This window comes from Solanum dulcamara, chromosome 2 (genome assembly GCF_947179165.1).
Source record: "Solanum dulcamara chromosome 2, daSolDulc1.2, whole genome shotgun sequence".
Lineage (NCBI taxonomy): Eukaryota > Viridiplantae > Streptophyta > Magnoliopsida > Solanales > Solanaceae > Solanum > Solanum dulcamara.
The window spans coordinates 50140291-50212379 of NC_077238.1; the positions used below are offsets into that span (position 1 = coordinate 50140291).

Below are 72089 nucleotides of genomic sequence, written 5' to 3' on the forward strand. Positions count from 1 at the left end.
CACTTCAATTCCAACTCAATAAAACCCAAATCACAAACTAATTCAAAATACCCCAATTCAAAGTTAAACCCTAAAATCAAAACTATAACTTTTTATTCACTAATTCACAATCAATGTTACAAATTGACTATGTTTAACAACATATATTCAACAACATAAATGAAATAAACTAACTAACAATTCAAAGTTTTCTCAATTTACAAAAAAATAAAACTCTAAGTTTAACATGGAGAGAAAAAGAGAAGAGAGGGGCGGACAGAGTACCTGAGAGAAAGGGAGGAACGACGACGACGGAGACGCCGGTGAGCTGTGGCGAGGTTGGGGGTGAGCGTCGGAGTCGAGTTTTAGGGGAGGGATCGAAGAGAGAGAGAGAGAGAGAGTTAAGAGAGTATAGAAAATAAAAAATGGGAGAAGTTGTGACTGATATTTAGTAGGGGGCGACGGACAGCGTTGCAAAGTCCGTCGCTCCATTTAAAAAAAAATTGACCAAAAAAGCGACGGACTAAGCGACGCCGTCCTTCGCTATTTTTTTAAAAAAAATTATAAATAATAAAATAAAACTTTATAAAAAAATATTATAAATTAAAATTAAAAATAAGTGAAGGACTCCGTCGCTTATTTTAAATTAAAAATAATTATTTTTATTGGAAGCAACAGACGGCGTCGCCGTTTATATTAAAAAATTAATTAGTAATTAAAAATATTTTTGGCACAAAAATCCGCCAAAAAAAGCGACGGACATAGAGTCACTGTCCGTCGCCTTTTAAAAAAATATATATATATATAAGCGACGGATGGTGTCCCTTTGTTCGTCGCTTTTTACCATCGATGCAGTCTGTCTCTTTTCTTTTCGTCGTTTTTTCACCATTTTTTAGTAGTGAAAGAAGACCCAGGCACATTCACCATACCATGTACCATTTGGGTATTCAACTTTGCAAAAGCGTTGCGCGACTTGGGTGGTAGCATTAACTTGATGCCGCTCGCAGTGTTCCAACAATTAGGCTTGGGAGCCCCAAAATCGACATCAATGCGGCTCTTGATGGCATATCGTACTATGAAGAAGCCTGTGGGCATTATTTATGATGTTCTAGTGAAGTTTAAATCATTCATATTCCCTGTTGACTTTGTTATTCTTGACTGCAAAGTAGACTTTGATGTTACTATCATTCTAGGTAGATCATTTTTGGCAACCGGACGTGCTTTGGTAGACATGGAAATTAGCCAACTAAAGTTTCAACTAAATAATGAAGAAGTGATCTTTGATGTATGCCGACCAATGAATCATCACAATGATCTATGAGTTGTTTTCGTGATTGATGTTGACGGCGATTTGCAACCAGACATACCTATTGAAGAGAGGTTGGGTATTGAAGCTCTAGCTTCCTTCATCATGAACTTTGATAAAGATAACATTGGAGAATATGATGAGATCGTTTTTTCACTAAATGGCCTTGGGAATTTCAATCACGCACCCAAGAGACTCGACTTAGACTTGAAGATTAGAGCAACCCCGCCTTTGAAGCCATCCATCGAGGAACCTCCAACTTTTGAACTCAAAGCACTACCATCTCACTTGCAATATGCATTCTTGGTACCAAACAACATGTTGCCGGTCATAATAGCTATTGATCTTCACCAAAAGCAAGTAGAAGCTCTTACATCTATATCGAGGCATTTCAAAAGAGAAATAAGGTGGTCCATAGCTAACATCATTGGCATACTAATGGGCATATGTACTCATAAAATCCAACTCATGTCGGATTTCAAACCAAGCATTGAATACCAACGATGTCTCAACCCACCTATACAAGAGGTAGTCAAAAAGGAGATCATCAAATGGTTAGATGCTAGAGTTGTTTATCCAATCATATATAGTAATTGGGTAAGTCCTGTCCAATGTATACCAAAAAAGGGTGGTATTACTGTGGTGCCAAACACAAAGAATGAACACATTCTAATGAGGCCTGTCACCGGTTGGAGAGTGTGTATGGATTATCTCAAACTCAACTCATGGATTGAAAAAGATCACTTTCCAATACCTTTCATGGATAAGATGCTCGACTATCTCGCTGACAAAGGTTGGTACTATTTTCTTGATGGATATTCAGGCAATAATTAGATCTCTTTAGCACTAGAAGACCAAGAGAAGACCACTTTCACATGCCCATATGGGATGTTTGCCTTCAAAAGGATGCCATGCGTATTGTGTAATACACCGGCAACCTTTCAAAGTTGTATGATGTCTATCCTTTTGAATATGATGGAAGATACAATTGAGGTTTTCATGGATGATTTTTTAGTGGTTGGTGACTCATTCGAGGATTGCTTGGCTCATCTCCAAGATGTAATAAAAAGGTGTGAAGAGTGCAACCTTATGCTAAATTGGGAGATGTGTCACTTTATGGTGAAAGAGGGCATAGTGCTGGGTCACCAGATTTTAAACAAAGACATTGAGGTAGATCGAGAAAAGATTGAGGTAATCGCAAAGTTACCTCCTCCCATCTCCTTCAAAGGTATTCGAATCTTTTTGGAACACACCAAATTCTATCACCACTTCATAAAGGACTTCTCCAAAATAGCTCATCCTTTATGCAAACTACTAGAGAAGGAGACGAAGCTTGTTTTTGATAAAGCCTGTCTAGAAGCGTTCGAAGAGTTCGGTTCCTATCATCATTGCACTAGATTGGGAGCAACCTTTTGAATTCATGTGTGATACAAGTGGAGTAGCACTTGGCGTAGTATTGGGAAAAAGGCGTGAGAATATTTTACATTCAATATACTATGCTAGGAAAGACCTTAATGTTGCTCAAAAAAACTACACCATCACCGAATAAGAGTTGCTTGTCATTGTGTTTGCTTTCGAGAAGTTTAGATCTTACTTGTTGGGAAACAAAGTCATTGTACACACAGACCATACTGCATTGAGATATCTCATGGCAAATAAGATGCCAAACCAAGATTTATTCGTTGGGTATTACTATTACAAGAGTTCAACTTTGAAGTGAAAGACCAAAAAACGATAGAAAACCAAGTTGCAGACCATCTCTCTATGCTTGAAGAAGAGACGATATTAAAGTTGGAAGATGGAGCTTAGATAAATGACCCATTTCCAGATGAACAAGTATTGGCAGCATCACATGACTTAATTCCGTGATTTGTCGATGTTGCCAACTATTTGGTTAGTGATATAGTGCCATCCGATTTAAATGTTCACCAACGCCGCAAGTTCATGTCCGATGTGAAGAAGTTCTTTTGGGAAGAACCATACTTATTCTGTGTTTGTGAAGATGGGATTATTCATTGGGGTGTACCCAAAGTAGAGATGATGAGTATTTTGGAAGCATGTCATTTATCGCCCGTTAGAGGCCATCATAGTGGTATCCAGACAGCCTACAAGATCCTATAATATGGGTACTACTAGACAACAATTCATCAAGATGCTCATGATTTCTCCAAGTCTTGTGATTATTGTCAAAGAGAAGGAGGAATTTCAAGAAAACATGAGCTCCCACTCACTCCTATTCTAGTCATTGAATTGTTCTACGTATGAGGAATTCACTTCATGGGGACTTTTGTGAGTTCGAGTGGAATGAAACACATACTCGTTGTGGTAGATTATGTGTCTAAATGGGTAGAAGTTGTCACACTTCACAATAATAAAGCAAGAATTGTCACTACCTTTCTCAAGCATAACATCTTCTCAAGATTTGGTATACCAAGGGCAATAATCAGTGATGTAGGTTCCCACTTTTGCAACCGATTGTTCAAAGTGTTGCTTGAAAAGTATGGGGCTCGACATAGTGTAGCAACTCCTTATCATCCACAAACTAGTGGACAAGTTGAAGTCTCAAATTATGAAATCAAGCAAATACTTGCAAAGACAGTGAGCGCAAATAGAAAGGATTGATCAAGGAAGCTTGATGATGCTCTATGGTCTTACCGCACTGTATTAAAGACGCCCATAGGTATGTCGCCTTATCAACTCATCTTTGGGAAATCTTGTCATCTGCCCATAGAGTTGGAACACAAAGTTATGTGGGTGTTGAAGAAATTGAACATGGATTGGAATACCGCATCAAAGCAAAGGATGAATCAAATAAACGAGCTTTATGATTTTCGCCTAAATGCATATGAGAGTGCAACCTTGTACAAAGAAATAATGAATAAATACCACGACTAAAAGATTGAAAAGTGAAAATTTGCGCCTGGAGACTTGGTCTTTCTTTTCAACTCAATGATGCATTTAATTCCTGGCAAACTCAAGTCAAAATGGTTGGGACCACTTAGAGTGAGTCAAGTCTTTCCACATGGTGCGGTCGAGCTAGAAGAGAAGGATGGTACAAAGTTCAAATTTAATGGTCAACGAATCAAATCATACATGGGCATAGAGGATGAAATCCAAATCGTGAAAGCATGGAAGCTTAGTGAAGTCTGAGTAACTAAGTATTTCTACGTCGTGCCTCGATGTTAAATCAATCTCTATTTAGGAGGCAACCCAATTTACTTTGTACTCATTTAGTCTATTTTTTTTTATCTTTTTTTATTTTTACTTCTTAGCTTTTAGGATAGCATAGACTTTGTTAGGGTTTGTGTCTAATTAGAGTCACAAAAGGCATAAATAAACAGGCCAAAAGTTGAGTACGTGTCCATGTCGAATTGAAAATACTGTAAACTGAAGAGGACTTAGAAAGATACATGAGTGGTCTGTACGGGTCATAGAAACTTTTACGACTCAAGAACATGACTCATCAAATTCCAAATTCAATACATGAAGCAGCTTTATGTCTACAAGTGTACTTTACGACTCATAGCCTACATTCGTGGACTCCAGGTATGTTTACTTTCCTTTGAGACAATCTATGATGTAAGTCTACGACCTGTAGTAATTATTATGATTCATAGCTTGCCTATTTTGTGGATAATATAACTGACCCAACCCGTATAGCTAATGCATACAATAAATGAAATTTGGAATGTTAACTTCCATCTATCATTAAAATACCCTGTTCCTCTTCTCTTCCAAATCAACCTCACCAAATTCCATCATCAATCCACACTATTTGAAGCTTAAAACAATCAAAATTCAAAAACTCCAACTCCTCGAGCATCTAGGAATATCAAGCCCAAGTTCAGTCCCAGTTTAAAATTCAGAGAATATACTTCTCCCTTGTGGTAAGTTGATCTTTCAATGATGTTACATTCCATACTTACCTTGCTTAAATGGTTTAGTAGGACTGAAGAACTAGTTCAAATGAAATTAGGGCTTCTTGAGATTTCAAAATTCGATCATTGATCTAATATATGAATTGGGGTTCTGAGTTTTTAATGAATTTTATGTTTAAATTGACTCACAAAGGGGTGATTGAATTTCACTGTTGTGTTTCCTGTGTAAGTTCACCCACTGAACTTGAAATTTTTTTAGGCGGGGGTTCTCTATGAGGCATAGTTACCCCTCGTCAAAGGAGATTTCAAGTTCAATTGTGGAACCTTCACAAATAAGGGCCAGTACGAGCCTACTTACGACTTATAGACTCTTCTACATCTCGTCAGTAAGACTCGTTAATAGAATAGACCAACTGCTAGAGTGTGGGTGTTTTGTGACTGTGGGTTCTATTTGTTGAAATATGAATTGGGAGCATTGGGTTTTGTTGAAATTGTGTTTATAATTCAATAAAAGGAACAAGTGAGAAATTTTTTGTTGTTGAACTGTATTTATAAATGAAATTACTGAATCTTACATGGTTTAGAAGAGGGTTTTCGATGATTCATAGTTCATTCGATGTTTTGCAGTTTCCCCTCATAAACGACACCTCAAGATCAGTGATTAAGTCTTCACATTCACCAAGTGTCACAAGTCTACTTACGGGTCGTAGAATATTCTACAGCTTATGCATTAGACTCATCTAAATAAAATGATAAAATTCCAGTAGCATAGAACTAAGTCTACGACTGAACCTTATGCTCTATAGAAACTTCTACGGGTCGTAAAGACCTCTCATAGACAAACTTCGAAGATTACAAACCTGCAGGTCTAAGTCTACGACTGAACCTTACAATCCGTAGAAAATTCTACGGGTCGTAAGGTCCTTTCGTAGATGAATTTTAGAGAATAAATACCTATAGGTCTGCGTCTACGAGTTGAGTCTATGGGCTGTCGACTCTTTTACGACCCTTAAATTCACCCTCGTAGGACCAAAAACTGTGACTATCTAGTTATTTTCTTTTCTTTTTTACTTGTTTTGCTTATTATTTTTGTGTCCTAACTCTCCCTCCACAGGTACAATACCTCTAAAACAACCATCAAAGAAGGGTAGTGGGAAGAAAAAGTCATCCAAGAAGGAATCCGACGACGCCTCAAAGATGTTCCCACAGATGTAGAACTTAGTGCTTCTGAGGAGGAGCCCTATCATGACTCTGAGGCACCATTGGTGAGGAAATCCAAATCACAGCACTCCAACCAAGTCATCTCATTGTCGAAACCAAGTAGAGACTCCTCCCCTCCCCACACATCTGCAGCACCCACACTACTCTCAAGAGGGAGATTCAGCAGAGGTGGACTCCATACCACCATCCGCTTTAGGATTCGAATCCTCCATGGAGAAGTCAACGCCCGAGCAGCCCTCTATACTAGTCCACATAAGAGGGAAACCAAAGCGGTGGTGCGTTCCCAGGCTACTAGACTTCTACAGAATAGGGCAAGAGAGAAATGATCATCAGAATATGAGGAGACCCATTACTGAGGAGCTGCGTGTGATCACAACTAGGCTGGAAGCAGTCCCTGAGATTCGTGACTTGTTCCATCACCAAACGCTAGAGTGGATGGTCGAGCACCATAGGAGTTACAACAATAATATAGTCTACGAGTTCTATGCTTCATATGCGGCTACGATCAAACAGTTGGCTCCTTCCAAAGAAAAGGAACTAGAACAGCCAGTCCTCTTGACCACGCTGGTTCAGGAGATCCAATTATTTTATCCAAGAAGACTAACTAACGTGTCATCTATGGCCCTAACTTTCCATCGGCAGTCCCAACAGTAGAGTTGGATAAGAAAATGAAGGTGGTTCATGATAAAAATGCGATGAGGGATCCGGTGTAATTTGGTGAGCTACTTAGATGGGTAGCGGGTTATATAGCAGAGAATGGCATTGCAGTAGATTGGTTGTCACACTCAACCCCAATCAAGAAGGCGTCATTGAACTTCGCGACTAAGTTTTGGTGGACTATTGTCAAACACCAACTCTGCCCGACTAATGCGGATAACCATTTGACTTTGGATCGGGCTAAGATCGTAGCAAGCCTAATGGCTAGATATGAGGTACATATGGTGAGAATCATTATTTTAGAGATTCATGAGAGGGAGATTCGGTGGAATACCATGATCTCCCGTGTCTTGTGTTTACACTATGCAGGATGCTATAGTTCCATTGACTATAGGGATCGATTTGCTGATTAGAGTGAACAGAACTACTGACCCGGGGCTCATTACAGATGATACAAACTCGGTCAGAAAGTAGCTTCTCTCTTTGTAGAGGTGCAGCTACCAAAGTTTGAGTATGTTCAGCCGGCTATACAAGATGATTCAACAGCTGCTTTGGACCTCACGACGCCTTCTATAGAGCCATTTGAGGCTTTCCCAACTGTTTCGAAAGTCCCTTCTACTAGCATGCCGTGACCACAGCACATGGGCTTGGTCACCATCTTGTCCGAGGCTCTACACACTATGATGTAGCAGCAGGCACAGACCGAGACCCAATTGGGTTAGTCAATTCAGCAGCTCAAGCCATGGGACCGCAAACCCATTACCGAATCAGAGAAGTGCGTGGAAGCAAAGTTTGACGCTACCTTGGCTGATCGAGAGTGATAGATTCAGGCGTGTATTGATGCCTTTGATCTGAGGGTGAATACAAGGTTGCATGACTCGTACAGTGCTGACATTGCTGACATTTGGACTGAGATTGGAGCACTACATATGGAGATCACATCCCTGGATATACTAGCCCCTATACTATTTATTTTACCTGTTGTACAGCCACCACAATTTTTTGATTTGTTTGCAAATGATGAGTTTGAGGTGGTCCGAGAAAAAAGGCCCCGTACTGAGGATGCCACTTTGGACAGGGATGAGGCAAGAAAGAGAACAAAAAAGGAGCCCCAAGATGTTGAGGAGTCCACTCGAGCATCTATAGTGTCTAAAGAGATATGACAAGAGGAGGAGAGGTAATATGATATTGGAGCTTCGAGATCCCGTGTTGACACTCATGATGACGCACAAACTGTCATGGTACCACATGCTGCTGCACTGGGATCCATACCTATGGACCCTAATACCACCATATAGACTTCAGCATTTATGCGCCACAGGTTCTTTTCCTGCCCCCCAACATTTTTTTTACTTTTTCTTGTATTGCATTGAGGACAATGCAAGGCCTTTCAAAGTAGGGGTGGGGTGGTTATGAATGAATGCACGAGTATCTAGGCAAAGTCTGAGTATCCTAGATACTCGACTAAATCCTTCGGATTTTCTTTCCTGTGTTCTTTTCCCTATAGGATATTCTTAATTTATGTTGAACGGCATGTTTAGGATGTAAATGTGAAATAGGAGTAGGGATATATGGCCTGATGGCTAGAAGGTTTAAACGAAAATAAATAGACCTCTCCAAAATTTACTTGAATTATTGTGGTGTTTCTTTGACATATTGACTATGTAGGATCTTTATATGAGATGATGTAAACCGGTATGATAACATATGACTTAGACTGAAATATTAACCAAAGATTGATGATTGACAATGAAACTTGTTGCCAAGTGTGTGTGAGGTATTTGTGTGTTCGGACTATTTATGCAAATCAAGAACTTGCCCCATTGGTCGTACTGTGATGATTGAACTTTTGACTAGGAAAGGATCATAATCCATTTTTGACTTAGTCCACTTAGACTTAAAATAACAAACCAAACAATGCTTTGCCCTTTGAAACAAAGATATAAACTTCTAAAAGATATTTTTGATCAAATAAACACGTGTTTCAAATATCCCTAATATGAATTGTAATCCCTTGTTTTGGCCCTGATCCCTCCTAGGATAATGTGCACCTCAACTCAGGCCAAAAGCTTAAGTTGAGGGTGGCTATTATGAGAGGAAAGCGAGAAGAGAAGGGGTATGAGAAAAAAAAAGATAAAAGAAAGAAAAGGTTTGAAAAAGTGATGTGTGAAAAGGAAGAAAAAGGTGGTTGGCTAAGAAGAATAAATGGTTTATAAAGAGTTAGCAAAGAGAAATACAAAGCATAAGAAAAATGTTGTCAAACAAACAAACAAAAGCCACACCTAAGGCAAAAGCAACAAGCGAAGAAAAAGAGTGAAACGAAGTGTAGGCTGTAAAAGGTGGACACAAAGTTGATGTAGTATTTGAGGAGGGCCTAAAGTTACTAAAATATAAATGCACCACACCTGCCCCTGAGCCTATGTTACAAGCCGCAAGAGTCCTATAGTGATCCTAGTTCAACGGTTCAAGAGTCTAAGTATTGAAAATAAGGGAAAGCCTATGGTATTGTGCATGAAAGTCTGAATTTATTTTGTAAGTGTGAGTGGTTTTCCACGTCCCTGAAGTTTAAAGAATAAATGAAATTTATGAGTGAAAAAAGGACTTCTTTTCGGTGAGGGCACAAGTGACATTGTCTAAATAGTCATGAAAATGGTGAATGTTATTTTTGGCATGTTAATTTGTCTATTGGTGTTGAAGTGTCTAGCATTGATCCACATAAGTTAGTTTGATTTGAAATAATGGTTGCAATAGTATCATGAATAGAAATTGGAAAGGGTCGGGAGTTAATAGCTTATGATTGTTGTACATTCTTAATCTTCTCTTGCATTATGTCATTGTAGTATAGTAGTGTCGTTTGAGGACAAACAAGCATTTTAAGTTTAGAGTGTTGATGTACCATGGATTTACGATACTTTTAATTCTTTAAAACTTAAGAATGTGCATGTCTTTTAAACATGTGTTAGCATATTTGATGTTGATTGTGCTTATTTTGCAGGAAACTAAGTTGGAGAGTTGGTTAAGGAATCACGGCATTGAAGGAAAGTATTTTTGGTGTTTACAAGCTCATCCTACGAATCATCGTTACTTATATGGGTCGTAGGTATCAATCATCAAAAGAAAGAATAGAAAAATAAAAGTTGAACTGAAGACTACGAGTGAAGGGAATGACTCATTCTCATATTTACGAGTCGTGAAAAGAAGTCGTCAGAGCAGTAGTGAAGGAATGAAGGAAGACTGAAGAAAATAAGTAAGTTCTACGGCTCGTCCAAATTCCTACGAGTCGTAGAACCAACTCATAGCTAGAAGTTACAAGTGATGAAGGAAGGACAGTGTTTACGACCCCATTTGATGAGTCATCTTCAGTGTTACGAGCCGTAGAGAATGGTCATGAAGAAGAAAAATTCTCAGTACAAAGTAAAGGATTACGAGCTGGGTCTACGACTCGTCTAAGTTGTTATGATCCATAGAAGCGAGTCGTAGACCCAAACCGACTTTTAGTTTCCTATGGTTTCCAAATCCATATTTATTTAGGAATATTTGTCTATAAATACACTTCTTAGGTTCAGATTACTTTATGCACATTTTTGGGTTTTAGGATAGAGCTTAAACTACTTTTGAGCTTTTATTCTTAAATTCGGGTTTTTGTTATCAATATTTTACGTTCGAATTTTATTGAAAATTTTTGGGTTTTCATAATTCTCATTGTAAGTTTATAATTTCTTTTAACCTGAATATTATTGATTGTTAACACGTAGTTATGAGTAGCTAATTCCACAACTAGGATTGTGGGAACCATGAAGAATTAACGACGTAGAACTAAATAAAAAGTAATTCTTGAATAGTGTGCATGCATGTATTATTTTTCCCTTCGTTTTGATTGCTTTTGACGGTGGCCAACATTAGAACTCGTCTTATCCTTACTTGTCAGATCAAGGAGGTAACAGATGGGAAAAGGGATTAAACAACGAAATTTGGGGTCAATCATCCTCATCTAATTAGCTTGAATGGATTAAGGGATAGCTAAATCTGGGATCATTGGTAAGGGTTAGTAAAACATACACTCGTAGACGAATCAAGTTGCGTAGTGAAATTCACTTATTTGTCGGATCAAGGATTTAGGAGAAATTAACTTACCGATTCTACATGTAATACACTAGGAAAGAATTACTAATAAAAAAAGTCTACTTAGTTAAGAATTCATGGGGAACACATAAATCCCCAGTTTCACTTCTTATTGATTTAAACGACATTAAACATAATTTTGTTCATTGACATTTGCTATTTGATTTATTGATTAGTTTTATAAAAATCTCCACTTTTTGTTTTCTTTTTTTACGGGAATAACTTGATTACTAAAGAAAATAATAAACGATTGATCTAAAGTCTAAACCATATTCCTCGTAGGATTGACCCTAACCTTTGTTAGGTTCTATATTTGATTAACGATCACTTTATACTTCTTTAGGGAGGTCTAATTTGAGTGTATCACAGGATGAGTCCCTTGTACGACTCGTAGAAGAGTCTACGACTGGTAGAAGTCCTGAGGGTCAATCCTCAAGGTCTTCTCATACCCTGCAAGACAAGTGTTCCTATGACTCATTGCTTCTATGATTCGTAGGGACCACTCGTAGGGTCAGTCCGGGCAATTTTTAAGAGGGGTGTTTTGGTGTTTTCCCGCATTTTAACATTAAAGTGAAGTCATTTTGGGGACTGAATTGACCCTATCTAAAGAACCTAATCCATCACAAAACCCCCATTCTCACACTTAGACTCAAACACAAAATATTTTCCTCTCAAAGTTTCTCCCAAGGGTTCCATCTTCCAAGCTAGGGTTCCATTCTCAAGGTCTTCAAGTCTCCATTTTCAAAGCTGCATTAGGGTTTTACTCCCCAAGATATGTGGGTCTCATTCATGGGTTCTTCCACCCATAGAGCCCAAGTATTTTCCTAACCTAGCAATTAAATTTCAAATGGTGAATCTTATGAGTTTTCATATTATGATTCCAAATGTATAAGTTATTGAATCTTTGAAGTTTATGTACCTATCTTAGTTTATAGTGTCTCTTAATTGCATAAAATCCTTGATGTATTAAAGGTATTTATATGAAGGCATGAAAAGAGTTTTAAAGTGTATTGGTGGGTTATTTTAAAGATGTCTTAAATGATGCATTCTATTACTCTCATGCATGCTAGTATTGATGTTAATGATTTGAAAGTTGAATTGAATAGAACCCACCTAGTTTCACTATGTTTCAATGAATTTTGAATTAAAAGCTTTTGACTCCAAATGAATGTTTATGAAAGCAATGTCTATGATCAAATGAGTCTTATGAAATGAAAGAATGATGTATTCCACTTGTGAAAGGACAATTATCACTTGTGTGAATCAAAGAAGAGTTTTAATGAGCTATTCTACCAAATGATGTTTTAATGATCTAAAGCTACGCAAATGATTATGTCCTTATGATGTATTAAACTATTCCATGGATTGACTTAGCACCGAATAGGGAATTGACTGAGATTTAGTAAAGAAATCCTAGTTGCAACCCTTTGTCTCATTAACTATGTGCCAACATAGGAGCCCCTGTAGGCTTAAGCTAGTGGATCCACAAATAGCCCTAAATGTTAAAGAAATGAATGAAGTTGACGGAGTTCTACCCGGAAAGTAATCTCCCCGTGCCAACATAGGGGGTATGTTGGATTCCATGTAATAGCTTGCATGGTCTTAAATATCGGTTATGGTCATCTTCCCACAAATGAACATTTCCAATGTTATTTACTTGATTGATTATGCATGCATTGCACTATATTCCATACTATGTTAATGTTCCAATGTTTCTTCAATGTTCATGCATGCCTTTATACTTAGTACATTCAAAGTACTAATGCATACTCTTTTGCCTACACGATATCACCATATAGGGACCAACGTTGCTCCACATCCACTTCCACGTGGCTAGTTGATTTCGTTGAAGGCTATCTATTTGGTGAGTTCCCATGTTTCGGGAACATTATCCCAATCCCTTTTTTAGCTTATGTTATGTGAAGACTTTTGAATACCTTCCATGGTACTCATGTTCCATTTTGATTGAGAGTGAGCTAGGGACATGTCTTAGCTCCCGCCAAGTCTTAAAGTAGAGGTACGTTTGGACAAAAATTTATGACGTGCTAAGTTTGACATTTGACTCTTATTCTATGGTGTTTCCCTTAGTCTTGTTTCCCTTTTAATTTCCGCTTATTGTTTATTGTCATTACCTATGAAAAGCTAAATGAATTCTAAGAGCCTTGGGTGAGGTACCTCTGGGTGTCTCATTTGTCGTGTCGCGTCTAGGCCCTAGGCTTGGATCGGGACAAATTATCATTTGGGAATGGTTTCCAATCTTAACTTCGTTCTTAACAGGGTTGTCTAGCAGCACTAGGATACAAATCCGTGCATAGCGACCCCTCAGTGTTGCCGATGTGCAAGTATCAATTTTTAAGAGTCTGCCTAGTTTCTTCCCAACCTTCTCGAGGATTTCCCTGTCGTATAATTCAATTGGGAGTTAGGCAGTCTAGCCTAGATTGCAGAGTGGGTCACCATGGCTTCTTGTGGGACAAAATTTGGTTTCCAGCGTTTGACTGGTAGAAAGTTTCCTACTACAAACCAAGGGTCTTCGTGAAGCGCCTTGTTCATGTTACCTTCCTAACTAAATTTTGCGATAAACAAATCCCACCCCAGATCTATGAGTACAACAGGTTCAGATGGTTTGCATATATCTATCAATTTATTTTTCAAGTAGCTATGTGAGAATCTTCTTCCAAACAGCATTTTCAGAGTTGGTAGATTCTTTTCCTTTCCTCATCAGTTAGTAAGATTGAGTCTGATGAATGGTCAGAAGTTGGTAGGACTCCTCGTGGAGGGGATATGACTGATTAAGTTCTTTCCCTTTGTTAAGGAGAATTTCTTTGAATGATTACCCTTTGAGGGGGTCAACATCCATTGCATTGCTACTATCCGGCGGTTCCGGTGGATCTGGGGTTTTGGGGTAGGGTCCTGTTACTGGTGTTTTGGGACATTGGGAGTTTCTAGGAAGTTGAGAGAACTTCTAGAGAGAGAATCATAAAAATTGATAGGAGCCTATAATTACTTTGCCTTCAATGATCATCCATGTTCTTTTCCCTTTGAAATATCTCCAACTTTGCAGAAGAAAAATCTAATATGCAAGTGAAAAGCCAAAGTTCCTTCTTTTCCTTTCCTGCAAAAATACAAAATAAGAAAACAAAAAGTTGAAAGGAGACAAAAAGGACAGTGAGACACTATTAGATGACAGTTGAGTATACAATGGAATTCCCTCTCGTCACAAGGTTTCTCTCGCATAATTCGAATTGAATAAGATAAGCAGATTATTGTTCTTTCCTGCAAACCAGCTGTCTTTTGTAATAAATTAGGCAAAGTGGAGCGTGCAGCAGCCAGAGATACTGTCCATACCTTGGCAACAATAATTGGAGGTATTCCACCAATTATATTCTAGTATGCATTCAGCAAGTACAAAAGAATCGATAGTGTTCATTTGTTAACATTCTGTTCGTATTCACCATATGCAGAAAACCCAATATCAATCAACAATTGCAAATTTTTCTATTCAGCAGAAATGACTAGCATGAACTGTCCATAAATTCGACCAATAGATCTTGAACCATAACTCTATCTGGCATCTTCCCTGCAGCACCGTAGATTGGAGCAAACCCTCCGTTAACTGGACCTGGATTTTCTTTCACCTGATGAGAGAAATAACTATTAATGACCTCTCAACAGCAAATCACATAGTATATATATACACTCCAAGATAAGAATCTAATTAGAATCAGCTCAGTGGTTATGAAGGAATGGATACAATCTAAAATAACTGAGCCCTAAATTCGTACAGTTGATATTTTGGATCTGACTGGTTCAAAACATGGTCAATAAAAGAAGATCTCGACCAGCAAATTTATGAGGGGAAAATGACAATCATTTTCTGTTAAGCAAGTAGACCAGAAGACACAGAACTTTTAAGACCCTAAATATCAGCAGTGCTAAGAAGATATACATTTGGCTAAACAGTACATGTTAAACCACCTTCAATAAGCTGGGCCTGGTACTGGTAACCACATTTAATTAGACAGGAAAATCATGGTATGCTAGTTGTAAAGATTGATGATATTGGAAATTCAAAGGAGAGAAAGATGGAAGTGAAAGAGCACACTTACAGTCTGCACGGAATCTCTTAGATCCTTCAGGAAAATCTGGACTACTGGTACATGTTGAAGTGTCACACAAATATGAACACTGAAACGGATGTGCAATACAAACAACTTAGAAGAGATCTCTCACTTAAGTACTTAGAATTCTAGAAGTATTATTCAAGATTAGACTCTCCTGCCCAAATTATCCAAATGGTTATGAAGGAAAAGCACATTTGTGGTAATTGTTTAAACAGTTACCATAGAGCTGGAAGAAGAAAAGCTTCTCCAGTGTCCAGAATGAATGAATGTGACATTAAGTGTGCATCATGTGCAGTGGCAATACCTGTTAGGTCTCTGCAATGCATTTAAATGCCAACCTTTGGATGACAGTACATCATTGACTTCAAATATGTCTACAACATCAGATCCAAAAGCAATTATACTCATATCAGGCCTTCCAATCACGAACAGTTCTGGAATGTCCTGTATCCTGAAGGGTAGACTCATTGTGAGAGACAATGATCCTAAGACTGGACAAGAATTGAACTGTAAGTGAGACTATATGTACCCTTTCTGAATTCTTTTTGATGCCTCCATGATCTCCTTGGTGTTTTCCAAGTATCCTGCAAGGCATACAAACTCTCAGTTGAGAAGAAACGGAAGTGCCAAGTGATAACCATCAACAATGAGAAAGGTCAATAACCTTCGGAGCCTAAAGATATCATTGCTGCCCAAGCCCCAGCTATCAGACCTCCAGGCCTGCTTCCAGCAATTGTTGGAGAAACATAAAGCCCACCAGTCCATTCAGTGACTACCATGTGAATACAAAGGATATATGTCATCAAAACTATGTAAGAATGATTACCCTTTTTTTGCAGGGAAAGAGAGTGTGATTACCTCTATACAATAAGAAGAGCAAAAGGAAATAGCAAATTATCTCAGACCATGGCCACTTACTTTATTGCAAGGGTACACATTTGATTTTTCTGAATATTGGTTTCAGGGATCTTTATGTTTTTTAAAAAAGGCAAACAACATGATAAGTATTTAAGGTTCAGAGCATCTAGAAAATCCTTTACTGAAGTAGATTGCAGTGCATATCTAGTTTTTATTATCACATCAATTGCCCCACCAACAGTTTATAGAGATTTCTTTCCTCGAGTCAGTAGCAAAGCTACAACTAATGAATACTTTTTTGACATGAGTAACTTACCAGCAACAAATTGATGCTGTTAATGTGAAAAATCCAGCAGCAAATTAGTCCATTCACCACACATGTTTCAGGAGTAGGAAAATGTATAAGATCTCAGATTACTTTTAAAACAAACATATATAAAATGAACTTGTAGCATAATGTATCAAGTCTTTGCATATGAAGTAGAACCACTGTACCAAATGTTTCAAGGTATACTATACCGCTCTCTATAACTTCGACATCGATACAGGAAAAGGTAAAGAGGGGATCTCAGAAAGAAAACCATTAAAAATTCAAGACAATATTTCCAGTCACATAAAGGCTACATAGTACAACATTAAGAATGAATATACAAAGTTCATAATCAAGAGAAAACAAAATTTCTTCAATAAGAAGAATATATCCAAAGGAATCAAGTCAATCTCTGATGAACTCCCACAAATTGGATGATCGAACAAATCCCATAGATTCTGCTTTATGCTTCAATTGAATGCTAAACAATGATTACAGCGAAGGGGCAGAAAGTAGCATTTTATACCTTCCGTATTTCACGATTTCGGTACAGAACTACACTGGTTCCTTTTGGGGCCAGCCCATACTTGTGCACATCCACTGAGATTGAGGTTACTCCTTGAACAGTGAAATCAAATGGAGGTACGGGGTATCTGGACAAGAATGAAAAGAATCATATAGACAAAGTGTGGCATCTATAAGACAAATATATATATGAATTGTTGTCAATGATTTGAGCGTTTACATAAGAGCTTGTATAAAGGGAGGGCAAGGGCAAAGGAACTTCATTAGAACTATAAATCAATAGAAGTACAAAATTAGACAAATAGTTAGCGCAGATTGGGGCACTCTACTTTACAGAAACATAACCTGGAAACAAAGATACATCAAACATACCCCAGTTTACGAGCGAAAGGTAAGACAAAGCCCCCAAGACAAAGGTCAACATGGAAACAAATTTGGTAGTTAGAAGCCAAATCACCAAGCTCCTGCAAGAGAAATTAACTAGCAAATTTTAGCGAGTAAAGGATCCAAAATACATTATACTTAGCAGTATTTGTTAAAGATTTAGAAATTAGGAAAAGGTCCGTGCACTTGCCTCAATTGGATCGATTATGCCATGGGGGAAACCAGGTGCCGATCCAACAATCTGTATATTCATAAGTTTTAGTTTGCAGATCAAATACTTGACATAAAGTCAGGGGCTAAGTAAACAAATTATGATGAAAATCAGAGTCTGAGTATATTTCTATGGAGATTGAGAATTATAAAATAGAGGAGCACAGATAAACAGAATACAACAACAGCATACCTAGTGAAATCACACAAGTGAGGTCTAGGGAGGGTAGAATGTATGCAAATCTTACCACTACCTCGTGGAGGTAGAGAGGTGGTTTCCGAAAGGCCCTCGGCTCAAGTGCAACAAAACCCGATATTGAGACGAAGGAGCCAATGAAGAGAATATAGCAAATAACAAGGAAACAGTGCAATATGAACACACAAATACATTTTACATTTGCTTAAAACCAGGGAAAGTGATTCTAAACTTCGCAAAGTCAAAACTTTTACCATGATAGTATTTTTGTTAATATATCGCTTAATAGCTTTAACATCTGCTCGAAATTCTTTATCAACGGGGACACGCCACAACTTGATCTTGAAATATTGTGCAGCCTTGTCGTATGCTGAGTGTGCGGAAACTGGTATTATCCTACAGTCATGTATGATACTCACTAAATCTAGAGACTGATATTTTATGGCTGGATGTTAAAGGAAAAAAAAGAGAGAAAGAGCACACACATTTCTGGTTTAGTGATTCCTTTCTTTGTTTTCATATAGTCACGGGATGTTTTAACTGCTAATAATATACTTTCAGTCCCCCCTGATGTCATATTTCCACAAATTTGTCCTCCAGAACCCTTTTCCTTACTACCAAGAATTGCAGCTGTCATCGCAACCACTTCTGCTTCAAATCTAACAACGCTCGGGAACACACTCAGATGTAGTGGATTGGTATGTGCAAACCTGAAATAAGAAATATCTATTCATACTGAAAGCAGAGACGGAAAGTTTTTATGATAAGATAGTGAAATTGGAAGGTGTATTGCTTGTAAATGAAAACTCGACAAGTGCACTCCCTCCCATGACAACAGAAAATACGAAATCTGTAGATAAATAATTTTTTTTAGAAAAAGCTAATTGGTTAACAATGACGTTATTAAACCTAATCGCATTGCGATAATAAGATAGATTACATGACTCAATACACCAGCATGAGCAGAGTATCGTGCTTTGTTTGTTCAAGACAGTCACAGATGAACATAAATGTCAACATATATAGCTTGGGCAAAAAAAACTCAACAGATTTGAGATCTATTACTTTAATCCAAGATGTCCAATAAAAATCAGAAACAATTTCTGCCAGATGACAGACCTAATACACCATGTATGAAGAATGCACTTAGATTGTTGCGAAAAGGTTAATTGATTCAAAGAAATCAAGGGGTATAACATGGTAAATTACAAATACACTTTAGAAGGAGACAAAATATGAGGTTGTAGAGTTATGAGGATCATCCAAAACTCCGTTTAGCAGTTGTTAAGCATTTCGTAGGTTCAAGTCTATCTTCCATCCAGCATGGTCAGCATGTGAAGTATGACATTTTCTATACTCCCTGAAGCATTGCTAGCCCACTAAATACATTTTTCAGGTCTTAATCAATCTAGCATAGTTTACATGTTGGTTGTCTCTTTATTGTAACCCCTGATATCTGTATAAGTAGTACATTCCACGCGGAGGTTTTCAAGAAACTGAATTTGCTCCCTCTTCCACTTCTGTTTAATCATACACTCAATGATTGGACTACATTCATTATGGCAGAAGGTTTAACACGAAGAAGATACATGAAAAGAAACAGCCCTTCCCTTGATCAGTTAACGCAAGCAAAGCAACTAAATATACATATATACACAGAGGATGAACAATCTTACATGGAACATGCCTCATTTATCAATGAAAAATGTCCCTCATTCTCATTTCCACCAATATAGCTGCTCAGGAAATAGGAAATCTGTTAATCTTTCTACACAGGTTAAAGAGCAAAGAAATGGTTTAATTGAAAACAGAAACACATATAAATCCAATTTACTAGCTAAAAATGTATAATATAGTGCAATAATTATGGAAACATACACGGTACCCGAACATTTGCCCTGCCATGTCACATCTTTTTGTTTCTCAACTTTCATTTGCACTAGGACTTTATCTCCTAAGCCTGACTTCGGCAACTCAGTTCTCCATCCATCTCTATTACTAGAACCTTGCAACTTATCCACTATCTGCTCAATTCGATAACAAATTTTGAAGCCAGAGAATGTCAGATTTATAATTACAAATAAAGGCATTAATCATTGAAACCTCTTAATGCTTCCAAATAGATGCACAAGTGAGAATAGAATCTTAACCAGGTACTTTCTTTGCTAGAACTATTTTTTCTAAAACAAGTTACACAAATCTACATCACATCTCCTTGGGTTGTGGCCCTTCCCTGGACCTTGCATGAACGCTGGATGTTTCGTGCATTCGGGCTGCTCTTTTTTCTTAAGCTGAACAAATCGACTCCAAATATATGCAATAGATTATTTAGCCGAGGTCAAAATTTTAAACATCCATGTGAAGCAAATTTAAATAAAATGGAATGATTTCATACTGGAACTCTTTCAGTCTAGGTTGCTGCAACACATTATCCAACTTGGAATGTTCCAAAATGTTTGACTCTATTCCTTCAACAATATTGTTTTACAGAATTTTCACAACTTAAAAGAATTTAAATTTATGTTTTACAATCCAAACTATGAACTTTGATTTGATGATTTCTCAGCTTCAGCCATTACATTCTTTTCGTTAATATAATACACCAGTAAAACAAACACCTTAAAACTGCTTTTTAAGTCAAACACAGTGTCAGTGTGATAATCACCGAAAGAAACAAAAACTCTAGAGGACAACCATACCTGGTCTATTGTGGATCTTCCTCCTGGAAAGAACCTATTGGATGTAAGTGGATATACAAGGTAAAGTATAAAACAAGGTTAGTGGCCAAGGAGTACAGTCAGAAGGCTGGTTTAGATTATTTTGAGACTTTCTCTCATGTTGCAAAAATGGTCACTGTTAGATCTCTTATAGCCTTGGCAGCTTCCAATCAGTGGTTCATCTATCAAATGGATGTTCACAATGCATTCCTGAATGGTGATCTCTTAGAAGAAGTCTATATGCATATTCCTGAAGGGTTTGCTAGACAGAGGGAGACTAAGCAGGTCTGCAAACTCCACAAATCACTATATAGACTAAAACAAGCCCCAAGACAATGGAACAGGAAATTGACTGATGCACTTATCCAGATGGGATTCACTCAAAGCCACTATGACTACTCTCTCTTTACCAAAAAGTCAGATGGTGAACTAGTGATTATTCTAGTATATGTAGATGATCTTCTAGTAACTGGGAACAATCAGAAAATGATCACTCAAGCAAGGGAAGATTTGCAGTACAAGTTCAAAATGAAAGATCTTGGAGAACTTAAATTCTTTCTGGGAATTGAGGTGGCCAAATCACAAGAAGGAATAGCAATGTGCCAAAGGAAATATGCTCTAGAGTTGGTGGAAGAAATTGGTTTAAGTGGAGCAAAGCCAGCTAATACTCCACTTGAAGTAAATCAGAAACTAACTTCTGTAGAATATGACAGTCACATAACAAATACAGAAGCAAAAGGTGATGATGTACTTAAAGATCCTGCAGCATATCAAAGACTAGTGGGAAGTTTACTATATCTCACTATAACCGGACCAGATATGGCATTTGTAGTGCAAGTACTTAGCCAATACATGCATAGTCCAAAGAAGTCACATATGGAAGCTGCCTTAAGAGTGGTAAGATATATCAAAGGCACACAAGGAGTAGGATTACTAATGCCTTCTGAAAATACCAACCAATTACTTGCCTATTGTGATTCAGACTAGGGTGCATGCCCGGAAACCAGAAGATTAGTGACAGGGTACTTAGTAAAATTTGGTGGAGCTTTGGTTTCTTGGAAGTCAAAGAAACAAGAAACTGTATCCAGAAGCTCAGCAGAAGCTAAATTCAGAAGTATGGCTGCCTGCACTGCAGAAGTCACCTGGCTGATTGGTTTGTTCAAAGAATTGGGAGTAAAAGTACAGCAACCTGTAGACTTGATGTGTGATAGTAAGGCTGCAATCCAAATTGCTGCAAATCCTATATTTCATGAGAGAACTAAACATATTGATATTGACTGCCACTTTATAAGAGAAAGGATAAGTCAAGGAATGATCAGAACTGATCATGTCCCTACTGAAGAACAACTAGCAGATGTACTAACAAAGGAATTGGAAGAGTTCAACATGAATACTTGACAAGCAAGTTAGGACTGAAGAATCTGTTCAAGCCATCAGCTTGAGGAGGGGTGTTAAGCTAAGTTACAAGCTGATGTAACCACAACAAGTTAAGAGTAACTCAGTTAGTTAGAAAGTGGTTAGAAGATCAGTTAGTTAAGAGGCGGTTAAGAAGTCTGTTAGGTTGTTAGAGTAACTGTTAAGAGTCTAATACATATGCTCTAATCACACCTATAAATACCCCTAATGTAAGGCTCCTATGAGGATTGAAAAGATAAATGGAATAGATGATATTTTCTCTGTGATCTTTGTCTTCAACTAGATTGCTTTCTATTCAGTTAAAATTGTAGGTGAGTTTCATCAATGGAAGCTAACAGTATGCAACAGATTATTTAGCCTAGGTCAAAATTTTAAAACATCCATGTGAAGCAAATTTAAATAAAATGGAGTGATTTCATACTGGAACTCTTTCACTCTAGGTTGCTAGTCCTTCCATTCCAACTTATATAACACATTTTCCAAAATGTTTGACTCTATTCCTTCAATAATATTGTTTTACAGAATTTTCACAACTTAAAAGAATTCAAATTTATGTTTTATAATCCAAACTATAAACTTCGATTTGATGATTTCTCAGCTTCAGCCATTACATTCTTTTCGTTAATATAATACACCAGTATAATAAACACCTTAAAACTGCTTTTTAAGTCAAACACACTGTATAACATAGAAAACAGTGTGATAATCACCGAAAGAAACAAAAACGTAACACCGCATTCAATGAAGCAGACCATAGTATTTAATGCTCAAAATTAACACACCTTCTGCTTCTCAGAGTCGATGTACTTTTTGACACCAGGCACCAACCTATATTTAAGAATCAAATATTAAATCTAAAAGTCAAAATTAATGATACGAAACACAATCAGAAGCTATAAAGTAGTAAAAAAGCTGCCTCAAACAACATTTCTGGAGCTCCGAACAGGTATAGTACTCTTTTCCTATTTTTATGGTGGACAAATTCCAAACACGGATAATTTACTGAGAGAAAAATCAAACAGAAATTGAAGAGAAGCAAGGATTTAATGTGAGAAAATACTTGATGGCGCTCATAATGAAATTACTAATTGTGGCTTTGAGTCCTCGTTCGTGAATAACAAGGAAGATGGATTGAAGAATTCGAGTGAATAGAAGAGAGAAGAGAGGAGCAAGAAGTAGAATTAACGGCTCGTATTGAGATAAGAAGGAATTTGCTGAAGCTCTGTACTGATTCAGCCATGGTGGAATCGGAAACGCCATCGCCGATCGACGTGAAATGTGGTGTTTTTTTTTTCCTTTATTCTTTTTTTTTTTGTTTGAAAGTAATGTTTTACTTAATTTGGTAAGTATGTCATTGCTAGTTTGCTACTCCATAGTCCATTAGCCATGCGTACAAGTAAAAAGTAATGATCACAAAAAGTATCCACGCCATGTGCAGGAATTATTATATAAGGTAGGCCTAATCCATTGTGGCCTTTAAAGTTGACACCAACTTTTATTTAGACATATCAACTAAGATTTGTTCATTTTAGACACCTCAAGTAAGGTTCCGATGTGTCATTTTGATACTTTTTTTTTACAATTACCCAAATATTTAAAGTATGTGTAATACACTTGCTGCGTCAAAGTGACCAATTAAATGAAGTTAATGACCATTTTTTTCTAATCAAAAGTCATTATTTTAAAATTATTTTTGATATATCTGTCACGTTTCTTCATTTAATTGGTCACTTTGACACATCAGCGGCAAGTGTATTACACACACTTTAGATATTTGGGTAATTGTAAAAAAAATGTCAAAATGATACATCGAAACCTTACTTGAGGTGTCTAAAATGAACAAAACTTAGTTGAGGTGTCTAAGTGAAAGTTGGTGCCAATTTTGAGGGGTCACCGATGGATTCCGCCTAAAAAGTAATAATCACATATGAACAAAGTATACTTTATTTATGGGTTTTTTTACCAGTTATGTGCTTAATGCATAACATATATATACTAGATACATATATAAGAAAACTCGAGCGTTGTCCGGATTTAATTCATTGTTAAGAAACTAATAAAGGTTGTTATAATACATGTTGAATTGGATATATATATATATATATATATGAAAATTTGGACGTTGTCCGAATTTAACATGAATCTTGTTAAGAAATTAATAAAGATTATTATATATATGTTGAATTGGCTTTAAAGGAGATTGCTTTGGCTTCTTAGGTACATGAGGAATCGATCTAACATTTTCAATTGAAATTTCAATTAAAGATAAAAATAATGGGTCAAGTAATTTTTTAAGACACATGACCATTTTAAAATTAAAAATCAATTTTAAGATTTTTTAATAATTAATTTATTAATGAAAAAAGTAAATATGCATCAATTGTTAGACGATTAGAATATATACGTACCATTGTTAGACGTTAAAGTTATAAATAACAAGGATATATATGCTCTATATTGCGAAGTTGAGGGAATATATATGTCCCTTTGCCGTTAAAAATAAAATAAAAATTATTTAAAAGGTTACTTGTTTGCAATAAATTTTAAATAAATGAAAAATAAATTAATCATAAATAAAATCTGAAAAAACATAATTGTATGATAAAATATGTGGATACAAATCTGTTTGATCCCTTGATTTCTCTCTCCTAAAGTTTCGCCATGATTCGAGGGTCGTTAGTGGCGTATTTCTCAAACTTAGGATGATTTTGACCTTCTTGAGCCATATTATAATTTCTTTATGAATATCCCCAGAGTTCATGAGATTTTTGAGATGCCTCTTTAAGAAAAATATAATACATTTATATCAGCAATAAGTTAGGATTTAAGGTAGAGTAACCTCCAAAAAATCTAACTCAAATCTCACATCTTGTAAAATCTCATAAAATTTCAGTGTCTACACTACTATTAACAAATAGTTCAGATGGAGCCCGTTCTTGTACTATATCTTCTCAAAGATATGTGTAAAAATGTAAGAAAGTTACCATCTATTGTGGATGAGGTTATTTTTTTCTTAACATCACTAGATGAAATTATTTTTTTCCTAATTAAAGTTTTTGGATTTGAGCTTTAAATATAAAAAAATTCTTAATAAAAGCACTATCCCCCAAATGAAATGCCACCCAATACAAATTTAAATTAATTGAATTTCAATAAGAATATTAAAAATTGAATAAGAAACTAAAAAAAAGTTGTGGGCCTATGTTTTTAAACAGTAATGTAAAATGGCTGATGAAAGATGAGATATGCAAAATGACAATAGCTTAATGGTGAAGCAGATATGCTGACGGTTAGAAGCTTGGGAATTGTAATGTTTATTTGTGATTCTTTTAATTTTTATTTTTTTTCTACTAATAATATTAATAATTTAACATTAGCATTAAAAATAAAAGGTAACTTATAAATAAAAAGATCGAGAATTAAGATAATCAAATGTATTACTTAGTTAATAACAATAATAAATCAAAATTTTAAATTGAAACATCGTGGATATTTGTTACACTTAATTAATTAGTATTTATTTGGTAGTTTTTTATGGTATAAATTCACTTATGTAAAGGTATTCTTATAATAATAATAATAATAATAATAATAATAATAATAATTAATTATTATTATATAAAACAAAATATTTTGGATGAAATTTAAAAATTAAGAATATTTTATGTAAGATAGAAAATGAAATAACTAAAATATGAATAAATAATATTTACATAATAGAAAGTATCCTTTTGTTAATCAACAATAAATAAGATAAATAATGAGACATACATTTTAATTAATGAGACACACAAAAAAAGGAGAGGATTGAACTGGGGCCACCAAAAAAAACTACAAATGAGCACATAGGCTGAATTAAAAACAAAAATATAAAATGATGTTGCCTAGGTTCAATCTCGAGATCTTGAATCTCACACTTTAACAAATAAGCCAAGCAACTTAGTATGAGTTGAAGCACTCAGCAGAAGCTGAGATCTAAATTCGTACCATTTTGTTAAAGCTTTATTACATTGAATTTCATTGATAGTTGTGTAAATTTATAAATGTGAATAAAACATTGACGGTTGACAAAGAAAAATAGTTATTTTAATGGGGCTCTTTTCATTAGGTTTTCGAGGAAAAAAAAATCGTAATTTACTGTCATACAAATATATATAATTTATTTTAATTAAAAATTTAAATTTTTTTAATCAACACCACTTAAAATTTATCAATATTAATAATATTTATTCTGTATTCATTTTACGTTTAATGAGATAATTTAAAATTATTTAATTAATATTACTTAAAAATAAATAAATTTATGAATAAATATTAAGCCCATGCACGACACGTATTCTTTGTCACTAGTTATACTATCTAAAAAAAAAAAGAACAAGCACACATCTGGCTGTCATAAAATGAATTTAATAATTTTTTAAAAAAATTGTATACTAATTAAATTAAAGTAAAAAGAATATCATTTTTCCGCCTTTAACTCCCTCCATGTATAAGCACTTTTCTGGTTATACATCTTTATATAATAAGAGGGAGATAAGCTGCTCATCCAGCAACCGACATGTCTGCTTGAGCAGCTTAAGACTATATCTATAATTTTTTAGTGGTTCTTCCATTTTAATTTTTATTTTAATTTTTAATTTTTTTATATATTGAGAAATTATAAAAAAAAAATTAAAAAAAATATAGATCATGATAATTGGCGGCTTAAAATAATTTTAAAAACATAAAAAAAAATTGAATGATTCTTGAAATCATCTATTGGTGTCACATAAAATGGCACAAAAGGAGTAACATGTATTATTCAATTTGAAAACTACAGAACTTGTGCTTTCCGCTACTCAAGCAGGCTGCATGCTGACATGCCTGCTTGAGCAGATTGAGGGTATATCTGTAATTTTTTGGTGGTTCTTTCATTTTATTTAATCATGATAATTGACAACTTAAAATAATTTTCAAATCATAAAAAAATTCTATTGATTCTTGAAATTAATCTATCGGTGTCACATAAAATGGGACAAAAGGAGTGATATGTATTATTTAATTTGAAAACTACGTAAAAAGTATTGTAAATCTCAATAGTTACCAACATGGGTTGTAGTGTAGTGGTGAGACTTCTTCACCCTTAATCAGAAGTCTCGAGCTCGAGTCCTGGGTATGGAAAAAAATCGGTTGGGAGCACCACCTCCGAATGGGCCTTGCAATGCACGATCCAAATTTAGTAGGGGCTCCACGGGCTCTGGACACGGGTGGAAAACCAAAAAAAATCTCAATAGTTAACAACATTTGATTGACTCTTGAAAGTCTATATGTGCTACATACATTGGGACAAAGAGAGTAATATATATTATTTCAAAAAAAACACAAATAATATTATAAATCATAATAATTAACAACTTTAAATATTTAAAAAACATAAAAAAAAATTGATTGACTCTCGAATAAGTTCCGCATAAATAGGGATAGATGAGTAACATATATTATTTGAAAATGACGTAAAAGTAATATAAATCATAATAATTTAAAAAAATTAAAATTTTATCGATGCCGCATAAATTGGGACAAACAAAGCAATATATACTATTTAAAAATTACATAAAAATAGTATAAATTACAATAATTAATAACTTAAAATATCTAAAATTATATTAAATTTAATTGACTCTTTAAATTTTATCTATAACATATAAATTGAGATAAAAAAAAATAACAGATATTGAACCCTTGGTAGCACAGGCATATGTGTCCAGTAATTATTAAAATAACGGAAAAGGACCTAAAATATCCTTGAAGTATTAAAAATGGTACAATAATACCCTCTGTCTACTTATTTGGTATGTAATACCCCTACCATCCATATTTGGGTCCATAATTGACCACTTATTTGACGGACCAAAATTAAAATAATTTTAAAATTTTTTTAATTACGTGGTGAGCTACTATTGGTCACTATTTATTTACTTAAATCATTTTTTAAAACCCATCCATTCTAATTATAAATCCGACCCAATTAATTAAAACTCGACCCATTCTTCTAATACCCTCCTATGACTAAACAAACCAAAACTCACTTTCATTCTCATACTTCAAAGAAAACTTTCAGAAAGAACCCTACCCTTTGCCTCTAATGTTGAAGAAAACTACATAAATACACTCATTGGTGAAGCTATTTGATTGTAGGGATATTTTTTTGTTCAGAATCTTAACTTCAACTCAAGTACGAACTTTTGTGTACTTTTTTTATGGGAACAGACCCTACACGAGGCTCCCACCTCTAGTGCACAGTCAGGGGTTGAGCGGCACCCCCAAGCTTTATTATACATGAAAAAAGAAATAATATAAGGAGGGGGACATAAGCCTTACCTCCATTCTTAAGATGGTTCATAAGTCAGCTAACCTACTAAGGTCGGCTAACTCATTCCCGATAAAAAAGTGCTTTCTAGAAACTAGAAAAACAGTAAAACGTATGAGAGGACTCCTCTCGATACAATGCGACTAAGAAAAACGTAAATGAGGGAGACTCTCCCCTTCCATGTGAATACAAGAAAAAAACCTACACTAGTCCTATTCAAATAAGCTACATGTTATACATAGCTAAATTGAAAAAGAACAAGTATACGAAACTTCTAATTTCTATGGATCAAGATCGTTCTTTTTATCTTTGTCTTTCTTAGGCTTGTCATACTGAATTTGTCCAAGTTGTAGAAATAAGAATTCCCTTTTGGTTGTTGTTGGAGATTTAGGCGTTGTATCTTGTTGACAAACACACCCTATCAAGCTTAACAAAAAAGGCAAGGTGATTTGGAGTTGTGTAGATTGAAGTTTTCATGGGAGTTAAGCTTCCAATAAGCTTGATCTTGCAGATTAGGCTTATAGTGGATAGCAGTACTGAGGATTCTGCTAACAAGCTGAGGAGGGGCCTATTGTCTCACTTTGTCTTCATTCCAAATCCCATTATCTATGAAGTGTGAAACTGTGGTGTTATTCAATCTTGGGAGAAAGCTATAGTGATAGGCTAAGAGACCAACCCCCAACCAATCATCCCACCAAAAGCTGCAGCTTCCAGAGTTAATACACCACTGAATGTGAGGTTCCATAGCTCATTTGTTGGTCATTATGTGTTTCCAGATGAGAGACTGCCCTGTGTCGTATTTTTTTATCACTGGATGAGCCCTTTGACAATACTTTGCTCTAAGGAAATCACCCTAAAGTGTCCTCTTAGATCTGAATATCCACCATTGTTTATACTGCAATGACAAGCACACATCCTCTAAGGTTTTGACTCCAATACCACCCTCCTCATAAGGAAAACTCAGAGTCTTCCAGGAAGCCCAATGATATTTTCTCTTTTCTTTATCCCACCCCTAGAAGAAGTCAGCTATGAGGCCTTTAATCTGCTTTATAGTGGTAGTAGTAGGCCTGATTGCAGACAACAAGTGGATTGATAGTGATTGCAACACTGATTTAACCAAGGTTGCTCTGCCTCTATAACTCAGCACCCTAGCCTGCCAACCTCTGATTTTGGATAGAACTTTAGAAACCATACTTGTAAAGTATATGATTCTCTGTCCTCCAATGTAGAGTGGACATCACAGGTAAGTCATGGGACCATGTGTACACTTAAAACCTGTGATTCTGCTGATTCTATCAATAACTTCTGAAAGAGTGTTAATAGGAATCAAGAATTGGATTTTGTCCTTGTTGATAAGCTGGCCTGAAGTATTTTCATAAACCTGAAGAGTCTTAGTAATAAGTATTAGAGAAAAGTTGTTGGTAGATGTGAATATGATCACATCATCTGCAAAGCTTAGGTAGTTTACTTGAGGACCCTTTCTTTCCATTTGGAAACCAGTATACAAGTAATGTTGGTGGATATTATTCAGCAGCTTGGAAAGAACTTCAGCCCCTATAATGAATAAGGCAGGTGATAGGGGGTCTCCTTGCTTGAGACCTCTTGTAGAATGGAAGAAATCATGTCTTGCACTATTAATGATCACTGAGTACCAATTGTCTGACATGATTCTCCAGACCATATCAATAAGGACTTCTCCAAATACTATCCTCCTCATGACCATACAAATGAAGGACTAAGAGACCCTATTATAGGCCTTGGCCATATCCAACTTGATCACTACATTGTCCCCAACCTTGGGCCTCTTAATACTGTGAATGATTTTCTGGGCCAACATTATATTTTCAGATATACTCCTGCCTTTAACAAATCCTGATTGGTTATAAAAAATGAGCTGAGGTAGGATGGAAGCAAGTCTGAGATAAAGAAGTTTGGATATGACCTTGCTAGTAAAATTACTGAAGGAGATGGGTCTGTAATCTGAAAGTTTGTTGGGATGTCCTACTTTAGAGAGTAGAACCAAACATGCATGTGATATATACTTAGGGATACAATGACCATTGAAGAAGTAATGAACTAACTTCAATATGTCATCACAAATGATATCCTAACATGAGTGAAAGAACTTGCCACTCATGCCATCTGGCCCTGCAGCTGAAGTAGGACTCATAGAAAATACTACTTCCTTCAACTCATCCTTGGTAGGTAAGGAATGTAATAGTTCATTCTGTTGATCATCAACCAACTTGGGGATACATTTAAGCATATCTTCATTAATTTGTTTCTCCTCAATGGTAAAGATGTTCTCAAAGTGTGCACAGGCTATTTTTGCAATATTATTATCACCCTGAATTAAGTTACCATATTCATTACTGATTTGATGGATAAATAACTTCCTTCTTCTCCCTATGATAATGGCATAGAAATACTTGGTGTTGGCATCCCCATATTTAAACCAGTGCAGGTATATTTTTTGTTTCAAAATAGCTTGCTCCATCTTCAAGTATCTGATATAATGGGCATTTATCTGATTTAGTTTGGCCCTATTCTCTTCAGAGTTGTCATTGATGATATCCTCTTCAGCTTGTCTCACTTGTTCCTCATATTGTTTAACTGAAGCAAATATATCACCATACTGATTTCTGGACCAATTGCTAAGAGTATTAGAAACTATTTTCAACTTTTGATAAAAGGTTCTCATAGGATTTCCATCTACAAGTCTTTCCCAGCAAACTTTAACAGTGGCAAGGAAATTGTCATTTTCTACCCAGCAGTTCAAGAATTTGAAATACTTGATAATATTACTTTGTCTTTCAATACATTCCAGCAGAAGAGAACAGTGATCTGATCCAGTAGAAGCCAGGTGATTAAGAGTAGTCACAGGCATGGACTCCAGCCAAGCATCATTGACCATAGCCCTATCAAGCCTCTTTCATATTCTAGCCTCTTGATCTCTATTATTACACCATGTGAATTGCTGTCCATGGAATCCAAGATCAGTGAGTCTACAAGCTTTTATGAAACTAATGAACTCAAAGCTCTTATTCATGTTGTAGGGTTGGTCCCCCATCTTCTCTTCAATATCTGTAATTATATTAAAGTCTCCAATGGTGCCCCAAGGTTCCTCCATACTAGAGAATTGAAGCATCTTGTCCCATAACTCTCTTCTCATATAATCTTTACACTTAGCATATATAAAGGTAATGAGATAGTGGGTAGGCTAGGCTGCATGACTGATTTTACAAGTAATATGCTATTTATCTTGATCCACAAGGTTACACACAACATCTTGGTTCTAGAATAGCCAAATTTTATTGTTAGAATTGTGCAGAGCATTATCCATCTCTAATTGAATTCTGTAGAAGTGGAGTTGAGATTTGTTGGAGAAAGGTTCCAACACTGCAATCATAGAGAGCTTGTGGTAGTCTTTCAACCTTTGTAATCTGTCTAGAGCACCCTGAGTATCAATACTCCTTGCATTCCAACAAAGTGTACTAATCATCAGAGTTTTTGGGCTTTAGACCTTGTGTTGATGATGCTTTTGACAACAACATTATCAGAACTGCTGATGGTGTTTTGCTTATTCTTCTTCTTTATTTTCTTACTTCTTGAGAATGGACCATTCATCTCATTGACCTGCTGAATTTCATTCTGCAATACAGCTATCATAGTGGATCTAAAGGCTTCCAATTGATCTTCTTGTTGTGTTTCCTCCCATTGGTCAGGATCTTCCTTATCTTCAGAATGAGTGACCCTATACTCATTAGTCAAATCCTCTGAGTTGTCTCCTTTGCTAAGCATATACCTCTCATTAGATATTTCTTGAATTTGAAAAGGGGTCACATGTTCTGGCACAAGAACATAGTTCAAACTTGGTTGTCCTGATTTCATCTCCTGGCTAAGTTTCTTCCTCATGGCTTCCCTCTTCTTCTTACTAAGAGACAAAGTGGAATTATTGTTGAAGATCTGAGTATATGTACTGTGGTTTGTTTTACTAATATTAGGAGTTTGATCCTCTCTCATATCATGTTCATTAACCTGTAGCCAGTCCTCAGAAACCTGCTGAACCTCAGATTATTGCCCCTAACCCTTGTGGACCTCAATATCAACCACATTACCCTATAATGTGTCCTTAGGATTGTTCCTTCTGAGATTATTTTCTTCCTGGGGATCAAATTGTTATTCCTGTATCCTTGACCTACTAGCATTTTGAAGAGTGGTTGCAGGGGATCTAGAGTCTTTCCTATGGTCAACCAATAAAGATTCCCTCCCCCTGGTATCCCCTTCCTACATATTAGTGAGTTTCTCCTGTGTTCTCCCATCCTCACCTCCACAGACTTTTTTAGCCACAACAAAAATAATATTTAAGACATTAAAATTATTGGGGGAGCCATAGGGGTGTGGGAGTATTAAGTCAATACCTGTGGTTTTTCCTTTGGCATTGTTTTATTCCACAATATTCAAATCAGTATTTGGTTCCAACCTGGCAGCAATATTATGATCTTTTTGCTTGTCTGCAGGTCTGCTAGTTTCAATCTGCTGCATAGGATTATGGGGACTAGGATCTACTGTTCTTTGGAGAGGGGGTGGTTGACTCTGGACTCTAGGTTCAACATTACAAGTTTGGACATTACAATTATTAGAGTTAGAGTTATTAAGCATACCTGCCTGTTGCTGATTTCTTCCTTCATTGCTATTGTTGATATTATGCTGGTGGGGTACTGAACTTTCCCTTTTTGACTTGAATACTTGTGTTTTACGCTGTTGTGTTTGTTGTTGTTGGTGTTTTCCATCTTTCTTGTCTTTTCTCCTTTGAATTTGCCACCCTGCATGCTCTTGGTCTCTTTTTTCAGCTTCAACACTGTTAGTGTTTTGTTGTTCCTTAGTATGTTGGTCTTCTTGGTGCTGCAGTTCCTTATGAAAAATATTATATGATTGAGGGGGATTATGGCATAAGAATATTGCAGACATCTTTGTCTACTCAGTCTGGTGTAGTTGAACTATTTGTTGTGGATGAAGGGGAGCATGTTGTTCCAGCTACTGACATCAACCACCATAATGAACCTTGCCTTATCCTAGTAGATGCTGCAACTGAAGGTGAATCAAGTGAGAAAGAAGAGGATGAGAATGAACCTTATACTAGTGATTACAAGAGTGATGAATTTGAATCGTTTAGGGTGGAGAAGAAAAAAGAAGTAAATGAGAAACTAGACAACTTTTTAGAGTTGGAAAAGGGTATGAGCTTCAAGAGTCTTGATGAAGCTCAAAGAATTGTAAGCTACTACTCAATTGCTAGGAAGGTTGCCCTTAAAGTTGATAAAAGTGACATTGTTAGTTAGATATAGGTGTATTGTGTGTTTTTCTTTTGTGTGTTTGATTTCTAAAGTTAATAAAGGACAAGGGTTTGAAATTAAGACCTTGCAAACAAAACATGCATGCCCTGAAGCATTCAAAAATAGAAGAGCTAATCAACAAGCTTTAGCACACTACTTCAAGAAGAAGGTCCAAAATACTCCTAAGTACAAGGTGATAGAAATGAGGCAGAATTTAGATGATAACTTTGCACTTAATCTCAGCTATTCAAAAATGAAGAGGGTTAAAAGACTTGTGTTAGAGAAATTGGAAGGTAGCTATGTTGATGATTTCAATAAGTTGGAGCCTTATGCTCAAGAGTTGATGGATAGCAACCCTGGTACTAATGTGGTTATAAACATAGCTAAAGAGGCTTTGTTGGAACATGGAGAAAAAAAACTTTTGACAATGTATATTTGCTTTCAAACTTTAAAAAATGGCTGGAAAGCTAGTTTGAGGTCATTTATAGGGTTAGATGGCACCTTTTTAAAAGAAAAGTGCAAGGAAATTTTATTGGCTACAATTGGACAATTCAATGAAGCATTTTTATCCACTTTCTTGGACAGTGGTGGATAGAGAAACAAGTAGAACATGAAAATGGTTCATAGAGTTGCTGAGAAACTCTTTGAAGTTGGCAAATGGTGAAGGCTTGACACTTATGTCTAATATGCAAAAGGTAATTTTGTAAGTGTTTGATAGTTTCTGATTTTAGTTAATTGTATACACTTGAACATTTTAACTTGAAATTTTATTTTTCTTTATTATTATAGGGACTGCTTGGTGTTGTTGGTAATTTACTTTCAAAAGCACAACATAGATGGTGTGCAAGGCACATAGAAGCCAATTGATCAAAGAGTTGGAGTGGTGTACACATGAAGAAGTTATTTTGGGGTCTACTTGAAGTACATTTGTAGAAGAATTTGAAGACTAGTTAAAGACCATAGGTTCTGTTAATGAACAAGCCCCCAAAGATTTGTTATGTTATCCACCACAACACTGGTGCAGGGCCTATTTTGACACAGTTTGCAAGATTTTCTCTTGTGAAAATAATTTCACTGAATCTTTCAACAAATGAATTTTGAAAGGAAGGGAAAAATCAATAATCAAGATGTTGGAAGACATTAGAATCAAGGTATTCTCACTTCTTTTTCATAAATGTTCAATTTTTTAAAACTATTTTGAAAAGTTTACTGTTTTTACTCTTCTATAGATTGAAACAGTAAAACATTGAAAAAGTTATTATTTTCAAAGTTCTTTCAAGCTTTTTACTGTTTTGAAAAGGTTATGTTTAGGTTGTAAAAAATATTATATCTTAGTTCTTTGTATAGGTTATGAAAAGGTTGAAAGAACTTGAAGAAGAAGGTAAGAAGTAGACAGAAGAATATAGTCTATCTGCCATGGAACTTTTTAATGATTTCAAAATCATTGCACAAGGTTGTCAAGTTGTTGCTAATGGAGACTTAGGATATAAGGTGGATAAGGGTATAGATAGGCATATTGTAAATCTTGGTAGAAAGAAGTGTACTTGTAGGACATGGGATTTAACAGAAATTTCATTTTCTCATGTTATTAAAGCATTAAAACATGATAGACAAGAACCACTGAATGAGATGCATTGGTGGTATTCAAAAGAAGCTTACATGTTTGTGTATCTACATAAAATTTAACTTGTTAGGGGTGAGAAATTTTGAAAAGTTGATCCTTCTCAAGACATGAAGCCACCAGAAATACGTAACATGGTTGGTAGACCAAAAGTTAAGAGACTAAGGGAAAAGAATGAGGCAAGAAAAAGAGAAGGACTATGGTCCAAAAGTAGGAAGGGGCTGCAAATGACATGTGGAAATTGTAGTGCAACAAGTGATAATATAAGAAAATGCTCTCTAATAAGTCATGTTTTATCAACTGTTCATTACTTATATTATATATTTAGTCATCTTATTTTTTCTCAAATATTATAGCTTCAAAGAGGAAGACAAGTTCCTCAAGATGTGCCAATTTCAGAACCCCAACCAGGTGAAGGAGCTGAATTAGTCTTTATGCCAACTCCTGGATTTAATGTGTCTTCTAGTCAACAAACAAGCCAACATTCAAGTCAAGTAATTAATGAAGCTCCTCCCGGTCCTTCAATTTCAAAGAGAAAAGTAAAGGGCAAAGTTGTTGCACCTTCAAAGAGGTCTAAAAACAGTGAAAAAAAAAATTATTGCTACAATTGTTGATGAAGATGAAGTTCAAGGTGATATTGAATCTAAGGATGATGAGACAATGGTTGCGCCTAGAGTGATATCTGAAGAAAAGACTATACTTCAAATGAAAAAGTTGTATCAACAACCAATTGGTTCGAAAAGAATAGACTTCAAGGGTGATGAGAGTGGTGCTAGTATGCCTACTAATCTGCCATACTCACCAAAAAAGCTGACTTGGCAAGGCAAAACATGTGTGACCTCAAATTAGTTGACAAAATACAAGGAGATAAAGATTGGAAAACTAAAGGCAAAGAGGGGCAAACATCATATAGTTATTGCTAAGTTGTGATTGTAACTTTCTATTTTTTGTGTAATGGCATAGTGAAGTTTCTTATTTTGTTATTTTTGGGATGCTTATCATTTTTCATTGGCCATTTATGTTAAATAAAAATTTAGTCTTATGATTGTAAAACAATGTTAGAATATTTTGTAGGCTGAAAAATCTATGAATGAATTTGGTAGTTTATCTAGAAAATATTTTTTGAATTGCTGATTGTATTGTGAGTATATATGTCTTAGAAGTAGTTGAAGGTTTTCATGTAAGTAGTTACTATTGCTATATATGATCAAAAGAAAGGTTATCAAACTGCAAATTTTATAGATGACAAACTTGTCACGACCCAAAATGGGTCATTAGTGGCAATCACACTTAACCTCTTAGGTGGGAGAGCCAATGATACAAACCCCAACTTATAAAATGTAACAATAACGCGGAAGCTCAATTTATGAGAGTAAGAGACAATAAAACCACTAAAGTCTATTAGATACATCTTTCCAAAACCTGAAAGTCATCACTGCAAGGACATCTAATTCTAAAATACTACATCTGAAAATATCAAACACCAGAATAAATAAATAACTTAATGTGTACGAAAACTAAGGACATCATGCCATGCCCATGAGAATCCAACACGAGCTAGAAGGAATACCTCACCCTGAAACCTGATGTGCTGGACACTGGCTAGAGTTGAGGTCGAGTCGAAGTCGATGGAACACTCGCTGTACTCCACAAAAATAAAATAAGAAAAATACAAGTAGGGGTCAGTAAAGGAACATCTGTACTGAGTAGGTATCATCGGATGACTCAAAATAGAAATCAATATGCATAAAGTAATAGTGGAAAATCAACCATATCACTTAACATGTGACAACCAACAAGATCAAGATCAAGTGACAACACAATAAACACTTACATAACTAATCAACAATATTAAGATCACACATGAGGACTCAGGCCTCTACATCACGCTCTTTTGGAAAATGAATAATTGGAGATTGGGTAGTATTAAATCATTTTAATTTGTTTTACTTTAATATTACCGTGCCAGAACATAACACCCGATCCAAATATACTATGTCAGAATGTGATATCCGATCCAAACATACCGTGCCGAAATATGACACCCGATCCAAATATACCGTGTTGGCTCGTGACACATGATCCAAATATAATTAATTTATCATTCTTTATTATTACATTCTGCTTCATTAACAATATTTCATCAAGCCTTCTTTATTCAAGACACTATTTTTTAATAGGGCAAGTTCAAGATTATGGATTTCACGGTCTTGAGATTTCAGACCAATCACAACAATATACCAACCGTCCAAACTACAACAATTAAATGCATAGTAAACTTCATACATTACTCAATGACTATCAATCGCTATTAAAAGTCTATCTATGATATAGAATAAATCATAACCTACCTCAATCGAAGAAATCGAAGCCAAACAAGCTAATTTACCAATGCTTTTCCTTTCTTCAACGCCTTGGAATGTTTCCAATCTATCAAGTATACAATATTCGTAAGCAAGCGAGTCCGTAAATACCCATATTATTGTATGTCTAGCGTGGATCCAAAACTCACCCAAATCTATTAATCAATTTTCTAAATCTCAAAACTAGGATTAAGTCTTAATTTTTCCAATTAACATAACTCTAATGATATTCATATAATACAATATACCTAATATTTAATTACATATACCAATAAGTCAACTTGAATCATAATGTGATAATTACAGAAACAAAATTTAAAACCACACTACTGTAATGAACTAATGCGCAATAAGAATATGAAGTACATATCTTTACCCCTGCTACCATTCATTACCCCATCATTAGTTAGTAATTACATTCACAATTTACCTCAACTTCCAACCAGAACTTACGCCACATTATAATTGTTTTTAATACTTTCCACCAGTAAACCAACTTACAGAAACTATCCATTCCATACTCCTATAAAGTATAGGGTATTAAGTAAATTATAAATTTATCCCACCAACTAAATTAATTATTTAAAGTTAGCCCTCAACTAAACAACTGTTGTTATCGATTATTCCAAATACCCATTAACAATTTATAGTATGAGTTTTTTATAAAATAAAAGGTTGTAGTTCTCAAAATGACCTAATTGATCGTTACAAAACTATGCCATCTCGATACTTTCTCAAAACATTACAACCACATCAAATCATACTACATAGAACTACAAAATTCTTTTAGTTAATTCTCTCATTGATAATAACAAAATGACAGGAAAATAACATAACCTAATAATACTAATTTAACATAAACAATAGCACCATACTACAACATCTTGGCAGCTACAAAACCAACAATAATAGCCCAAGAAACTTCAAGCAAAGTTATCAATTGATGCACTTCAATTCTAACTTTGAAACTTTATCATCCAAGCCAGAAACTTTCTTCAAATTTGAACTCTCAATACCATCCATCAAATTCATGCTTGACATTTTTTCCTTCAAGATACAAACTTTCTTCAAATCAGAAATTTCATTTGTATCCATCTCATTCTACTCATACATTTCGTTAGTAGTCATTTCCTTCAAATTAGAATCTTCAATGCCACCTATATCCTCCACAATCTTCTTCAAATGATTTCTTTCTTTTCGAATTGAATCCAATTCGACTTTTTGATTATGAATCATTGTTGACACATCACGTGAAAGTTTGTCATCAATCCAATTTCAATAACCACAAGAATTTGATCCAAGACGACGACATTTATAAAATCGGCGTCCACCATTCTCAAGTGTTGTAGCTGTAAATTGTCTTGCCATCAATCCGCACTTACATATATGAGATTGAAGTTCTTCAGGAGAAGAAATGGAACAAGAGGCTGACATTTTTAACAAAAAAAACAAAAAAAATAAGAAAGAAGATGACAAGAAGAACTGATCTTAGAAGTGATCTTTTAACCCTAGGTTGAAATGTTTAGAATGGAGTTTTCATTAGAATAGGTGGGTATTAGAAGAATGGGATAGATTTTAATTAGAGGAATGGGTTGAGTTTTAATTAATTGGGTCGGGTTTATAATTAGAATGGGTGGATTTTAAATAATAATTTAAGTAAATAAATAGTGACCAATAGTAGCTCGTCATGTAATTAAAAAAATATTTAAATTATTTTAATTTTGGTCCGTTAAATAAGTGGTCAATTATGGACCTAAAGGTGGATGGTTGGAGTATTACATACCAAATAGATAGACGGAGGATATTATTGTACCATTTCTAATATTTCAGGGATATTTTAGGTCCTTTTCCGTTAAATATGACATCTTTAGAAATAATGAGTTTTGTGGTGTCAGTGGTTAAAGCTCAAATTTACTATCGTGTGAATGTAAGTTTGAGTCCCGTCATGAGGTGTATTTTGTTAAAAAAAAAATATTATGAAAAACATCAATAGCAATAAAATAAATCTAAATTTTGTATGCATATTTGCTAATTACTATTAAGTATTATCTTGCTCTGCGGTTATTTCCCCCTATAAATTACTGTTCAAAATAGTGTGGTACCCAGGAATTCAAAATTCTAAATTCGCTTCTTATCGTGGCATAAATATAGTTATAAAGGATGTCCAATGAAGCTCCTTTTAATCAAGTTGTTCCATTATAAGTAACTGACTCAAATGCCCTCAAGGCCTACGCAGGTATGTTGACAGAGTGGTGCCGTGCTTAGGCTATATATATATATGGAAAATAGCCAAAAAGCTCCCTAATTTATATTTGGATTTTCAAAATACACATTCTAATTTTATGGGGATTCTATCATTCTTTTGCAGTGCTTAAAATTAAAATTATTATCTCCCTAAATGCTTTGTTGGCAACGTAAGTGTATTTCACTCTCTTTGAGAGAGTGAACACAAAAAAACAAATATTAAACCTTTATTTTCAATGTACCTTTTCATAAGTATATGCATTTTTAATTTTCTTTTTTTCTTATTGTCACGACCCAAGCCTAGGGCCTAGACGTGACATGGCGAATGAGGAACCCGAAAGTACCTCAAACAGGCCTCTTAGCATTCTTTTAGCCTTTCATAGGTAATGATGATAAATAGACAAGCGGAAATCATAATAATAAATCTTCAACTTACATATGTCCAACAATACCTCTAACTATTAGATTTAATGGGGATAAGACAAGTTTCTAGCTCACTCTCAATCATAATAGAAGAAATGCCATAATAAAATATCTTAACATATCATAAGCTAGAAAGATAAAGGAGTATTGTTCCCGGAACATGGGAACTCACCAAAAGTAGTCTTCAATGGAATATCAACTAGCCACGTGGAGGAGAACGAGGAGGAGCACTGATCCCTACATGGTGATATCATGTAGGCAAAAGAGTATGCGTTAGTACTTTGAATGTACTAAGTATGTAAGGATGCATGAACATTGTGAAAATATTATAACATTTATGTAATATGGAACATAATGTAATACATGCATAATAAATCATATGAGTATCCTTTAAAACATTCATTTTGTGGGAAAATAACCATAACCGATATTTAAGACCATGCGAGCTATTACATGGAATCCAACATAACCCCCTACGTTGGCCGGGGAGACTACTTGTCAGGTAGAACTCCGTCAACTTCATTCATTTCTTTAACTTTAACTTTAAGGGCTATTTATGGATCCATTAGCCTAAGCCTACAAGGGCTCCTATGTTGGCACATAGTTAATGAGACAAGGGGTTGCTACTAGGATTTCCTTACCGAATCCCACCTCAATGCCTCATTCGGTGCTAAGTCAATCCCACAGAATAGTTTAATACTTCAAAATATTCATAGCATATAACTTGAGAATTCAAACATCATATTCGGTAGAATAGCTCATTAAAATATTTGATAATTCAAATATGCAAGAATTGTCCTTATTGCATAAAGAATCTATCATTCATATCATTTCATCATTCTTTCATTTCATAAGACTCCCTTTTTGATCATAGATATTGTTTTCATAAATATTTATTTGGAGTCAAAGCTTTCAAGTCAAACTTTATTAAAAACATAGTAAAACTAGGTGGGATCAAATCACTTCAACTTGCAAATATGTATGTAAATAAATATAAATATATACTTTAAAATTCATTAATTAAAAATCATGCTTTAAACAACCCACCATGAATTTCAAGAACCTTTAAATAGATAAATAGAGGAATTACTTGCAAACTATCAATTCATATATATGAAATTATGTTGCATCAAAATAGATCAATAATCATTAATTTAACCATAATTCATACTATTAAGTAAAAAATAAGAATTACTATAAGAAAATATTACTTGAAATCAAGAGACTTAATTGAAAGAGTTTTTGGACTATATGGATGGAAGAACTCATGGATAAACACCAACATAACTTAGAGTAAAGTTTAAAGAAAATAATTATAATTTATCATATAATCAAAATAATTTACACATGAGAGTGGAAGGAATACTCTCATTGAAGCCTTACATACCTGGAAACCGAAGCTTTAGTTGGTACCGAAAGACTTAATGAACACTCTTGAGTCCTAGCTTCTCTCCTCGCCGGAACGTTTTGTGTACTACCCGGAGTATATGAATCACTGGAATAGTATTTCTTCACTACTAAGAACTAAAACTATATTTGAGAATGTGTAAAGAAGTGTATAGAGAGAACATTTGCTTGAGAAAGCTTGATGAATAAAATGAGGAAATAAGGTGGGTATTTATAGGTGGGAAAGATGACCTAACAATAAATAAAATAATTATAAAGAAAAATCTGAAAATTTAGTGGAATATATTGATGTCATGGATGATGTTAAATGAAGGACAATTTATGTCATAAGTGATGTCAAATGTATCTAGATCTTTCTATGGTAGGTGAAATGAGTTATCTTTGACAGAATACTCTTTTTGGGAGCTGTGTTTGAGTAAGATAAATTCCTTATTAGGATTTGGTGTCTTCATAAGAATTGTAGATATGGAAGTCTAGTTTCATATCGTTCAGGAATCAACCAATTTGGATAAACCTACAGTGAGATATGATGTTTCTTCTATAAACACTCATTTCCGTCACAACATCCTACCTTATAGAAATTAATTTATTTGACCTACTTAACCTCCAAATCTTAAAATATGATCTTCATAAAAGTTGTAGGTAATGATCTTGTGGTTACTCAGAAATTTGAATCACTCAATTTGGATATTCCTATGAAAAGTTATGCCCAAAATACAGAGGCTGTATCATGTTTAGGCGAAAATTGAAACATCGTATACAATGTTTTTAGGGGATATTACACTTATTTATTGTCTTTCTTCTCCATAGCAACAAAAACCAAATTCTTCCACTACTCACCATTTCTAAGCCGCCATCCATGGCCATCTTCACCGGATTTACTATTATTAATTTCACACAAGTTTTTAAACTTTCACGTAAAATTTTTTGTAAAACCAATCAAATCAATTATAGATCAAATGACAGGTATTTATACCACCCAAATAAGATTTGAATCAGATTTGGAAAACATCAAATCCAATTGAACCTCAAAAGTGAATTTGTTTTTCTTTTTTTTCCTTAAAAGATCTATTAATTATCAATCTCAAATCCAAATCAATTAACTACATCTCATAATTTATATGTTATCAATCTCATTAATTGTTCAATCCGTGGTAAATCAACCTATTTCTCTTCAAAATTAATGTTGCCGACATCGACGATGATGACATGGAATGCATCGTACGTTCTTCCTCATCTTTCTTGAGATGATAGTAATCGTCTTCGTTGACCTCCATTAACGGCATCGCCATTGCCTCTATTCGTCCTCTCTCTATCCTTTTTCTTAACGTTTTTTTAGTTTATTTTTTAGGTTCTCCGATGAGCAAAGCTTGAATATCGTGCAATGAAATCTGCCATCACTATTCATCTTTGTCCTCACAAGCCAACTCCGATGGACTTGAATTTTTACAATAAAGGTAAAATTACTTCTGGGGTTTGAAGGAATAGGGATAATTTAGGAGAAAGGGGAAAAAATTATAATTTTTTTTTAAAAAATAATCAAATTTCCACATATTAAATGCGTGAAATTCACAAGTCAACATAAATATGGTTGTGACTTTTTATAAGGGTATAATCATTTCAAATTTAAATTGTTCATAGGGGTGATAGGACTCCCGTGAAGATAAAGTGTATAGTTGAAAATTCAGATATAGTTTAGGGGGCTTTTGACTATTTTCTCTCTCTCTATATATATAGATACTAGTAATAAAAATTCGTGCTATGGACAGATTCAATTTTTGTTTATAAGTTTATTTTTTTAATTGATATCGATTAAATAATTTTAAACATTTGTTCTATATATACCCACACACATTTATATGGTAGTAAATCATCATATTAAATATAAAATAAATACATAATAAATATTATTAACATTAATAAATATTTAAATGGTGTTTATTAATTAATTTTAAATTTATTAATTTTAATTAAATTATATATAATTTATATAGTAGTAAAAAATCTCATTCTTAGTTCTCAAAAATCTTATGTGAGTGAACACTGTCCTTTATTTTATATATGAAAAAGAAATGTCAAAAATTGTATATTTTATTTTCTTCGCTTAAAAATTGGTCAACATACTTAAAAATCATTGTTAATTCTTATGACATTTAATTGTTTTTCTAATAAATGACGTAAGTTATGAAAAATTCTCTCTCTCTCTCTCTCTCTCTATATATATATATATATATATATATATATATATATATATATATATACTCTTCTCATACTTAGAAATTAGAATAATCTAAAGACTGCACCTAAGAATATTGTATTATGTGAATCTCTTTTTTTTTTTCTAGTAGAAAGTACTTTTGAAGAATATTTGCTTATTAAATTTTCAACAACATATTGAAAAATTGTACGATGCACTAATAATTACCAAAAAAAAGTGTGATTACTTTGGATAAATTTTGTATTCTATTATTGAGATTTTACATATAATTAATAGTAACATAACGTAAATTATCTTAAACTTAAATTTTCTATATTATGGAATTCTAAACTTAGAATATGCTATTTTATTTGGTTGACGAATTGGTAGAGTAATGTTTTTTTTCCTTTACTTTTGAAGAATATTTGTTTATTAAATTTTCAACAACATATTGAAAAATTGTACGATGCACTAATAGTTACCAAAAAAAAAAGTTTGATTACTTTGGATAAAATTTGTATTCTATTATTGAGATTTTACATATAATTAATAATAACATAACGTAAATTATCTTAAACTTAAATTTTCTATATTATGGAATTCTAAAATTAGAATATGCTATTTTATTTGGTTGACGAATTGGTAGAGTAATGTTTTTTTTTCCTTTTACTTTGGTATAAATGATTAAGACGGATAATTGCCGTCATACTTGAATCACTTCAAACCTTAGAATAAGTGTAGTGGTCAGATGGTGGCACTCTCAAAAAGCTTAAAGGGTCATTTTGTGAAGTACATTAAAAGAAATAATGTATGTATTAATTTTGTGTATTAGTAGTATCTTGTTTGATACTTTTTTAAAATATATATACACACTCTACTATGTATTGAGAAGTGTATGACTAATACATAAAAAATCATGATACTAATAATGCAAAATCGTTTAGCAGGTGTTTGGATTAACTTATTTTAAGTGATTTTTAACTTTTAAGCTCTTTTTAATTTTGGAAGTATTTAGAAAACAATAAAACCACCCTTTTAGGTTGAAAAAGTAAGAAAAAAAGTAAAACAAGTTTGGTTAGGCTTTTAGCTTTTAGCTTATAAGCCACTTAAAAAAAGTCAATCCAAACACCCTCCAAATGCATGCATTAGCATGGTTAAAGATCCAATTGTCCTTCCAAACTCTTTTAACATCTTTTCCACCATATTTGTGGAGGATTGTCACAATCCGATTTCGGGCCATGATGGCGCCTACTATAACCTCCTAGTAGGTAAGTCAACCCAATTCAAGATGCAGAAGTCGAACACCAATTTTAAATAAATAGGCAATGACATAAGAAGGTAGAAACGAGAATAATATAACAAAGAAATTGGGTGAAGGTATAAATATATAAATATAATACAAAATATACAAAAAAGGCTTGAAAGTGATAAAAAATGACGAACTGACACTAGACCAAACCTCGGACCTAGTGTCACCTATACAGGAGCTACTAAGTACAAAAACTGACAAAATATATATACAACACATAACTGACTGTCCAAAATACAAGTACAAGCCAGTACAAAAGAAGGAAGGTAGCACGTCTCTGAACGCCAGGAGCTCACCACAATCCATATCTGGCACAACTACGAATGATCAAGCGTGTGTTGGGGGTGGCTCAAACTAGGAGCTGCATAAAAAAGATACAGAAGTGCAATATGAGTACTAAAAGATGGGGTATCCAGTAGGCATCATAGGTCGATCGAGCTCAGAAAGAATATATATATATATATATATATATATAAGTACGATGAGACTAGTGATAACATAAATGAGTCACAAACTACAACTACGGATGCATCAGGGTATGAGGAGAACATACAATGCCAAATAAGCCCAACTACAACAGGTAACCATAACAATTGCCTCAACTCACAGAATACTGAAAGAGCATGTATATATATAACAAAGAAAAACTATAACAATAATTCCAAAAATATTACGGAGCGCCCGAAAAAACCCTCGAATCATCAATATCAAAGTAATAACTCAGAATATGTATAATTGCCCCCCTGAAATTCACACCTCGAGCTTATCAACGGTGAATATAATAGTGTAGCCTAAATTCAATAAAAGGGTCGCCCGAAATCATACCCCGAACTCACCAAAAGCATGAAATGCCATAAACGAGGTAACACCGGTATTTTTCCAAATCCTTATACTTATTAATTCATTTAAATGGTTTTTATAATCATCCGTGAAGTAACCAAGGCAAGTAGCATATCAATAATTATATATCACTCAAAATCAGAGAAGAACCTCACCAAAGACATCAATTCACTAACCTCAGACTCCGGTGTACCAAAACCACAGCCTCGAACCCAATAGTTCAATAACATAAGCAAGGCAAAACATATTTATGACCCGAAAGCACACCAAGAGGACAAATGTAACCAACAAAGTCAAACAAAGGACATCATAAGTTTCAATTCACCTAGGAGAAATTTCTAAGGATGCTAGGCGATGCAAACAAATCAAGAAAACACCTAAACTAAGGCTCTAACAGCTAAAAATCCAAAATAGCTACTAACGATGGCCATCGACTCCTAATTTACTGAAAAAGGCTACCAACCCTTGAACCAACCTAATCATGCAATACTACTCATAATATATAAATTCTAACCGAGCCAAGTCTAACAAAAAGAAATCATAGCCTAACTCAATACTGAAACCACATATGAGCCGCTAAACTGGAGCTTTTTCTTTTCGGGTCTCCTCTAAACGATGCCAATCTATTAAATTATCAAAGAATACGTCAAAATAAAGCCAGTAATACCTATATTATCACTATTTAAAATAGAATTAAAATTGGGTTAAAATTTGGCATTGGGACCCCGCACACGAAATTGAAAAATCAATTCCGTCACAAAGTCCAAAATAGCTCAAGGAACTTGTTCCCCAAAAATAGGCACATTTCGAGCACCAAAAGGGCTCAAATTAGTTCCACCAAAATCAAGCCCTAAGATGGTCAAAAATGGAAGATTTCAACGAAATCATGCTAGACTTACAAGATTTTTGGGATGAGTTTCGGAATGACCCCGCAAGAGTTTCCAACACAAGGCAACGAGAATCACAAAAATTGATCAAGAATTGCTCTTAAAAGTTTCCTTTGATTATGAGGGAAATGAGAAGCAAATAGCCTAAAATGGGTCTTAAAAGACTTCACTGCCGGGCCCTTTGACCTTCGCAAACTCGGAGGCTAGCTCCACAAATACAGAGGTTAGCCAGCTGACCCTTTATGAATGCGAAGCCTTGTTCGCGAACGTGAAGAAGGAACAATTAACCCTCTGCGAATGCAACCAAAGACCCGCAAATGCGGAGAACAAGTAGCCACACCTCCGCGAATGGGGACAAGGGCCTGATCGTAGAGAACAACTTAGAACTACATCAGTAGCTGTGCTTAAGCTTTTTACCAAGGGTGAAAAACTCTTCGATGGAGGCTTGAAACTCATTCGAAAACCTATCAACACAAATGTACTATGCTACCCAACTGAAAATGACATTCTGGACTGAATGATATTGATGAAATGACCAACGGAGGTTGTCTTATCAAAATTTTAACCAAAGTCAACACTTTTAAAAAAATACTTAAAATGCCCAAATGGCCTAAAGCTCATTTCGAGCATCTCGAGAATCGAAAAAAGGTCGTTCTAGATCAAAATTAGTGTTCGAGAGATAACTGAGCTGATAGAATTTTCATTCGAGCGCGTTTACATAAAATATTGACTGAAGTCAAACTTGACAAAAACTTCAAAGTTAAAATAGCAAATCACACAAACTCAACACAAAGACTTCAAAACCCAAACCAACCTTTGTTATAGACCAAAATGGACTTTCCAGAGTCGATGGAACTATCGAAATTCACATACAACGATCGAATCTTCAAATATTAACTAAAGTCAATTCTTTTCACTTTAAACCTCTAAAAAGAGAAAAACTCGCACCAAGCTCACCCAACCACCTAGAGAAGTCTGCCGCCTATCACAGCATATGCAAAAATATGGAAAAGATCTTGGAGGTCATTACAACATCAACTACTAAAGGATTTTCGTCCTTAAAAGTCAAGGAAGAAAATGTACCTGATGATTAAAAAATATGAGGATATTGGGTCTATATGTCTCGCTCGGTCTCCCAAGTAGCCTCCTCGATCGGACCTTAGATTTTTGACCTATCTGTCTAAAATAGCCATAGGCTCCTCCTCAAAAGGTAAGGACTCATCAAGATGAAAATCACGTGAGACTCATCTGGAATGTAGCACCACAACATAGAAACATAGAATATCGGGTGAGCACCTGAAAGTGCTGGGGGCAAGGCTAACTTATAAGCTACCTCTCCTATCCTCCTCATGATCTCAAAAGGGTCGATAAACCTAGGGTTGCTCATGCTGATCTTGTAAGGTCTGAAGTATTATCCTCAGGTACTTCTCATGCCGCTCTCTACTCCTGGAGTAGACTAGGATGTCATCGATGAATATAATGATGAAGGAGTCCAAGTAGGGTCTGAACACCCGAATCATCAAGTCTATAAATGTTTTGGGGGAATTTATCAACCCAAAAGACATGACTAGGAATTCAAAGTGGCCATATCGAGTCCTAAGAGAAGACTTAGGGATACCTGCCTTCCTAATCCACAACCGGTGATACCCGGATCTCAATTCTATCTTAGAGAACACTGCTGCCCCCAGAGCTGGTCAAATAAATCATTAATAAGTGGCATCAAGTACATGTTCTTTATGGTCACCTTGTTTAAGTGTCTATAATTAATACATATATGCAAGGTACCATCTTTCTTCTTCACGAATAGAATAGGAGCACCCCAAAGAGACACACTGGGCCTAATAAACCCCTTACTCAAGAGATCCTAGAGCTGCACCTTAAGCTCCCTCTACTTAACTAAAGCCATCTGGTATGGTGGAATAGAGATTGGTTATGTACTTGGCTCAACATCAATGCCAAAATAAATATTACACTCAGGAAGAAAACCAGGTAGGTGGGAAAAACATTAGAGAATCTCGAACCACTGGAACAGAATCAACAAAAGGAGTGTCAGCACTAGTGTCACAAACATAAGCAAGATAGGCTAGACAACTCTTTCCCACTAACCGCTAAGCGCTGAGGAAGTAGATCACACCACACGACACATGACTAGCTGCACCTGCCCACACGATCGGAGGAATACCTGGCATACACAAGGTAACAGTCTTGGAGAAGCAATTCAAAATCGCATGATGAGTAGACAACCAATGCATTCGTAGAATTAAGTCAAAGTCTACCATATCCAATACAATCAAGTGCGCTCTAGTATCATACTCTAAGATGGTCACCACATATGATCAATACACTCGATCCACTACTAAAAAATCACATATAGGGGTAGCTAACATATAGGCACAAGCAATAGCTTACATAAAACATTCGATTGAGTAGCATAATGAGTAGACACATATGAGTAAGTAGACCCCAAATCAAATAAAGCATAGGCAGGCTGATGAAAGTTGGAGATCATACCTATGATGACGGCATCTGATGGCTCTGCCTCCAGCCTACCCAATAAAGCATACATGTGGCTGTGTCCACCTCTACCACTTGTTTGGCCTGCTTGATGACTAATGTATCATGGATTTATGGTACTTTTAATACTTTAAACTTGAGAAATTACATGTATTTTAAGCATTTTTAGTAGATTTGATGTTGTTTATGTTTGTTTTATAGGAAATTAAGTCAGAGTATTAAACAGAGAAACATAATACTGATTGCAGGAATTTTAGAGTCTACGAGGCTAACCTACAAGTCATAATAATTTTATGAGTCATAGGTGGAACTCATCAAAATGATATGTTAGAATTAAGGCAGAACTGAAATTATGAGTCAAGTCTACTACTCATCCAAATGACTACGAATCGTAAAGTCAATCCATAGAAGTGACTATAGTTGTTTAAAGAAGGACTTGATCTACGAGTAAAGTTTACGAGTCTTCATATTGATTATGAATTATAGATGTCATTCGTCAAGAAGATAAATGCATCAGTGAAAGAAGCTATGTTATGACTTGGGCCTACGACTCATCAACTTGAAGATGATCCATAGAAGCGAGTCGTAGAACCCAATCGATTTAAAGTTTTCATATTTCTTCCAGTTTATATTTAATTAGGATTAGTTATCTATAAATACATTATTTTGGATTATTTTTGTATTATGCATATTTTTGGGTTTATGAATTATGGTTGAACTACTTTTGGGCTTTTATTCTTGAATTCCCAGTTTTTGTTATCAACGTTTAACCTAAGTCTAAACCATATTCCTCATAGGATCAACCCTAACCTCTATTAGATTCTATATTAGATCAACGAATGCTTTATACTTCTTTAGGGAGGTGTAATTTGGGCGTATCAATTTTTGGCGCCATTGTTAGGGAGTAAGGCTTTTAGATTAGATTAATTTTTATTATTTGATTTGTAGTCATTCTTTCCTTATTTTACTTTATTTTTTTTTGTTTGTGTTGAAACATATTTTGAATCCTAGTGCATGCCAAATACAAGAAGTTGAGGCATTCTCTTGAGTCCTTTTAATCCTAAAATCGAAAGAGCACTATGTACTCTAGCAAACAATAATAATAATAATGGATACGAAATTGGTGATGACGTCACAGAACGACTCAGAGGGCAACAAGAGACTGTACCGCAACATTTTCCACAGCATCAACCACAATATGTTCTCAATAATCAATTAGTAGTGGGAGAATGTCTTCCAGGCAGCGACCTAAATTCGGCATATGGAACAACTATGGAGTCAATAATGACGCCATTGGAACTATTGGTGCCATTGTGTTACCTCCATTACCTCTTGGAACTAAGTTTAGCATTACAAGTGGATTGATTCAAATGCTTCATAGTCAAGGACTGCTTGCTGGCCTGGCATCCGAGGATCCTTACACTCATCTTAATAATGTGGTGTACATTTGCAAGAGCAGCGTTATCAATCTAGAGCTAACCATGGATGTCATTGGATTGCACATTTTTTTATTATCACTTACTAGCGATGCTATAATTTGGTTGTCTGAACTTTCATACAACTCCATTACGACATGGGATCAGTAACGTGGGGCGTTTATCAAAAAGTATTTCCCATTGTCAAATAAGCTAAAGCTGAGAGATAGAATCAACAATTTCCAAGAGATCCTGGAGAGTCAATTAGTGGAGCTTGAAAAAGATTTGTAAAGTATCTACGAAGTGTGCCAAATCATAGAATAGCTGATGAGTCACTTATTAAGACATTCTACCACATACTTGATGAAAATGGAAAAACTATTACAGACACCATTACTGGAGAAACATTCTTGGCCAACACTTTTCAAGAAGTTGCTGAGAAATTCGATCGTGTTGCAAAGACTAATCAAGCTTGGAGTACTAAGGATACCAAAACTTCAAATATCTCTTTTGTTGTTGGTACAAATCAGATTTCCAAGATTCCAAGTGAAGAGGTACTACAAGAGATCTCTCAATTGAGAACTAAAGTCAATCGGGCATTCAAGAACTTAGGACTAGAGAAAATCAATGCAATCGACCATCAAGGTAGGGAGCCAAGTCATGACGATTATGGATATGAGAAAGATGCATATTATTTGAATGATCAAGTGGGGGGGGGGGGGTTTCGGACTAATGCCCAAGTATTTAATTAGGAATCTTGGTGCCAAGGATAAGAAAATCAAGGTCAGAACTACAATAACTTTAATCGAAGTTCCATTACAACTGTGACAACAACTACAATTGTGAAGGGAACTACAATCATGATAATAACTATAATCGTAATAGAAACAATGATCGAAACTGTGGGCAAGATAGAGAAAGAGATTAGGGAAAGAGAGATAATAACAAAAGTGGTCCATGCATTCCACCCAGAAATTGAGATGGGGGATACAGACTTCCAAGAATCGAGGACATGATGACAAATATGATAAAAAAGTATGACATAATTGAGGATAACTTTAAGGAGATACGTCTTTCAGGAATGAATCAAAAGGTTGAATCACATTCTACATCCATAAAACTCATTGAGCGACAATTGGGGAAGATTTCGTCGTCTTTAAATCCATGCCAGAAAGGAACTCTCCTAAGTAAATACAATTCAAAATCCAAAGAACAATGGGCAATTCATGGCTCTGACCACCTGAAGTGGCACTCAAACAATGGATCCACAAATGTCAAAAATTGAGGATGATGCACATGACTCGGCTGTTAGTGAGGATAAAACAGAAAACAAATCTGAAGAGAAAGTAGTGGGCAAAAATCTAGGCATCAAACAGCCCGAGAAAGCAGATAAAAAGCATGATGAAAAAGCTAGTAATGAGAAATAAGCTACTCCAACTCCAATTCTAATACCACGACCTCCTCTGCATTTTTCATAGAGATTGAGAAAGAAGGCTAAAGATGGAAGTATCTTAAGTTTATCTCCATACTGAAATAAATTTCTGTGAATGTTCCTTTTATAGAGGCATTGGAGAAAATGCCTGGATATGCGAAGTTTATGAAGGATCTTGTCACAAAGAAGAGAACGGTGAGATTTAAACTGGCCGACAACTTGCATCATTGTAGTGCAATAGCTATTCTCTCACTTGTGTAAAAAAAATGACCCTGGAGCATTCACCATACCATGTACCATAGGGGAATTCAAATTTGAAAATATGTTGTGTAACTTGGGTGGTAGAATTAATTTGATGCTGCTAGAAGTGTTTCGAAAATTGGTAATAGAAGCCCCCAAAATGACGTCAATGTGGCTTTTGATTGTAGATCGTATTGTGAAGAAGCCTGTGGGCATTATTTATGATGTTTTAGTGAAGGCCGAGTCATTTATATTATCTGTAGATTTCATCATTCTTGACTACGAGGTAGATTTTGATATTCTTGTCATTCTAGGTAGACCATTCTTGGCAACTGAATGTGCTTTGGTGGACATGGAAACTGATCAACTGAAGTTTTGATTAAATAATGAAGAACTGGTTTTTGATGTATGCTGAAAAATATAGCATCACAATAAGGTAAGACTAGTGTTCGTGATTGATGTTATTAACGATATACAGCTAGAGATACCTATTGAGGAGAGATTAGGGGTTGAAGCTCTAGCGGCTGTCATCATGAACTTCGGTGGAGATCACATTGAGGAGTATGATGAGATGGCTTGTACACTCAATGGACTTAGGACGCTCAATCATGAACCAAAGATACTTGACTTAGATTTAAAGAATAAAGCTACCCTGCCTATAAAACTATATATCGAGGAACCTTTAACTTTGGAACTCAAAGCGCTCCCATCTCATTAAAATATATATTTTTGGGGCCCAACAACACACTGTTGGTTAAAATAGCTGTCGAGCTTCACCAAAAGCAAGTAGGAGATCTAACATCTATCTTGAGGTATTTCAAATAAGTAATAGGATGGTCTATAGCCAACATCATAGGCATCCCATCTGGTATATGCTCCCATAAAATTCAACTCATGATGGACTGCAAGCCAGGCATTGAGCACCAAAGGCTACTCAACCAACCTATGCAAGATATAGTTAAAAAAGAGATCATCAACTATTTAGATGCTGGAGTTGTTTACCCGATCATCGATAGTAATTGGGTAAGTCTTGTCCAGTATATGACTAAGAAGGGTGGTATTACTGTGGTACTAAACACAAAGAGTGAGCTCTTTCCAATGAGGTCTGTTATTGTTTAGAGGGTGTACATGGATTATCACAAGCTAAACTCATGGACAGAAAATGATCACTTTACAATGCCTTTAATGGATCAGATGCTGGACCGTTTCACTGGAAAAGGATGGTCTATTTTCTTGATGGTTATTCGAGCTACAATTGTATTTCTATAGCACCTGAAGACCAAGAAAGGACCACCTTCACGTGTCCATATAAAACATTCTCTATCAAAAGAATGCTATTTAGATTGTGTAATGCACCGATGACGTTTCAATGTTGTATGTTGTCTATCTTTTCAGATATGTTGGAGGAAACAATTAAAGTTTTTATGAATGATTTTTTTATGGTTGGTGACTCATTCGATGATTTATTGGCTCATCTCAATGATGTACACAAAAGGTGTAAATAGTGCAACCGTGTGCTCAATTCAGAGAAGTATCACTTTATGGTAAAAGAGGGCATATTGCTGGGTCACAAGATCTCAAGAAAAGGCATAGAAGTGGATCGAGCAAAGATTGAGGTAATAAAAAAATTTCCCCGACCTATCTCCATCAAAGGCATTAGAAGCTTTTTAGAGCACATCGGATTTTATCGCCGCTTCATCAAAGACTTTTCCAAAATAGCATATATATTATGCAAATTACTTGAGAAGGAGATGAAGTCATTTTTGATGAGGCCTGTCTAAAAGCGTTTGAGGAGTTAAAACAAAGGCTAGTATCGACTCCTATCATCAATGCAACTGTTTGGAAGCAGTTGTTTGAGCTTATGTGCAATGCGAGTGAAGTAGCATTGGCATGATATTAGGACAAAGGTGTAAGAAGATTCTACAGGCAGCTCTACATCGTGAACTGCATCGAGAAGGGAATCTGATCTCTCTTGTATGGGCTATTTCCCTCGTATCTGACCTATCTGAGTTATCCCTCTACTATGCTAGCAAACCCCTTAATGTTTCCCAAAGAAACTACATTGTGACCGAATAAGAGTTTCTTATTTTAGTATTCACTTTTGAGAAGGTTATATCCTACTTGCTCGGCACCAAAGTCATTGTACATATAGATCATGCAATATTAATATACCTCATGGAAAATAAAGATGCTAAGCCGAGACAGATATTTTGGGTATTATTATTGCAAGAGTTTGATTTCAAAGTGAAAGATCAAAAAGGGTATGAAAACCAGGTTACGGATCATATGTCTGGACTTAAAGAAGAGGCAATGTTAAAGTTGGAAGATGGAGTTGAGATAGATGACACCTTTCCACATAAGCAAGTATTTGCAGCATCACACGACTTAATACCATAGCTTGCCGATGTTGCTAGATACATGGTAAGTGATATAGGGCCGTCTGAATTTAAGGTTCATCAACGCCGCAAGTTCATGTCTGATGTAAATAATTTCTTTTGGGAAGAACCATTCTTTTTTCTTGTTTGTGCTCTATGGGCTTATCGCAATGTATTCAATACTCCCATAGGCATGTCACCATATCAACTTGTCTTTGGAAAGTCTTGTCATCTGCCCATAGAGCTGGAACAAAAATACATATGGGCACTAAAGAAGTTGAATAAAGATTAGGACACCGCATCAAAGAAAAGAATGAATAAATGAGCTTGATGAGTTCGGCCTAAATGCATATGAAAGTGCATCCTTGAATAAAGAACGAATAAAGAAATACCATGACCAAAAGATTGAAAAGTGAACATTCGCACCTGGAGACCTAGTCTTTCTTTTCAATTCAAGGATGCATTTGTTTCCTGGAAAACTCAAGTCAAAGTGGTTAGGACCATTCTGAGTGTGTCAAATGTTTTCGCATGGTGCAGTCGAGCTAGAAAAGAAGGATGGAACAAAGTTCAAAGTTAATGGTCAAAGAATCAAAGCATATATAGAAACAGAGGATGAGATCAAAACTGTGGAAGCATGGAAGCTTAGCGATGTATAAGTAACTAGACAAATCTGCGTTGTGCCGCAATGTTAAATCAAGCACTACTTAGGAGGCAACACAAACTATTTTTTTTCTTTTGTTAAGTTTATTTTATTTTGTCTCTTTTTATTTCCACTTGTTAGTTCTTATGATAGCATAAACTATGTTAGGATCCATGTCAGAATAGAGTCACAAAAAGCATAAAAAATAGGCCAAAATGTGAGTATGTGCCCAAGTCGGAATGCGAATATAGGAAACTAAAAGGAGACTTAAGGCATACGAGTTGTTTCTACGGCTCATAGACTCAGCTTGTAAAGATCAAAATATCATATGTGTAGCAACTTTAGGTCTATAAGTGTACTCTACAGATCGTAGGAAACTCTATGATTCATAGCCTACACTCGTGGACTCCAGTATGTTTTCTGAACTATCCCAAGTATGAAGGCAAATGACGAAGCTTGTTTACGACATGTAATAACTACTATGAGTCGTAACTAGCTATTTTTTATACCAAATTATTTAAAACCAAATAGATCCAACCCACTATAAAAGGGATAAAATCCCAAATCATTCAATTCCCTCCTTTTTCACTACACACCTAAATGACATCTTTCTTCCTAAAGTTCAAATTCACCATTACCATACTTCATCATCTTTACCATCACTTACCACTTCCACCATCGACACCTAACTTAGTCAAATTACCATTCCCCTAACTCCCCCATCTTTGTACCGTACAAGTTAAGTGTCAAATCCTGAATAGGACTCAAACACCCCTCACTCATTCTGGTAAATTATCTCCCCAAATTTAGTGAATGTAGTATTTTCTTGAGTTGACTCCACAAGACGGGGACGAAGGGGCCATTTGTGATAGGAAATTAGGGCATATTTTGAATTAGGGAACTTGAAAATATACATGATTTGGGGTGAAATTCTTAAATTAGAGAAATGGAGGGGGGGGGGGATATTGAGCTGCTATGTGAGTGGGATTTGGGAGGATTAATCATTGAACCTGAGGTTCATACACTCGGGGATTTTCTATGGGTTGTAGGTTATCCTACAACTTGTAGTTACCCTTCATAACTTGAATGTAAGGATAAGTGATTAAACCTTAGATTTACCAAACATTACGAGTCTAGTTAGGAGTCATAGACTTTTCTACAACTCATCAAGTCGACTTGTCTAAATGAAAGGTAAATTTCCAATTACCACAAGTTTGGACACATATCTTCCACGAATGCATCGTATGAGTCATAGATTTGTCTATGAATCATAGGGTTGGCTCGTACAAGTTAAGCACCCAAACTAGTAGGCACAAGAAGAAGTTTAAAATTGACCTTATGTGTCACGACACAAACCTAGGGCCTAGACGTGACATGGCGAATGAGGAACCCAGAAGTATCTCAAACAAGCCTCTTAGCATTCTTTTAGCCTTTCATAGGTAATGACAATAAATAAATAAGAAAAAATCATAATAGTAAATCTTTAACTTATATATGTCTAACAATACCTCTAACGTTTAGATTTAATGGGGCTAAGACAAGTCCCTAGCTCACCCTCAATCATAATAGAAAGAAATGCCATATTAAGTGTCTAAAGATTTCAACATATCATAAGCTAGAAAGATAAAGAAGTATTGTTCTCGGAACATGGGAACTCACCAAAAGTAGTCTTCAAATAAAATCTCAACTAGTCACGTGGAGGAGAACAGAGAGGAGCACCGGTACCTACATGGTGATATCATGTAGGCAAATAGTATGCGTTAGTACTTTGAATGTACTAAGTATGTAAGCATGTATGAACATTGAGGAAACATTAAAACATTTATGTAATATGAAAATTAATGCAATGCATGCATAATCAATCATATAGATATCCTTTAAAATATTCATTTTGTGGAAAAATGACCATAACCGATTTTTAAGACCATGCGAGTTATTACATGGAATCCAAAATTACCCCCTATGTTGGCCGGGGAGACTACTTGCCGGGTAGAACTCCGTTAACTTTATTTATTTCTTTAACTTTAACTTTAAGGGCTATTTGTGGATCCATTAACCTAAGCCTACAAGGGCTCCTATGTTGGCATATAGCTAATGAGACAAGGGGTTGCTACTAGAATTTTCTTATCGAATCCCACCTCAATGTCCCTTTCGGTGCTAAGTCAATCCCAAAGAATAGGTTAATACTTCAAAATAGTCATATCATATAGCTTGTGAATTCAAAACATCATATTCGGTGGAATAGATCATTAAAACATTTGGTTATTCAAATATGCAAGAATTGTCCTTATTGCATAAAGAATCCATCATTTATATCATTTCATCATTCTTTTATTTCATAAGAATCCCTTTTGATTATAGACATTGCTTTCATAAATATTCATTTGGAGTCAAAGCTTTTAAGTCAAACTTCGTTGAAAATATAGTAAAACTAGGTGGGTTCAAATCACTTCAACTTTCAAACATGTATGTAATTGAAATTATGCATAAATACTTTGAAATCCATTAATTAAAAATCATGTTGTAAAAAACCCACCATGAATTTCAAGAACTTTTAAAGAGATAATAGAGAAATTACTTGCAAACCATCAATTCATACATATAAAATTATTTTGCGTCAAAATAGATTAATAATCATTAGTTTAACCATGATTCATGCTATTAATTAGAAATAGGAATTACCCATAATAAATTCTTTTTTGAAATCAAGAGATTTAGTTGAAAGACTTTTGGACTACATGTGTGGAAGAACCCATGGATAAACACCCACATAACTTAGAGTAAAACTTAAAGAAAATAAACATAATTTATCATATATTCAAAATACTTTAGGCATGAGAATGGAAGGAATACTCTCACTGAAGCATTACATACTCAGAATCCAAAACGTTACTCAGAATCGAAGGCCTTAATAAACACTCTTGAATTCTAATATTTTCTCCTCGCCGGATTGTTTTGTGTACTACCTGGGGTATATAAATCACCAGAATAGTATTTCTACATTACTAAGAACTAAAACTATATTTTGAGAATGAGTAAAGGGGTGTATAGAGAGAAGAGTTGCTTGATGAACAAAATAATGAAATAAGGTGGGTATTTATAGGTGTGAAGGAGGGACCTAACAATAATTAAAATAATTATAAAGAAAAATATAAACATTTAATGGAAGATTATGATGTCATGTGTGATTTCAAATAAAGGACTATTGATCTCATGGTTGATGTCAAATGGATCTAGATCTTTCCATGATTGGTGAGATGAACATTCTTTTAACAAAATACCCTTTTTCGGAGCTGTATTTGAAAAAGATAACTTCCTCATAGGATTTGGTGTCTCAATATGAATTGTTTCTCTACAAGTCTACTTTCATTTCATTCAAGAATAAATTATTTTTGAGCAACCTACAGTGAGATATGATTTTTCTTCTACAAATACTCCATTTCATCACAACACCATATCTTGCAATAATTAATTTATTGGACCTACTTAACCTCCGAAACTTAAAATATGGTCTCATAAAAGTTGTAGTAATGATGTTAAGGTTATTTAGAAATTTCAATCACCTAATTTGGACCATCCTATTAAAAGGTATGCCCCAAATACAGAAGAAATATTTTTTTTTCATTGAGATTTGGAACATCATATACAATGTTTTTAGGGGGTGTTATATTATATCCTCCTTGGGAACATTCATCTTCGAATGAGGAAAGACTTAGATTGATTAGAGTAGAGTGTAAACCAACAACCCATCATTAATGCAATAGTGCAATTTAAAACACCGTTCGAAATATATTTCATAATTTTGCAAGCATATGACAAGAAAAGTTGAAATGCAAGGATTTCAAGTAATTGAGCAAGAAAAACTTAATACTTTAGATTTGGGTAGAGGGAAAAAGATGAGGGTATCGCTTAATCATATCCGCTTACGCTTCCCATATAGCACTTTCGATTTGTTGATTCCTCCGAAGGACTTTAACAGATGCAACTTCTTTGTTCCTCAATCTCTTAACTTGCCGGTCCAAGATCTTTCTTTAATTTAACATCCACCACCAAATAGGATTTGGACCTATTTTGAACAACCATACCACCATCACCAGTACCACATAACTTCACCCCTAATCTATCCAACCGGTGAACATCTTTCACCAACTTCCTCTTCCCTTCATCCACATGGGACACACTCTCCATAGACCTACTAAGTGCATCAGCAACCATATTGAATTTACTCTGATAATAGTGCACACTCATGTCATAGTCCTTAAGGAGTTATAGCCACCTCTTTTGCCTTAGATTAAGGTCATTTTGGGTAAATACATATTAATGACTTTTATGATCGGTATACATATCCACATGAACCCAAATAGGTAATGCTTCCAAATCTTCAGAGCAAAAATAACGGCCGCCAATTCAAGGTCATGGGTAGGGTAGTTACACTCATGCACCTTTATTTGTCTAGAAGCATAGGCTATGACCTTGCCGTTTTGCATTAAGACACAATCTAAACCAATCTTTGAAGCATCACAATAAACTACAAACCCTTCTAATCCTTCTGGTAGAGTCAAAATAGAAGCGGAGGTAAGTCGATCTTTCAAGGTCTGGAACTCTTCTCATACTCATCCGTCCATATGAATTTGGCTTTCTTTTGGGTCAATTCATCATAGAAGATAAGATAGAAGAAAACCCTTCGATGAACCTTCTATAGTACCTAGATAGAACCAATAAGCTCCTAATGTCTGAAGGAGACAATGGTCTAGGCCAATTCTTGACTGCCTCTATTTTTTAGGATCAACCTTGATCTCATCACCGGACACTACGTGACAAAGAAATGCCACCTCCTCCAACAAAAAATCACACTTACTAAATTTTCCAAACAATTGCCTATCCCTCAATATTTGAAGTACAACTCTCAAGTGATTTTTATGTTCTTCCTCACCCTAAGAGTAAATCAAAATATCACCAATGAAGACCACTACAAAAGTGTCAAGGTAAGGTTTGGACACCCTATTCATCAAGTCCATAAATGTCGCCAGCGCATTCGTCAAACCATAAATCATCACCACAAACTTGAAGTGACCATACCTTATTCAGAAAACCATGTTGGGAGTGTCACACTCCCTCACCCATAGTTGGTAATAGCAAGATCGAAGGTCGATCTTGGAGAAGTGACTTGCCCCTTGCAATTGATCAAAAAACTCATCTATTCTAGGGAGTGGGTACTTGTTCTTAATGGTCATCTTATTTAATTGCCAGTAGTCTATGCACATTCGAAGCGACCCATCCTTCATTCTCACAAATAACATGGGAGCACCCCATGGCCAAATACTTGGTCTTATGAACCCCTTTTCTAACAAGTCCTTTAATTATTCCTTCAACTCTTTCAATTCTGTCGGGGCCATTCGGTAAAGAAGAATAGAGGTAGGTTAGGTATCAGAGAGAAAATTGATACCAAAATCAACTTCCCTTTTGGGAGGGACACCTGGAAGGTCATCGAGAAATACATCAGGGAAATCATTGACTATGGGAATCGACTTAAGAGGAGGACTTTCAGATTCGACATCCCTAACCCTCACAATATGATAAATATAACCCTTAGAAATTATTTTTCGGGCCTTAAGATAAGAAATGAACTTACCCTTCACCATTGAATCACAACCCTTTTATTCAATGACAGACTTATTTGGAAATTAGAACTTGACTCGATGAGTCCTACAATCTATGGAAGCATAAGATATATGTAACTAATCCATCCCAAGAATGACATCAAAATCTACCATGTTGAGCTTAATGAGATCACAAGGAATAACTTTATACAAGATAAACATAGGATAACACCTATAGACCTCTCTAGCAATAATTGACTCACTAACGAGGGTAGAAGCCAAATAGGGCTCTAATAAAATTTCGAGTGACACATCAAACCTATTAGTAAGGAATAGAGTAACAAACGATAAATTTACACCCAGATCTAATAGTGCATACATATCAAAATCAAAGACCTTTAACATACTGGTAATGACATTGGTTGCGTCCTCAATCTCTTATCTCCTGTTCAAGGAGTAAAAACAATTGGTGCATTGGACACCTCCTTGGGCTTGTTGTCCATGAGCAATTTGGCCTTGAGGCCTACTACCACCATTTCTACAATCCCTAGCATGGTGGCCCAACTTTCCACACTTAAAGCATGCATTAGAGTCGGCTAAGCATTCCTCTTTGTGAGTCCCTCCACACTTCTTGCAAGCAGGAAAAGTTTGAGCAGCAACATTCTCTCTTGGAACCATTGGTTTAGCATCCATTTCCTTGTTGAACCTTGGAGGAGGAGTATTGGTGGAACCTTTTCCCACAAACTGTTGCCCACCTTGGCCTTTGCCATTGTTACCATAACTGAACCTTTGAGGGTTAAACCCTTCACCATCCACTCTAGCCTTTTTGAACCCCCTTGATCTCTCTCTCAGCTATTTTTTCTTCAATTTATTCTACGTAAGTCATTAATCGAGAGATGTCTATCTCCTTGACCAACATGTCCATTTTGCCCTCCTTAGACACCAAGCTTGAGACATCAAAAATAAACTTTCTCATCCTAGCTCTTGGGTCAGAGACCATGAAGGTATCATACTTTGACAACTTAGTGAATTTGAGAGCATACTCCTTCGCGCTCATACTCCCTTGAACGAGGTTGATGAACTCTTGAATTTTTGCCTTCTTTAGATCCAATGGGAAAAATCGGTCTAGGAAGGCACCTTTGAACTCTTCGCATCTTATCGTCCCTATTTCTTCATCCCTCTCAACAACCCATTATTCGTACCATACTCGAGCCATACCTTTGAGTTGATAGGCCACTAACTCGACCTTTTCATTTGGTGGCATACCTATGATAGCCACAATATGGTACACCTCATCAATGAACTCCATAGGGTACTCATCTAGTTTATAACCATCGAACTCGGGTGGATTCATCCTTTGGAAATCTCAAATCCTAGAGGCTAGATTTTGCATTAGGGAGGAGGAACACCTTGATGCCCTTGGTTGGATACGACTTGAGTCAAAAATGTAATGATATTACAAAACTCGGCATGGGTTACCCCTTTCTCATAATGTTGGGCATTGGGAACCGGAGGAGCATGGTCCTCATTGTAAAGCCTTGCTCTTGGAGGTGATATTCCAAGAGTCATTATCTAGAGATAACAAAATGGGTCGTTAGTTAAAGGAAAGCTTAGGAAACTCTAAGGCACGACATAAATTTGAAAGAAGTGAAAACTTTTCTAAACATCCCATAGTCTCCTATTCATAGTTATGGAGCGCTTCACAACCATGAACAATGTCCTATTTGACATGGTACCTTAGACTCCGAGGATGATTCAAAACCTCAGGCTTTGATATCAACTTTGTCACGATCCAAGCCTAGGTCCTAGACGTGATATGGCGAATGTGGAATTCAAAAGTACCTCAAATAAGCCTCTTATCATCCTTTTATCCTTTCATAGGTAATAAAAATAAATAAACAAGAAGAAATATAATAGTAAATCTTCAAATTACATATATCCAACAATACCTCTAACTTTTAGATTTAACGGGGCTAAGACAAGTCCCTAGCTCACCCTCAATCATAATAGAAATAAATGCCATAGTAAGTGTCTAAAGATCTCAATATATCATAAGATAGAAATATAAATGAGTATTATTCCTGAAATATAGGAACTCACCAAAAGTAGTCTTTAAACAAAATCTTAACTAGCCACGTGGAGGAGAATGAGGAGGAGCACTAGTCCCTACATGGTGATATCATGTAGGCAAAAGATTATGTATTAGTACTTTGATTGTACTAAGTATGTAAGCATGCATGAACATTAAGAAAATATTAAAACATTTATGTAATATGAAACATAATGCAATGCATGTATAATCAATCATATAGATATTCTTTAAAATATTCATTTTGTGGGAAAATTACCATAACCGACATTTAAGACCATACGAGCTATTACATGGAATCCAAAATTACCCCATATGTTGGCCGGGGAGACTACTTGCCGAGTAGATGTAACATCCCTAAAAAAATGCTCACAAGTGCCTTAAGAATGCCTTGGGATTAGGCCACTCATGTAACGCATTATCCTTAATCTTTTTGGAAAATCTGAGTTTGGAATATTGATCAGGGGGTCAAAACCTCCAGGAAAATAGTTTCGGTAGATTTTTAGGACCCGTAGATCCAAATATAGATTTCTCAAGAAATGCAAAAAATAGAAAGGTCCATGCCAAGTCCGCATTGCGGACCTAGCAAGGATTTTCTAGCCGAGTTGGATTTTTAGTAAGGGCATTTTAAACTTTTCCTAAATTTTTAGATTATGAACCTAGACGTTTTTAGGACCTAATTAAACTCTATAAATTAACCTAAACCCCTAATTCTATTCATTCTTCTATAATTCACCTACTCAAATATTTCTCTCTCTACAAAAGACTCTCAAGGACTCCATTAAAGACTTCAAGTAAATTCACTCAAACTCTCCATCAAAACTCTCAAGTTCTTTCAAATTATTGGTGTTCTCACCTAAGATATATGGGTATTGATTCATGGATTCTTTCATCCATGAAGCCCAATCAATTTCTCAAGGTTTTCTATCAAATTGAAGTATGGTATTTTATGGGTTTTATGATCTATATTCCTATTGCATGAATTATGATTCAAAGTATGATCATGAGTCTATTTTGATATAAATTGATGGTTATTGCATTAAATTGAAGAGTTTTTCCTGAATTCTCCTATTTTGATTTCTAGGGTTCATGATGTAAAATATAAGTATTTTCAATTTTACTTCCAAATTATATTATCTTTATTAATTATGTATGGACCGAAAGAAATTTTATGATTATGCATGTTTTCAATTCAATTACATGATTTTCAAATCAATTCATCATGCATTCATGTCTTACTCTAATTTCAAGTATAAGCTATGATCATGAATTTCTAAGTATGAATTATGTCTATGTATGTATGATTGTAATGATGAAAGGAAAATTCCCATATTACAAGTATCTTATGAAAATGAGCTACTCTATGATTTTCAAACCTATGATAATGACTATGATATATGTCAATTATGATTTCTATGCTATGTATGTATTTGTCGAATTTTACTTAGCACCTAATGTGGACTTGAGGTGGAGGCTTGAAATACGGGGTCTTTATATAAAGAATCTTGTCGCATAACTACGTGCCACCGTAGGTACAAAGGAATTAGTGGTGAATACTCAAACTTCTAAGAGGGGAGTACCCAAAATATCAAGGCTTGGAGGTGAGTACCCGAGTCTAAGAACTAGGGGTGAGTACTCGGTTCACATAACCTCTTAGTGGATCCACTTAGGCATGTAGGAGTCTACCTTGGCAAGTAGTCCCCCCCTTTCCTCTGATGTAGGGTTAACTTTGGAATTTTATGTTATAGCTCGCATAGTTTTATTGTCGGTTATGGTTCCTATCCCACATATGTATGGTCCTTTTCATGTTCTAAATAACTAATCCTATCTTTTACTTTATATGATACTCTTATGATTTATTATGCATTGATCCTTCTTAAACACTACTTATGATTTTTACTACTTCTCCTATCATGCTATATAAAATGGTTATTTGTACAAACATAATTTTCTATGCATTGCATTACCTACATACTTAGTATATTCCAATGTAATAATGCATTTGCCTACATTATATCATAATGTAGGGGTTGAGGTTGAAGATCATATTCGTCCATGTGGCTAGTTAAGCTTTCCTATCCAGCGGTGTATGTGGTGAGTCCTCATTTATCGGGGACTAGTTATCGAGTTAGTTATTGGTTTCACATACTTTTGCTATGTTGCATACTGAGGGTGAGTTAGGTATATGTTTTATCCCCCATCCATACTTATGTGTAGAGGCATCTAGTTGGACAAATATTTCGAGTTTATGTTGTCATGTGACATTCTTCATTTACTATTCATGGTTTAGACTCTCTTATGATGTTTCGTCTTTTACTTTACCTTATGTATGCTTATGATATGTACAAGAGGCTTGGTTGGAGCCCTTTGGGGTTTCGATCATCGTGTTATAACTACGCCCTAGGTCTGGTCGTGACAGTAGAACTCTGTCAACTTTATTCATTTTTTTAACTTTAACTTTAAGGGCTATTTGTAGATCCATTAGCCTAAGTGTACAAGGGCTCCTATGTTGACACATAGTTAATGAGATAAGGAATTTCTACTAGGATTCCCTTACTGAATTCCACCTCAATACCCTGTTTGGTGTTAAGTCAATCCCACAGAATAGTTTAATACATCAAAATATTTATAGCATATAGCTTGAGAATTCAAAACATCATATTCGGTGGAATAGTTCATTTAAACATTTGGTTATTCAAATATGCAAGAATTGTCCTTATTGCATAAAGAATCTATCATTCTTTTATTTCATAAGACTCTCTTTTGATTATAGACACTGCTTTTATAAATATTCATTTGGAGTAAGAGCTTTCAAGTCAAACTTCATTGAAAATATAGTAAAACTAGGTGGTTCAAATTACTTCAACTTTCAAACATGTATGTAACTGAAATTATGCATAAATACTTTGAAGTCCATTAATTAAAAATCATATTATAAATAACCCACCATGAATTTGAAGAACTTTTAAAGAGATAAATAGAGAAATTACTTGCAAACCATCAATTCATACATATAAAATTATTTTGCATCAAAATAGATCAATAATTATTATTTTAACCATGATTCATGCTATTAATTAGAAATAAGAAATACCCATAAGAAAATCTTAATTGAAATAAAGAGATTTAGTTGAAAGATACATGTGTGGAAGAACCCATGGATAAACACCCACATAACTTAGAGTAAAACTTAAAGAAAATAAACATAATTTATCATATATTCAAAATACTTTAGGCATGAGAGTGGTAGGAATACTCTCATTGAAGACATACATACCTGGAATCCGAAACGTTACTCAGAATCGAAGGACTTAATAAACACTCTTGAATTCTAATATTTTCTCCTCACTAGAGCATTTTGTATACTACCCAAAGTATATGAATCACCAAAATTGTATTTCTAGACTAATAAGAACTAAAACTATATTTTGAGAATGAGTAAAAGTGTGTATAGAGAGAAGAGTTGCTTGATGAACAAAATAACGAAACAAGGTGGTTGTTTATAGGTGTGAAGGAGACACCTAACAATAATTAAAATAATTATAAACAAAATTTGAGAATTTAATGAAATATTGTGATGTCATGGGTGATGTCAGATGGAGGACTATTGATTTCATGGGTGATGTCAAATGGAACTAGATCTTTCTATGGTTGGTGACATAAACCATCTTTTAACGGAATACCCTTTTTCAGAGCTGTGTTTGAAAAAGATAACTTCCTCATTAGGATTTGGTGTCTTAATATATATTGTTTCTCTAGAAGTATAATTTCATGTCATTCAACAATCAATCAATTTGGATCAACCTACAGTGAGATATGATTTTTCTTCTACAAATACTCCATTTCGTCATAACACTATATCTTTCAATAATTAATTTATTTGACCTACTTAACCTCTAAAACATAAAATATGGTCTATGCAAAAGTTCTAAGTAATGATGCTTAGGTTATTTAAAAATTTGAATCACCTAATGTGGACCATCCTATTAAAAGTTATGTTCAAAATACAGAAGTGATATCATTTTCTCGAGAATTGGAACATCATATACAATGTTTTTAGGGGGTGTTACATTTTGATTCGTAGAAACTTCTACGAGTCATAAGGGAAATTGTAGAACCTATTTAGAAGCTAAAATAATTACAGGCCCATTTCTATGCGCAGGTCCTAAGAGCCGTAGAGCCTTCTACAATTTGTAAACACACTCATGTTGGACCAAAAATATTATACTTCCTGTTAAATTTTTTTTTGTTCTTTTGTTACGTATGTGCACTAACTTTTATTATGTAGGTACAATTCCTCCAAAAGAAACTCCAAAAAGTGGTGGTGGAAAGGGAAAGGTTTCAAAGAAGTATCCATGGAGATTTTAAGACAACATATATAGGACGCACCTTACTGACGCCGATATTAGTTGTTTAGAGGAGGACTACCCCCTTGACTTCGAGAGCCCATTTGTATGGAGGACCAATCCAAATTGCTCCAAACAAATTTTCCCAGTTCAAGAACAAGGGGAGTCTCTCCTCCTCTGCACATCGTAGCACCATCCACATCCCCCCAGTCCAAAAAGAGGGAATCATCTGAGGTGAAGGAAAGAGATGATGAGTTGGTAGCCCAATCTTTCTCCAGGTTAGCATCCGAAGGAAACTCAACACCCGAGCAACCTTTCGTATAATTTGAAAACTGTGGGAAACAAAATAATGATGTGTAGAAGGAATGTTTAATTTTTACCAGTTGGGGTAAGAAAAGAACGACTGCCAAAACCTTAGATGACCCATTACTGAGGATTCGCGAGTTATCACAATCAGTGTTGAGGAAGTCCTAAAATTCCGTGATCTCTTTCATCGTCATAGATATGAGTGGATGGAAGAACATCTAGTTAGCTATAGTCCTATGATGGTGCGAGAGTTCTATGCATCCTATATAGCGACCATCAAGAAGACGGCTTCGTCCAAGGGAAATGAGTTAGAGTAGACTATATTTTTAACCACACTACTCTGGGATATCTCGATTGATTTATTCAAGGAAATAGTCTGACAGGTTATCTATGGCCTAAATTTTCCAAAGGTAGCCCCGGCAATCGAGTTTGATCACAAAATGAAAGTTGTTCGGGACAAAAATGCAACAAGGGATCTAGAGCGACATGGAGAACCTAGGAGATGGATTGTCGGTCACATCGCCGAACATGGTATTGCTACAGATTGGGCATTGCATCCAACTCCAATCAAGAGAGTTTTATTGACTTTTGCAGCCATGTTTTGGTAGCTATTATCCAACACCTTCTTTTCCCAACTAATACTGATAATCATTTGACTCTAGATTGAGCTATGATAGTCATGAGTTTGATGACTTGATATGAGGTTGACTTCTTCAAAATCATTATAGCCAAGATACATGAGCAGGATATTCAGTGGAATACTACTATTCCCTTCCTTTTCCTAGTTTTTACCTTATGTCGCGAGGCTATCATACCATTGATTATAGGGATTGACACATTGATCATATTGTCTCAAATAAAAGATATCGGGATCATCTAGGATAACACAAATCCTATTTGCCAGCAATGTGCCCTGCGTATAGAGGTGAGGTTACCCGAGTTTGTAGAGGTCCAACAACCTGCCCAAGCTAATTCGACAGCTTTTTCGGACCATAATACACCCACCATGGAGCCATCTGAGGTAGACCTGATTGTCTTTGTAGTCCTTTCTACTAGTATACCATGTCCACAACCTGCTTAGATAGAGGCCCAACTTGGACACCTAATTAAGAAACTCAAACCTTGGGCCACAAAGCTGTCGTTGAATCTAAGGAGCAGACAGTGGAAAAGTTAGAGGCCGCCATAGATGATCGGGAGTAGCAGATACATGTACGTATTGATGCATTTGAGCTTAGAGTAAATGAGAGGTTGTAGAATTCATCGAGTACTAACTTAGCGGCCATCTAGACAAAATTTGATCGACTGTGTGCCGACGTCACAACCTTAGCTATACCATCACTTATCCCTTTGGTTGTACCAAATATCCAGGCATTATGTTTGTTTGAAGATGATGATCCTAAGGTGTCAAGAGACAAAATACCTCACACTGATGATGATAATTTGGACATTGCTGAGGTTTGAAAGAGAAAGAAGAAAGAACACCATAATTTAAAGGCAGCTACGCGAGGATCTAGATAGACTAAGGATCTGCGTTGAGAGGAGGAGATTCATGTGCTATTGGAGCTTTGAGATCATGGTCTACCACTCATGTGACTCACATATAGCTATTGAGTCACGTGCTACCATACTGGGATCCACATCAATAGACCCAGATGTCACTAGATAGACTCCGACGCTTATGAGCCACAAGTTCTTTTTCTCCCCTCTTATATTTTACTTATTGTTTTATTGCACTAAGGACATTGCAAGATTTTTTGAGTAGGGGTGGAATGGTTATTGGTGTACGAGTATGTAGATAAAGTCTGAATACCCTAGACACTCGATTAAATCTTTGGAGTTTTCTTGTATGTGTTCTTTTTCTCCATGGACCCTTTTTGTTTATGTTGGACCGACATGTTTAGGATGTAAATGTGAGATAAGAGTAGGGATCTATGACATGATGGCTAGAAGGTTTAAAATGGAAAAATAGTCCCCTCCAAAAATTAATTGAAGTATTGTGATTATTTCTTTGATATATTGACTATGTAGGATCTTTGTATGACATGATATAAACTGATAGGATAAAACATGACTTAGACTAAAACATAAATCAGAGATTGATAAATTGACAATGAAACTTGATGCCAAGTATGTGTGAGGTATTTGTGTGTTCTGACTATATGTGTCAATCTAGAACTTGCCCTGTTGGTCTTATTGGGATATTTGAACTGTTGATTAGGAAAGAATCATAGGTCACTGTTGAACTAGTCCACGTATCCTTAAAAGAACAGAGCAAATACCATTTTACCCTTTTAAACCAAAGATTTGAGCCTCTTAAAGACATTTTTGATTTAATAAAGCATAGTTTAAATGTCCCTATCGCTAATTGTAATCCTTTGTTTTGGCCCTGACCCTTCCTAGGATAATGTGCACCTTAACTTAGGTTAAAATCCTAAGTTGAGAGTGGCTATTATAAGAGGAAATTGAGAAGACAAGGGGTATGAGAAAAGAAAGCAAGAAAATAAAAGGTATGAAAAGAGATGTACAATAAAGAAGAGATAAAAGAAGAAAAAAAGGGTGAGTGACCGACATAAACAAATAACTTAGCAAGAGTTAGCAATGAAAAGCATAAATCATAAGAAAAGTGCTGAGAAGGAAACAAACAAAAGCCACACCAGAATTAAAAGCAAAAAAGTGAAGAATAAGAGTGAAATTAGTTGTGGATTATAAGATGTGGAATCAAGGTTAAATTAGTGTTTGAAGAGGGCCAAAAGTCAGTAAAATTCAAACACATCACACATATCCCCGAGCTTACATTAGAAGCAAAAAAGTTTTATAGTGATCCTAATTCAACTGTTCAAGAGTCTAAGTATTGAAAATAAGGGCAAGCCTATGGTATTGTGCATGATGGTATGAATTTCTTTTGTGAACGTGAGTCTTTTCCCAACTGCTGAGTTTTAAATAAATATTTACAATATGTGTGAAAAGGAACTTCTTTTTAGTGAGGGCGCACAAGTGACATTGTTGAAAAAGTCATGAAAATGGTAAATATTGTCTGTGAATTTTTCTATTAGAATTGAAATGTCTCATATTGATCCGCATGATTTAGTTTTATTTAAAATAATAGTTGCAAAGTTATCATGAATTAAAATGGAAAGGGTCGAGAGTGAAAGCCTTGTGATTGCTGCAGATTCTTGGTCTTATGTTACATTGTGTCATTTTAGTATAATAGTGTCGCTTGCTAATAAGAAACCATTTTAAGTTGAGGGTATTGATGTACTGTGGATTTACAGTACTTTTAATACTTTAAACTTGAGAAATTTCATGTCTTTTAAGCATTTGTTAGTAGATTTGATGCTGTTTGTGTTTTTTTTTATAGGAAATTAAGTTGGAGTATTAAATGGAGAAACACAACACTGATTGCAGAAATTTTGGAGTCTACGAGGACAACCTACGAGTCATAATAATTTAACGAGCCGTAGGTGGCATTAGTCAAAATGATATGGAGGAATTAAGGTAAAGCTAAAATTATGAGTCAAGTCTATGACTCATCCAAATGAATACGAGTCGTAAAGTCATCTGTAACATTCCTCAAAATGCTCACAACTGCCTTAAAAATGCCTCGAGAAAAGGCCGCCCATGTAATGCATTATCCTTGATCTTTTTGGCAAATCCAATATCAGAATATTGGTCAGGGGGTCAAAACCTATGAGAAAATAGTCTCGGTGGATTTTTAGGACCTGTATATTAAAACATAGATTTTTCGAAGAAATTGCGCAAAACAACAATGTGTGCATCAAGTTCGTGTTGCAGACTTGGCGATGGTTTTTATCTGAATTTAGTTTTTTTAAGTAAAGACACTTTATACATTTCCCTAATTGTTAGTTAATGAACAGACGTTTTTAGAACCTAATTCAGCTCTATAAATTGACCTAAACCTCTAATTCTATTCATTCTTCTACAATTCACCTACTCAAATATTTCTCTTTCTACAAAAGACTCTCAAGGACTCCATTGAAGACTTCAAATAAATTCACTCAAGATCTCCATCAAAATTCACTCAAGATTCATGGATTCTTTCATCCAAGTAGCCCAATCAATTTCTCAAGTTTTCTATCAAATTAAAGTATGATATTTTATGAATTTTATGATCTCTATTACAATTGCATGAATTATGATTTAACTTATTATTATGAGTCTATTTTGATATAAATTGATGGTTATTACATTGAATTGAAGAGTTTTTCCATGAATTCTCCTACATTGATCTGTAGGGTTCA

The 72089-nt window shown here is 35.2% G+C and overlaps 3 protein-coding genes and 1 pseudogene across 3 annotated transcripts in view; 2 read left to right on the forward strand and 2 right to left on the reverse strand.

Annotated features, from left to right (window-relative positions):
• Positions 1–2119, forward strand: part of LOC129871631 (uncharacterized) — a 4560-nt gene extending 2441 nt beyond the window's left edge. Inside the window, exon 3 of the mRNA XM_055946591.1 lies at positions 1341–2119. Coding sequence (XP_055802566.1) covers positions 1341–2119 — 779 coding nt within the window. The remainder of the gene's footprint in view (positions 1–1340) is intronic.
• A 12187-nt stretch (positions 2120–14306) lies between these two features.
• Positions 14307–23303, reverse strand: LOC129880560 (sphingosine-1-phosphate lyase). Its single transcript, XM_055954642.1, has 15 exons — positions 22961–23303; positions 22683–22728; positions 19646–19791; positions 19444–19503; positions 18253–18477; positions 18022–18163; positions 17552–17602; positions 17350–17441; positions 16979–17105; positions 16459–16474; positions 15949–16056; positions 15814–15868; positions 15589–15735; positions 15270–15348; positions 14307–14798 (listed from the first exon to the last, which is right to left on the reverse strand). Exons 1-15 carry the CDS (start codon positions 23158–23160, stop codon positions 14676–14678), a joined length of 1617 nt encoding a protein of 538 aa, XP_055810617.1. The 5' UTR covers positions 23161–23303; the 3' UTR covers positions 14307–14675.
• A 7053-nt stretch (positions 23304–30356) lies between these two features.
• LOC129871641 (uncharacterized) lies at positions 30357–31163 on the reverse strand. Its single transcript, XM_055946600.1, has one exon. The coding sequence runs from the start codon at positions 31161–31163 to the stop codon at positions 30357–30359; it is 807 nt and encodes a 268-aa protein (XP_055802575.1).
• A 1637-nt stretch (positions 31164–32800) lies between these two features.
• Positions 32801–34449, forward strand: LOC129871651 (uncharacterized; annotated as a pseudogene).
• Positions 34450–72089: the final 37640 nt, after the last annotated feature.

Coding starts and splice junctions, on each gene's coding strand:
- LOC129880560 (XM_055954642.1), bottom strand. CDS start 23,160: ATGGCGTTTCCGATTCCACCATGGCTGAATCAGTACAGAGCTTCAGCA. Junction 22,729..22,960: donor TTCATTATGAGCGCCATCAA/GTATTTTCTCAC, acceptor TCTTAAATATAG/GTTGGTGCCTGGTGTCAAAA. Junction 19,792..22,682: donor TCGACTCTGAGAAGCAGAAG/GTGTGTTAATTT, acceptor CGAATTGAGCAG/ATAGTGGATAAGTTGCAAGG.
- LOC129871641 (XM_055946600.1), bottom strand. CDS start 31,163: ATGGTCAATGATGCTTGGCTGGAGTCCATGCCTGTGACTACTCTTAAT.